General features: G+C 49.4%; 7 protein-coding genes across 7 annotated transcripts in view; 3 read left to right on the forward strand and 4 right to left on the reverse strand.

The window, feature by feature from the left end:
- The first annotated feature begins 5,597 nt into the window (after nt 1-5,597).
- On the forward strand, nt 5,598-7,694 carry LOC128278709 (protein Cep89 homolog). Its single transcript, XM_053017439.1, has 5 exons — nt 5,598-5,719; nt 5,788-6,877; nt 6,948-7,077; nt 7,144-7,311; nt 7,379-7,694. Exons 1-5 carry the CDS (start codon nt 5,696-5,698, stop codon nt 7,692-7,694), a joined length of 1,728 nt encoding a protein of 575 aa, XP_052873399.1. The 5' UTR covers nt 5,598-5,695.
- A 1,286-nt stretch (nt 7,695-8,980) lies between these two features.
- On the reverse strand, nt 8,981-14,113 carry LOC128278710 (ataxin-2 homolog). Its single transcript, XM_053017440.1, has 3 exons — nt 13,976-14,113; nt 9,388-12,933; nt 8,981-9,318 (listed from the first exon to the last, which is right to left on the reverse strand). Exons 1-3 carry the CDS (start codon nt 14,111-14,113, stop codon nt 9,202-9,204), a joined length of 3,801 nt encoding a protein of 1,266 aa, XP_052873400.1. The 3' UTR covers nt 8,981-9,201.
- Nucleotides 14,114-15,486: 1,373 nt separating this feature from the next.
- On the reverse strand, nt 15,487-19,995 carry LOC128268030 (uncharacterized). The gene is made up of 6 exons (XM_053005026.1): nt 19,822-19,995; nt 19,005-19,746; nt 18,761-18,924; nt 16,448-18,450; nt 16,247-16,367; nt 15,487-16,176 (listed from the first exon to the last, which is right to left on the reverse strand). The coding sequence occupies exons 1-6, from the start codon at nt 19,993-19,995 to the stop codon at nt 15,487-15,489; spliced, it is 3,894 nt and encodes a 1,297-aa protein (XP_052860986.1).
- A 3,301-nt stretch (nt 19,996-23,296) lies between these two features.
- On the forward strand, nt 23,297-25,097 carry LOC128267268 (protein angel homolog 2). Its single transcript, XM_053004073.1, has 3 exons — nt 23,297-24,012; nt 24,071-24,526; nt 24,597-25,097. The coding sequence occupies exons 1-3, from the start codon at nt 23,365-23,367 to the stop codon at nt 25,020-25,022; spliced, it is 1,530 nt and encodes a 509-aa protein (XP_052860033.1). The 5' UTR covers nt 23,297-23,364; the 3' UTR covers nt 25,023-25,097.
- A 158-nt stretch (nt 25,098-25,255) lies between these two features.
- On the reverse strand, nt 25,256-26,902 carry LOC128267567 (serine/threonine-protein phosphatase 2A regulatory subunit B'' subunit gamma-like). The gene is made up of 2 exons (XM_053004432.1): nt 26,822-26,902; nt 25,256-26,757 (listed from the first exon to the last, which is right to left on the reverse strand). The coding sequence occupies exons 1-2, from the start codon at nt 26,874-26,876 to the stop codon at nt 25,418-25,420; spliced, it is 1,395 nt and encodes a 464-aa protein (XP_052860392.1). The 5' UTR covers nt 26,877-26,902; the 3' UTR covers nt 25,256-25,417.
- A 2,838-nt stretch (nt 26,903-29,740) lies between these two features.
- Nucleotides 29,741-69,228, reverse strand: part of LOC128268966 (calcium-transporting ATPase type 2C member 1) — a 53,124-nt gene continuing 13,636 nt past the window's right edge. The window contains exons 2-9 of the mRNA XM_053006287.1: nt 38,194-38,473; nt 37,977-38,133; nt 37,637-37,904; nt 37,321-37,558; nt 35,987-36,802; nt 32,633-32,948; nt 32,115-32,565; nt 29,741-32,048 (exon numbers count right to left, since the gene is read on the reverse strand). Coding sequence (XP_052862247.1) covers nt 31,803-32,048; nt 32,115-32,565; nt 32,633-32,948; nt 35,987-36,802; nt 37,321-37,558; nt 37,637-37,904; nt 37,977-38,133; nt 38,194-38,473 — 2,772 coding nt within the window. The 3' untranslated portion in view covers nt 29,741-31,802. The remainder of the gene's footprint in view (nt 32,049-32,114; nt 32,566-32,632; nt 32,949-35,986; nt 36,803-37,320; nt 37,559-37,636; nt 37,905-37,976; nt 38,134-38,193; nt 38,474-69,228) is intronic.
- Nucleotides 52,573-54,243, forward strand: LOC128268967 (autophagy-related protein 101-like). Its single transcript, XM_053006288.1, has one exon. The coding sequence runs from the start codon at nt 52,573-52,575 to the stop codon at nt 53,230-53,232; it is 660 nt and encodes a 219-aa protein (XP_052862248.1). The 3' UTR covers nt 53,233-54,243.

Below are 69,228 nucleotides of genomic sequence, written 5' to 3' on the forward strand. Positions count from 1 at the left end.
AAAGAGGGTTAGCAAACAAAAAATCCTAGAAACTAAAAAGTGGCCTCTGCCAGGCTGCCGTCTTAGGCACCGGATAAGTCTACCCTTAAAACGGATCGATACCGCTCAAAGGCGAGACCTTTAAACTGTTGCACAAGCACCGCCCCAATCGATATGCTCGCCTGTGGCTGGGGTAAATGCTAAGCCACGGCCGTTACGGCGCACACGACGTTTCGGCTCCATTCCATCCGAGCAAAATAGTAGCGCAATGAAACAATAGCCAAGACGACCCGAAGACCGTTTCCATCGTGGCGCGAACGTTTACCGTGTCCTGTCAGCTCTCCTTGGTGTCCTAACCCGTTGCTTAAGATTTCCGACCGATTTTTGCAACGGAAAACAACGCTACCAAACGAAATCGCAGCCATTGGCGACCAAATTGGCGACAGATAGCTGCTGCGGCGGCGGTGGCGGAACACAATTTGTGACACTTTGCGAGACCATCAACCGTCCCGCCGTCCGTGAGCCGCATTGGCGTCAGTGCCGGTGATTAAAGTCCTGTGGGTGTGGGTTCCACGGGGTGCGTTCGCGCGCTCTCTCGCTCAATGGAAAACGGTCGTCAGTCAAAGTGGAGCCACCCAAGGCTCTTCGCAGCGAACACGCTCCCTAAGACAGCAGCAGCAAACGTTTCGCCTTGACTTTTACGCAAGACTGATTTAGTTTCAGCTTTTCCGCACGTCTACGAGTGCCCCTCGCGCTGGCCTTTTTTACACGTCAACCTTAGGCTCAGTGTGCCTAATACGACACACCCGCGCGAAGAAGCCGAAGCTGATTAACGTCTTTTCTTGTCCCGCCGAACACTAATGTGACGAGGAAGGTGTTGTAGGCAACCGTAGAACACATTGCCACCGTTGCCGCGGAAAACACCAGGTGTGACCCTCTCGGAAGGTGCCGTTTGTTGGAACCTTTTAAGCTCCCTTCTTGGTCGCACTCATATCCGGTGACGGCCAACAACAATGGCGAGCGCGTAAATTGCGCATCTTCGTTCCGGAATGCAATCCGTCTAGAGCTGATGAAGCTAAAATGTTTCTTTTCAAGTTCATAAATTATCTTAAGATTTTGCTAAGGTAATTTGTTCTCCAATATTACCCCCCGAGGTAAAGAAATGCGACTCCCCAATCAGCTGACTGACCGACTACACCACAGTGGTGCCGGGGCTACGAAAGAACCACTTCAATTAAAGGCCAATAAAATCGGTTCCTTATGATCCGTTTATTGCCTGCGTCTGGCAAGTGAACCGAGCTCACCTTACCCAATTACTCACTGCGCGCGGTCACGTACGGACGCCGATACTAATTTCTGTTTACTCAGTTGTTTACCTCCGCTGTGGGCGATAACCTCAAGTGTCAACTTGGCCATGTGGCTTCGCTGTCAGTTATATTTTTACATTTACTATCATTCGCTGTGCACCTCATTCACAACAACCTCACAACAGACAGCCTTTCTCTGTACACCTTCAGCCGAACCTTCGACTTCACAGACTTGGGGGGCTCGGAATACACTGCGAAGCAACTCACCAAAACTACGACCAAGTTATCCGTCTCGAACACACCAATTCAGTAACCCTTTCCTCCGTAAGGCGTAGGGCTAAAACACTGCACACATTACAATCGGAAGCACTGTTTTACTGCAATGAGCAATCCATTTCCTTTCCGTTTGTTTGAGCTGTCACTGACACAGGCGCGTTCACCTAGAAGGAACGACTATTGCCGAAAAAGCAGGCAGTTGCACAACACACGGTGAAAACATATTGCACACAGGAAGCACCAACGGCAGCAGGCGTGGAAAACGGGCGTCCATTTGAACACTTACATTTTTTGTTACGTTTATAGGTCAAGAAGAGTGACCGTCAGAGAACCCTGACCGTTTCTTCGTCGTTCGCATTATTATCTAATGGTCAGCTCGCGCTACTCGTGGCTGGCCCCGTTCACTGTGAAATGATTACAGTACGAGCAGCAGTAGCGTTGTGAGTAACGTGTCGATGATCCGCGCAAACGTCAAAAACTTGCGGCTCGCACAAACGAAGGAAAAGCTCGAACTCGACTGAAGCGGCAACTCTCCGAATGCGGGTCCGGTGAACGCGCAGAACCGCAACCGGCGCACTATGGGAAAAAGGCGGTCATAAGTCAACAAACCAACTTTTATCAGATACTTTAACGCGATCGTTAGCAAAGTTTTGCAACGGTAATATACCTATATTACACATCATTCGAAAGGTAATGAATCCTTCTTTCATATGAAATAATCAAACGTTTACGTTTTGCATTGCTGGTACATTTTTATCGGGAATTTGTATAAAAAACTAGGAAAAAATACAGTTTTTCAACTTTGGTAATGCAGCAAATTTTTGGCGGGCTTTGACGCAACTAAACTAGTCATTACAATCAAAGTGTAAGTCATTTTAAACTATTTCCAGTGTGTTTTGCTGGCATATACTTGCCAATCCATATACGTGCCAACCTGTATTATCCATTGAAACATGTTGGTGCAATACACATTGCATAACCCAGACGTTTGGATTGTGCATTAAAAGATTTTAGTGTTATTCAAATTGCATAGCCCAGGCGTTTAAAACCCTTAAAATAACGAAAAATAATTTTCGCTAATTTAATATACTTGTACGCATACACATGCAAAAAAACAAAAACGTTGGTAAAAGTCCATAGATTCTTCCTAAAAACAAATATGTCCGCCTTTCCAATGCAAATTCTCTACTGTGCGGCGCCGATTCTCAACGTGAGCGCGAGCGAAAGGGCTGGGGCCGCTCTCTCACACATCCTAACGCTCTACAAACACAGCAGGCTGACCGCGCTCGCCATTTTCCAGGCGTGTGCGTAGAAACCCCTCAGGTGAGAGAGTGAGAGAGCGAGCCGGCTCATCGACCGGTAATGCAGCTCACGTACCGCGGGCACACGTTCACTTCCGGCTCACCCCTCTCTCTCTCTCTCTCTCGGGCGCAATCAAACGCGTACACACACAAGCGCACGCGCACAACATTCTGTTTGTTTGAAACAAAATTTGATTGCCTCACTTCCGAGAAGCCCCCAAAGTAGGCTTTAAATATTTAAAGTACCGTTGCAAAGCGGTTCCGTTAATTGACTTAGTTTTTGGGGGTTGAATTTTCCACATGTTCTAGTATCCTTTTTAGTCGTATTGGCTGTCCAAAATGTCCCCAACAAGTATAAGGAGGCGCAGAAGGCAAACAATGCACCGGAAGCCAAAGGAACTGAAACGACAGAGGTTTCTGAAAGTCAGTATGGGCCACGAGCCAAAATGAAATGTCGTCAACACAAAGAAAACCACCCGATGCAGGAAGAAAATTGGGACGTCTTTTTTGAAACCCCTTTTTGTTCGCGCTGCTTCTTTGGTGCAACCAACTATTACCAACACCAACACCACTACACACCAACAGAGAAGCCGCTGGCCAGACAACAGCGGGGCTGCTACGGAGAGCCCCCGGAACGGGAGTATTTTTGATGAATCATCGTTTGCTCCTTCGCGTACAACCCATTTTTTACTCCCATTCATTCATCCGATCCCTATCACTGTCTCTCTCGCCCAGCGCTGCTGTCTCTCTCGCTCTCCCCGCGAAAGGACGCGCTCACGTGCTCATCACACAAACTGTCAGTCGCTGTTGTTATTGTTTTGTGCGGTGCACGACTGACCCCACACACACCATTGCACAAAACTGCAACACATCCTGCAATGCTGCACACCTAAAGGGGGCCAGTTTTTGGTCGACTGAAGACGCCACGCTTCCCACGACAAAGAAAAATGGTCATCGGTCTTCCTGCACGAGTTACGAAACGACGCGTCGCCGACATTTTTACCGTTTTCCGGGGGACGACAACCCTATGGAGCGCGACCGAGCATAATGGGGGATTTCATTTTTGGAGCACAACCAAAGCAACCATCGGGCGGCGCAGCCAACACAACAAACCGTGCATCTCTAACGGGACCCCGTGGCGAGAGGGCTCCGTTAGCAAACAAAAGGAAGAAGCAGCAGCACGCGATGCTTTTGGCCGGCCACACACAGCAAAACCAAAACACTAGTCGGTGGAAACGGAGCAGAAAATCGAGACACCGTTTTCTGCCACACACACACACACACATTTGAAACTTGAAAAACAAAAAAGTGCGTATGCAAACGGGAAAGTTGGTTGAATCGAAAACAGCACACTAGACCCCGTGGTTGCTATGGCCCCCCGAACAAGGAAATTAGCCTCGATGTGTCGCGCGCCAAGGGCGAGGTGAGTGATACATCCGGTCCCTATCTGGCCCCGGCCACGGGTTTGAAGAATATTATCTTAATTTCTAGCGCATTAGCCCTAAACGAGGGGGGAATTGTGTATCGCACTGCCACTAACACTCAGGCGGCCACCGCATAATCAGATGCGGCACTTTTTAATCTCATCATAATGCGTCTCTCGAGAGCTCTCCTCGCAGCAGCAGCTGGATAACCCGCAAAGTGTGCGTCAGCACGCCAGAGAGAGAGAGAGAGGGAGAGTCGGGCTGCTCCTCCTGTAAATCTCGCGGCCCCCCAAACAGAGAACAGTGCCCGGAAAGAAAGGGGAGAGAGAAAAAAAAACAAAAACGGCAGAATCAATAAGGCACCGCCGCCGCAGCCGCTCTACTTACCCACCAACACTATCGCAGTTCTTTGTGGTTTTTTCTTCGCCGGCTACGGAAGCCGAAAAACGGAAAACTTTGCACTCGCACGCTCCTTTCGTCGGCTTTAATTACGGATCAGAACAACCGACGGTTCCCGGCCTCAGCGAAATCTCACTTCGCCACGGAGCGCTATCATTTGGCGTTTCTTATCACCACTTTTGATCTCTTTCGGAAACGGTCTCCCAAACTGCGGGTGGTGGTGGGCCGCCCGTAAGGATGGGCTCATCATCTTTCGCACCCTTCTCTTCTCTGCACTGCGGTGTTCTCCGCGATTTTACCGCAGAACACACAAACGGGTGCCAAGAACACTTGCGTACGACGTTTCCAAACTCTCTTCCCAGGGGCGCCGTGGCCGTTATCACTCACCGTTTCACGTGTTTCACGATTGATTCTAGCTGCTGATAAACGCTCGCATCCGCACGGTTCGATTTTGATTCCGTTTCCGATGGCTGAAAAATGTGAGCCGTGACCACCCGCACAGCACTAGCGGCGTTTTGGTGGTGGCCGCTAAACCCGTTGTGTCATTTATCGATCGATAAGCGAAGAAAATGCTACCGAAAATTTGACTGCTGATACTGCGCAGCTTGCAACCAAAAGGCATGGCCTGAATTTTCTTCAACCTCCAGCACTGACAGCTGTCAACCGCTCGGTTCGGTTCGGGTTTTCTCGGCTTCGCACGCTGTTCGTTTGTTTGTTTGTTGTTGCGCGCTGCGAGTTCGAGTTGACCGATTTTGTGCGTTGAATATCTTCACTTTGGTCACTGAAACACGCGCCATCGATGGTCGCATTCGCGAGTGGCAATCCGTGCCATGCGTTGTGAGTACGGTATTCGCCCAAGTGTTTCGTTGGTTGGCCGCAAATTAGTGTCGCGTTTCCAAGTGCAAGCTAATTATGCAAACAAGCGATTGGCTGGGTGTCCGATGGAGACAGACCACACTCACACCACTACGACCTACTTTCTGGACAGCAGTGCGAAACAGCGCCCTCTATGAGTCAGTTTGCTGGTAGTGTGGTGAGTGTCTTAGATAAGCCGTTGCGGGCAATGTCCGTTTTTAAACGAATTAGTTCGATTTTTTTCAGATTTTCCTCCCCGAAAATGACCACTTCCGTTTGCCGACGCGCCACAATATTAGCCCCGTAGTGCGAATAGTTTCGCAGCTGTTCGCCGATCACTCCGATATATCGTCTGGCAGCACCACGACCGAAATGGGCGGTTTGTATCGTCTTCCCGTCGATACTATCGAGGGCAAGGATTCGCTCGATGAGGAACCGAAACCGGATCAGCTTCCTGCGAGAACACGGGCTCGCCGGAAGACACGACCGTATGGGCGACCAATGAGCACATACGCGGGTGTGATCGTGGGCCGCAGCAAAAGCGTCGATGATCTCTCGGCCGGTGCGCCTTCCGGTGTACCGGTGCTCGACGATGATCACGATCGCAAAACGGTCCGGGACCGCAAGCAACTGGAAAAGCTGCTCCGCTCGAAGGAGCAACAAATTGGCAAGCTGGTCGAGAAGCTAACGTCCGTTTTCGAGTGCAACAATCAGTTCGCGGTGGAACACGAGAAGCTTCAGAAACAGTACGCCCAGGTGGCCCAGAACCTGCGCACACTGGAAACAATCCAAGCCAAGAGCTGCGACCGTTGTGCGGCCTCCGCGACCGAATGCGAGCAGCTCGGCAAGGAGAACGGTGACCTGCGGAACGATTTGAAAATGATGAAAATACTGGTGTACCGATTGAATGTGCAGATCGAGCGGTACCAGGATTTGGTGCGCGACGGTAAAGGCAGCATACCGAAGCTCGACTTCGTCGACAGTACGTACGGTGGGGCGAAGGACAATCTGAACTGGGGACCGGTCAACACGCACACCCTCGGTCCCCTGTTGAACGCGTACGAAGAGATCATCGCCGAAAAGACGGACCTGGTGCAGCAGTACGAAACCGAGCTCGTCACCTTCACCGGCCAGATGAAGCAGGTGATCGAAGAGAATGAATCGGTGCACCGTGAGATGGAAGGGATACGCACCGCACAGGCGGGCTGGACGGATGAAAGGACCCGCTTGCAGGCACAGGTCGGCGTGCTGCGGAGCAAGGCCGAGGTGCAGGCGAAGCGGGCCGATTTGGCGAAGGAAAAACTCGTCGAGGTGCTGAAATGTTACGAGCAAAAGGGTGAGCATTGCCAAACGCTTTCAAGCAAGATTTGATTTCTAACCTTCCCGGCCATTCTGTTCCCGTCCAGTGCAAGCCCAGTCCCTAGACATCGAGCGGCTCCAGGAAGCTTACACGCGCAGCAAAACGGAACTAACGTCGCTGAGGAACCTCAACCAAAATCCGGAAGCCGTTGCCGACAGTTTGAAAGAGTGTCAAAAGTAAGTCCAAGCAACGCAACGCACAGCAACGCACTAATTCGATGGGGCGCGTTTCTCTCTTGGCAGACTGTTTGCGGAACTTAAGCTTCAACACAGCACCGATCGCACCCGGCTGACGGAGGAAACCGAAACGATCAAGGGCGAGCTGCAGAAAAAGTCTACCGAACTGGAGCAGCTGCGACAGAACTATCAGCAGCAGTTGAGCATCTTCGAGCGTCAAAAAGAAATCAACGAGTGAGTGCGCGGTCCCCCTTTTGGTCGCCCGCGGCGTTCTAATCCGGCGTTGGGTTTTTGATTGCAGTATTCTAATGGGCAAGAACGCTGCTCTGAAGGCAACACTGACGCGGGCGCGACAATCGAAAGAGATCCTCAAGCAGCGGCTCAAGACGATGATGAACTGGGGCAAAGGGACGGAACAACGGAGCGATCAGCTGCAGGAGTCCTGGCGCAGCATTAAAGCGCTCCAGGAGCAACTGGCGCAGCGCGACGGTCAACTGCAGGCCCTTCAGCAGCGCCACCAAATCGACGTGGAACAGCTTCACCGGCGGCTCCATCAGCGGGAAGAAACTCTGCGCAAAATATTGGCCGGCAAGGCCCAGTTTCGTAGGCAGACCTGACGGCAACGACCGGGTGTATCGCACGCCGTCGTGCACGGCCGTGTTGTTCTAGTCAATCGCTTCACAAACCAACGTATCTCTCTCCTACGTATTCCTTATCTTACCTACATTCGTAACCTGAGCGTGTAGTGGACGGTTGTTGTTGGCTTTACACGATGCTTAGTCACTTCTTTGTACATTCTCTTGACGGAATAAAATATTAAAAGCATAAACGCTGATGATTCCTAGCAGCTAAAGAGTATTGCTGGGTTCCGGCGAGAGGTCACGGAGCATTCGATGTTGCATTAGCTACTGTTTTTTTATTATCATTTCTATATGGTGACTTTACAATATTCGTTTCTCCCTTCGCGCTCGGCCCCGTTACGAAATCAATTTAATCTGGTTTTTTAATCATAAATACAATATGTTTGTCCCTTTGAAAGGTCTGCCACCGCAATGAACGCGGCCAGTTTTGTTCCTTCATCCGTGAGAGAAGCGTGAGGAAAGAGCTCTGGCAGCTCACCGCGTGCCAGGAGCCAGGAAAGCGGCGTACGTGTGTGCCTGTGCTTTTGACCTGTGGTCGTGAGTTTCTTGTTTGTTTCCACAATTGTTCACTACTAATCACTACTCATAATCGCTACCGCCGACCCTATTATATCTTGCTTTCTTTACGTAAACTGTTGTCTGTTCGTATTGCGAGACACATTCCCTACGGCCAGCGCTGCTTGCTTTCCACTAGCTAATGTTCCACTCGCTACGTGAACTACAAAACCAAAGTTATACAGTAAAGGAATATACGCGATCGCCTTCCCTGTGCCGCGGCGCATTTCGCATTTGTATCTAATTGTTTTGTTCGTTGTTCTGTGGGTTTATCGTGTTTCTATATAAATAACACCCTTCTTCGCAGGCAGGATCGCTTCGGGGCGAGCCGTAACTGGGTGGAAGCAATAACTGCCAACTCTACGCTCTACGCGGCACGATTCAAAAGATCCGTCTTCCCAAAGAAAGGTACTCGATATGATTTCCGGTTTTGTTGCGAGGCTGTCGAAGCTAGTCTGTTATCTGTCTGTGTTTGTCCATGATTAGCGCCGCTCTTTTATCGACGGATCAAATCCGAAAGGATTGCTGTAAAGTGAAAGAAATAATCTCCAACCTAAAGCACCCCAATTTCAACCAGAACAAAGTGATTGTAAACTGTATAAAAACGAAAAGAAAATGAAAAATAAAAAAATTAACCAAAACATGAGTTCAACAAGTAATTCAAACAAAATGCCCCTGTTGGGCATACAAAAGAAAGTAATTGAAAAATTCTCTTAATTGAAAATGAAAAAATAGTGAAATGTTTGCTTTGCGGATCATGGCAAACGCAAGACTTTACACAACCGGAAGTGAAAATGGACTTTCGCTTCGCTCGCTCTTTCCCTGTCTGTGACTCTGTTCTATCGATTATCTTATGGTGTTAATAGCTCTTTCGACTGGCAAGCCGTTTCGACATCGCATCGCGTTCTTCTGCCACTTCTTAGTACCGTCAATCGTCCGCGACTACATCCGAAACGACTCCTGCCACGGCACTGGTGTTGGTTTCGTTGTTCCCATCCGCTAAGCTCGCTCCGTGGGACAACTTTTCGTCCTGCAGCGACAGTTTCTGTAAACGGGGAGCGAGGAAGAAAGATGAGCAAACCGAGCCCGACGCAAGTCCACGTGCGAAACGTACCTTAACCGAGTCCCCGATCGTGTCCACCAATTCCTGCGTCGTACCACCACCGCCTCCGTCCATTACTTTCTTGTCCGCTTCCGGACTGCCGTGCCGCACCAGCTCGGTGGCACCGTTCGCGTTGCCTTCGGTGCCCATCATGGACGGTCCCGACCCGGGCACGGGCGCCGCCACCGCCACCGATGGCTGGAGCGCTGGTGAAGGACTTTTGCGCGACGGAGGCTGGTACGGGGGTCGCTGCACGAACATGTTGTCCAGGATGTGGTCAATGTTTTCGCCACTGTCGGCCTCACCGACACCCGGCGCTGTACCTTCGATACCACCACCGTCTCCCTCCCTGGACCCTACCGAGGCCGCGTTCGGCGCTTTGCTCAACTGGGCATTGCCGGGCGCGGGCACGGGTTTTCGGTCCGGGGGCGCCAGGATGGGTATCGCCGCCGTAGGACGCCGGCCGGTCGGGAGTGGGCGCGGTGCTTGCGCCTGTGTTTGGGGCGCGTAGTACGTGATGCCTCCGGCCGGTTGGTAGAGGGCGGCTGGCGGTGGTGGTCCGGTGGCCCCAGGAGCGACTACGGGCGGTGGAGGCGCCCCGGTAACGACACCCTGTGGCACCACGGCCGGATTGTAGCCGGGCTGGAAGCCGGCGTACGCGGTGGCAGGATACGGGCCCGGGTTTACGGGCGCCGCTGGTGGCGGTGGACCCAGCGCGGGAACGTAGTTCGGCACGGGACCACCCGGTGGCGCTTGCGGTGGACCGACGACGGTGGGACTAGCTTGAGGCGGTGGTGGCAAGTAGGCACTGGCCGGTGGTGCTACCGGAGGCCCCGCCAGGTAGCCGCCCTGCGAAGGCGGTCCTTGCGTGGCGTACGGCGGCGGTACGTACTGGGGCTGTGGTTGCGGCGGTGGAGGTTGTACTTGCGGTGGCGGAGGACCCGGCACCGGTGGGCCGGTCGTTACGTAGTCCCCGGGACCGGGCGGTACATTCGTAGGTGCCGCGCTCGTATAGTAAACCGCCGGCGCCTGATGGTACTGCGGTGGCGGTGGTGGCCCCGCCGGCTGTGGAGGTGGCTGTGGTTGAGATTTGGCTGCCACCGCGGCCTGCTGCAGGTGATAGTCGCCGGTCTGCTGCAGGGTCATTGGGAGGCCACCGGCGCCACCTCCGGCTGCCGATTGGGGCAATGCTTGAGGTGGTATTGGTTGTGGTTGTTGCTGTTGTTGCTGCTGCGGCGGTTGTTGGTAGGATTGCTTAAGTTTGTTCTGCTGCATCTGCTCCTGTTGGTGCTGATGCTGCAACATCTGCTGGTGCTGTAGCAACTGTTGCTGTTGCTGCTGTTGCTGGGCCTGCTGGTGATCGTGTAAGGACGATTGTTGCATCGCGAGGTTCATGTTCTCCAGCTGCGATCGCTGCCGTTGGCTCGAGTAGCGTTTGGATCGGTTAACGACGGGCTCCGAGGTCAGTAGCTGCTGCTGCTGCTGCTGCTGCTGTTGGTGTTGCAGTTGCTGCAGAGAGTGCGTCGGGATAGGGCCTTGGGGAGTGACGCCGTACGCGACACCCGGTGGCTGCTGCTGATACTGCATCTGCATCGTGATCGGCTGCGACTGCTGCTGCGGTACAGTGGGAGACGTTTGGGCGACGATCGCCCGAGGCGAAACCTGAGATCGTTGATTATGGCCCCCGGAGGGAGCCGACGCCAACGGCACCACCACATTGGCACCGGCGCTCACCGACGCCAGCAGCTGCCTATCTTTAGACTGCATTCGCACGGGCCCCGCTTCATGGTCCAGTCCGGGGCCCCCGTACATCGCCGCACCGTACTTCGGGTGGTCGTCCTCGTGATATCCTTGCGATTTGAGCGCTTGCGAGTGACTGCTCTGGGAAGACTGCTGTACCGGCTGCTGCTGTTGGTGTTGAAGCGGTGGCTGCTGCATCTGTACGATCGACGGCACGTGCCCGTAGTGCTGCGCACCGGACGACGGCACCGAGCCGAGTGAGGCGGAAGTCGACACATTCGCAAAGGATGCTTGCGGTTCCACGCGATCGAGCGAAGTGTTGCTACTGTTGCCGGTCGGTGGCGTTGGTCCGCTGTTGTTCATTTTATTGCTGTTGCTGCTGCCCGAAAGGGCTCCGGCACTGTTACTGTGCAGCACTGGCGGCCCTCCTCGGGCCGGTCCGTCACCTCCGGAAGCGGCTCCTGGTCCCTGCGCAGCGCCACCTCCGTCCGGGCGCGGATTGATGCGCGTTTGGTTTTTGAACTGAAGCGAGTTGATCACCTTGCCGTAGCCGTCCTTCTCTTTGCCGCCGTTTCGCACTGCGCCCTGTTTGTTCTCCTTATTGTTGTGGTACGTGTTGCGAGCGTTGGGCCGTTGGTCCTCGTTGCGATACCGTAAGCCCTCACCACCGCTACCGTATTCCACTGGCGCGCCGTACTCATGATCTACTTGGTCCCTGTCGCGATCCGCGGCCCAGTCACCCGATCGAACACGCTCCCCACGAACTCCCGGCCGCCCGGTGCGCCCCCCGACACCAAGCTCACCGGCGGCTTGGCGCGGCGGGGCATTCTTCTGTCCCGTGACCCGTGTCCGCCCGGCACCGGCCGGCCCGCGCGCTCCGGCACTGCTCTTTGGTCCCAGTTCGGGGAACTCCTCCGGTCGGGGCACCTTCTTGTGGCGCTGGTGCTCCACGTTCGACGACTTCTGGTACGCGTCCTCGTCCTCCCAGTTGCGCGTGTACTGATTCGGGCCGCGGGCGTACCTTCGTTTCCGGCGCGCCTTCGGAGGCCCATCCTCGCTGCGTATATCGTAACCGTAAGCCGAGACGAGTTCGGCCCGCGACTTGGGCGCCTGCTCGCTCTCGTCGAACCGATCGTGCGTCCAGCGATCGGTTGACGCTTGCCACTTCTTCCTTCCCTTCAGCGCACCGGCACCACCCTTCTCCGATCCGCGCCGTTCGCCAACGGAGTAACTGCCTGCTCCACCACCACCGGTGGCACCCGCAGGACCACCTCCCGATCCGCTGCCACTGCCACCACCGCCGTGATGGTCACCGCCGCCGCCACCGCCGCCACCGTCGTCGAGCTCGTCGTCACGCTTCGAGCGACCACCAGGCTGGTCATCCCCATCCATGCCGCCCCGATCGTCCGGATCGGTCTCGGCCGTGCGATCGTCGTGCTCGTAGAAGGTGCCCTTCTTCGGGATGTACTGCGGATTGCTACGGTCCTCGTCGTCGTCCACCTTCCGGCGGCTTTCCACATCCTGCTCCTGGCCATCGCCACTCTGTCGCTCGTAATCGAGCACCTCGACCACATCGTCGTCCCCATCATCGGAGCCCTCGTCATCGTCATCGGAGCCTTCTTCCGTGCCTTCCGTGCCGTCTGTGCCGTCCTCCTCGTCGTCTTCGTCGTCCTCTTCTTCCCCGTCGACACCGCTCTCCTCCACCACCTGGCCTTCCTCACCGTCCGACGGTGAATCCGATGCCGTATCGTACTCCGACTCGACCGTCGCCAGCCCACTCTGCTGCGATGTGTCCTCTTGGTTGGCTTCTTTTGTGTTCTAAAAACAAAAACGGTGAGCAAGACGATAAGGTTAACGAACTAATTATCGGAGAAGATCGATCATCCGCGGGCGCAGCGCCTCCGCTGCATTGATTTAACCTAAATGCGGCGCAACGCAAGCAAGCAACCGTGGCTTTCGCGTTTCGGATCGCGCATCCACGCGATCGTGCGCCTCGGTGGGCTTCGTGCTTCGTTTTTCCTCCTCTTCTGTCGCTCTCTCCCATGGGTCCCCATTGCTGCCCTGCAACGGCCCGTCCCCGGCACCGAACCATATGCCACTTCGTATGCAACGAGCACCACCGCCCGCCGTTGCGTTGGCCTTTCACTGACCGTATCCCCTGCGACGGGTGTGGCCAGGTATGAAGAAAAAAAAGTAAATCGTTAATAGATGAAACCCAAACCCTCCTCACACGCAGGTGAAAATTTTTGTTTGATCTCCCAATTCCTCCCGGCCCGGAGGGTGCGAGGAGGGTCCGGTAGCGCGGCGGGGAGGTCCGAATCAAATTAATAGCACCGCAACCCGCACAGTTACACAGGCTTTTCGTAGTCGCCGCGGCGCTCTCCATCCGCGAAGGGAAAAATGGGAAAAAGGGAGCAGGCGGACCGGGGACTACCGGCTTTTCTTTTCCGTCCGTTGCAGTGGCGCGCACGCACAAGTGGCAAAGAGCGTTAATGTTGTTTACTTAACCGGAACCGCCACTAAATAAAGCTGCCGTGTGACCGAAGCAGGCGACGCACGGAGAAGCGAAGGAACGAAGCGAGCGGAACCATCATCATCGTCATCATCATCATCACCATCTAGCCGTCTTCGATGGCCCACCCTAAGGCGGGCAGCGGGTGCAGCAGCATAAATGGCCATCGATGACCGCGACGATATCGGAAGTGCACACTGCTGGCTGGTGGTGCTGCACCCCGCATAAGGTCAGGTTTGTTTATATTGATTGTGCAACCAACGGCACCGACCCCCGGGGGAGGGTGGCGTGTGTTGCTACACACACGCCCTGTGGCCCTCCGTTTCCCGTGACCGTGGCGGAACTTACTTCGGCCGAGTTGTCGGTAAAATCATCCGATTCCGAGAGCTTCTGTTGCGGGGCCGCAGTCGGCACCGCTGCCTGAACCGTCGTCGCCGTCGCCGTCGCCGTCACCGCCGATCCGGTCGTTGCGCTGCTGTCGGCCATCGTGTCAGATTTCGGCCACGCGATGAGATGAGGCCAAAGTCTGCCTGGAAGAGACTGGCAGACTCCGCGTCACACTGAAACCCTTGCGTCGACCAGAGAAAAACACTTCCTTGCCGGGACCACTCGGCCGACTCGTAACTATTCCGGAACACTTTGGCACCGTCCTTAATGCGCGGCCGCTGCGCGAGGCACCAGGAAGGCAATCCGCAAACAATCCCCACACACGCACGCACACGGTTTGCGGTGAGTCCGAGAAGTGAAATGCGTCTGGCCCCGGCTTGAGTTATGGCCGTTTTTGTCCCGGATTTCGTTTTACTTTCTACACTACGACACCAACTCGTCTCGCGCGAGGCAATGAAATGACATTTCGGGTCCGACTCGCTTGGTTTAGAGTACCTGCTGCGGTACTTGGTTCATACAGATAAAATCAAAACACACGCAAAGAAAACAAAAACGTTGCGTAGATTCATCCTAAAACCTAAATTAGCTTAAGTGAAGTTGGTACTTACGCAATGCGAGAAGAAAGCCCTTTTTGTTCTTTTTTTTCCTTGGATTCCCTCAAAGGGTGAAAGCTTTGCGCAATCCAACGCGTTCCAATGAGCGACAACATCCTGCAGGACTATGGACTTTGGAACGACTCCACTATGGGGAAAAGGTGGTCATAGACCAACTTTAAAAAGTGACGATTTTAGTTATAAGATAAGATAAGTTATCTATGACCAATGCGAATTTTGAACCTTCTTCTTTGCGTGGATTCCGAGAATTCCAAAGAGGAAGAGACTGATAAAAATGACTCTTTAACAATTACCTTTATCAGCCTACCGATCGTGAGCACAGTTCTTTCGCTTTTCCTATTCCTTTTACGGAGTTTCGGGGAAAACGAGAGCAAAAGGCGGGCACCGAAGATAAAAGAAGTGAAGCTATACCTCACCAAATGCAGCAACCTGCAAACGTAAGCCATTTATTCGATTATTCTAAGCAGCGTTCCTCTTTTCCTAGGTTATTATAAATTACAATCTCATCTCAAAATGCTCTAGCTTTGAGCGTGGTGGCTTGAAGTGTGGTGGCATGTGGCACATCTGGCTCACACATTTGGCAGTCTCCGGGAGAGCGGGATTCATGCAAACACATGTGCAGCACGTGGTTACTCTCAACATCCTTTTGTCGCTTGCCGGTCGCCCCTGTTACGTTACGCGGTTAAATTATATCACAACATTATTAGTCAACACGGGGTCACGGGGAAGGTGGTTAAAACAGAAAGGTATCGTACGAACGGGTAAAATCATTGCACCATCCGGACGACACTCCGGATTGGCGCTACGTTAAAAATGAATCGTCGCTCCCAGAATAAATAAGCTATCGCTAACGCAACCCTAGAGCTTCGTCTCGTGCCGCACCATCCCGTTCTTGGTGCCGCCGTACATCCGGAAGCGCATCGGTCGTCCGCCGGCGTGGTACGGGGGTGCACCACCGCCACCGGCACTTCCCAGCGCCTCGACACCACTGATCAGATCCAGGCTGTGGACCGCCGCCTTCACCGCCAGTGCCGCGGGGCTTCCGGAGCGCAGGTTATAGGCGGACCCGTTTCCAAGTCCGGCACCCCCCACCGGTGGGTGCAGGTTCTGGGGCGTAGGGTTCAGGGATTGGCGGCACCCGTTCGGTAGCATCGTGGCACTGGGCGATCCACCGGCACCATACGGATGGCCTGGCCCAACGTCCTTCATGCCGGCCGACGCCCCAGACAAGATGGCGGCGCCCGATTTGTTCAGATTGTTCATGCGCTGCTGTGACGATACTGGTTTGGCCAGTGCCGCTGGATGTGGTGGTGTGTGTCTATCCGCCGGACCGGCCAGATTCGAGCACGGGGTGCCATTCTTCTGTCGCCGCTGGGAGCTCGAGGATAGGTTCGACAGCCGCTCGGACTCGTTGTCGTCGCCACTGTCAACGTCTCCATCGCTGCTGTTGGTGCTGGCGATGAAGTGTTCGTTCTTCACCTTGCGGCCCTTGTTCCGCCGGTAATACTTGAACTCGCGAGGCAGCGTGTAAGATCGGGGCAGCGATACCTGTGAACAGAACAATCGGAACAATATAGTGACCAAATGGGTCGCGTTTCGACCAAGAGAATCCCCATACCTGACTGTCGATATCGGACGGTATCCGGTGGTGGCCGTTATGGCCATCGTCACACGCGGAGTTGTCCAGATTTTCGTCACCACTGCTCTCCACCGGGTGATCACGGTCCGTGTCCTGTAACCTACGGAACGGAACGGAAGTCTGGTTAGTCTGGTGCCCCGCCGGTCTCTTTTCCCTAAACCTAAACGGCCTAAACCTAACCTAAAATTGGCCGCCTCCCGGGCGACCCAGTCGAAGTAGATGCGTGAGTTCTCCAGGTAGTGCGGGGCCAGCAGAATCTCGGGCGTCTTGGCTCGCTGCATGTTCTGGCGCTTAGTACTGGTGTTGAGGTTGTTGATCGCTCCGAGGCCACCGGCGGCCGTGGGACCCGTAGGACCGCCACCAGCGACGGTCCCGAGAACGCTGGCGACCGCCACCGTAGCGGTCGTGGCCGTCCGGCCCGATTTGTTGCTGCTGTTCGTGTTGTTCGCACTGCCGCTGGCCGACCCGGACTGGACCGGCGTGCTCGGGGTGCCGCGGCTGTCCAGTTTACTCCGTGGCGGCGGCACCACGTTGTACGGGAACGGTAGGCTGTCGTGGGGACCCGCGTTGTCCGTGTTGCTGTACGTGCCCGACACCTGCCGTGGATGGTTGGCGTCGGCGTACAGCCGCCCGTGCGCATCGTACAGGATGGCCCGGTTCGACTGGGCGATCTCCGTCGTCCGGGGGCTGATCGAGGGCGCCCGCACCGGGTTGCCCGGTGCCCCGGCCGTTCCCGCCACCGCACCCGGCCCGACCACCGTGTTGGCCGCCGCGTCGGCGTAAAGGCTCACAAAGTTTCCCCGATAGTTCTCCGCGAACGGGTTCCGTGGGATGTTGTTCGGCAGTATCTTGGCCCGGGGCAGGATCTGCCGGGTCAGGGAGTTGCTTTCGGTGGCCGAGATTTGGGACGATATCGGGGACATGTTGCGGTTGGCTGGCCCTCCCGGAACGACGCCCTGGCCCGACGGCTGCCCGGATTCTCGCACGCCGTCACCCGCAAGTGCACAGCCAGATGACACAACGGGGCCACCACCACCACCGCCACCGCCGGTGCCTGAACCCTTCAGGTTCACCAGGGCCGAGATGTTGATCCCGTTCAGGCCGAAGCTGTTGTAGATCGGGTCGTAGTTGCTGCTGAACTTGCCGAGCCCGTTCACGTCGTCCAGGTTGGCGGCCAGCAGCAGGTTGAGGTCGTTGAACGACTTGTTGGCCACGATCTCCGCCATGTCCGGGCTGGAGGTGCGCCACTCGATCGGATCGAGGTCGATGTGCTTCTTGGCGCGCGGTATCGGCTGCCGCGGCAGCGTCGTCTTGCCGTCGTCGCCCGAGCTGAGCGTACCGGTGCCACCGGGGCCCCCCAGCTTGCCCTGCTTGATCTCCTCTTCGATGATCTTCAGCTCGGCCAGCTGCTTCTGTTTCTTCTCGAGCAGCTTCTGCTGGATGTTTACGCGCGACCCAACGCTGCTCCCCTCGTTCTCGCTCGAACCGCCCGTGTGCGAGCGCGGCAACGGTCGCCTCCAGAACGGGATGGCCATCGGGCCGAGATGCGGGGCTCGGCTCGGCTCGGGCAGAAACAGCTGGTGCTGCTGGAACTGCTGCTGGTGGTGGTGCTGCGGCGCGTACTGATCGCCGACCGCCGACGAGGCCGCTCCGGGACCGCTCCCCGGGACTCCGTTCTGCGCGGCGATCGCCAGGTTCGGCGGTGGTACGAAGGTGGTCGGTTTTTTCTTCTTCCGCTTGGTGGCCGCGTTGACCGGGTTCGAGAAGCGACAGTTAAACACGCCCGGTATGGCGTGCGGATACTTCTGGGCGCACGGGCCCGCCGCGAAGCCACCGCCACCTCCGCCCAAACCCGTTTTTCCTCCTCCAAAACCACCGCCACCACTAGGACACCCAGCACCAATGGGGCCACTGCCGCTGCCGTCGTGACTGATCGGACACCGGCAGCCGTCGGGACAGTGGGCTGAGCACTTCTCCGCCAGTCGGCCGCCGGCCTCGTAACCGAGGCGACGCACGTGGAAGTAGCGGTAGTACACGACCATGAAGAAGAGGCCGGCCGCGAAGCTGCTCAGCACCGACACCGGTACCATGTACCAGCCCTCGGGCCGGTTCGGCCACACGCCGACCATCCACAGGCACACCAGCAGGCAGTTCTCCATGAACATCACCACGTAGAACGTGAGCTGTGGAGAAATCGAAAAGTATAAGGCGACACGTCAACAGGCTGATAGAACAAATCTTTGGTTAAGTTAAGCTTTTTGGAGAAGTCGTTTGGAATGGATCAGTCATTAGCTGTGGTTCCGTCCGTTTTTTCAGTTGTCAAATAGGACAGTGAGAAGAGTAGTGTTTGGAGTCTTTTGCCGACCTAATTCCTATGAACCTAGTCCTTCTAGAGATTTCTATTCGGTTCCACAAAAGTGGTTTCCTTCGCAACTCTTTCGGCGTCGGTTAGTTGGGGCCTTGGGGCCAGCACGTGGTTACATCTCCTCTTACCATCTTCTGGCGGTGGCGCACCTCCTGCAGGTTGATGTAGGCGAAGATGTAGACGAACGCAATGAGCCCACCGAGGGTGGTTTTCTTCAGGCGCGAGATACGCTCGCCGTGGAACACGTTCTTCGGCGAGATCAACCACAGGAACATGGAGAACCAGTGCAGAACTGAAAACAGGAAGCCGGGGAAGAAGGTCGTTCGTTAGTTGGAAGCAGAGCCGAGCGCGGAAAATAGGCTCGCTACTCACTGATCACCAGGAACACCCAGTGGCTGTAGACGGAAGCGTACACCGTGAGGGAGATGACGCGCGAGATCACGGTGCCGAGCCGCCAGAGGAACTGGAAGATCACCCCGAGCCAAGTCAGCACGAGCCGGTGGACGTGGCGGAGGCGCACGTTCTTGCTGAAGCTGGCCAGCGCCCAGCAGACGCTGAACAGCGACAGCGTGGCGGACACCATGTTGAGATCGCGGAACGTTTTCTGCTGCTGCTCCACCAGGCTGGTCTGCTGGACGAGGGCCGTGCTGGCCGCCGACGGTAGATGGTGCCCGCCGCCGGCGAGACTTTTCAGCTTTAGACTGCTCAGCTGTGCCTCGCTCTGCAGGTTCACCAGCACGTACAGCTGCAGCAGCAGCATCGGGGCCGCCTCGCAGAACGCGTGCACCAGCCGCAGCATGCACAGATCGCGCACCTCGTGCTTCACGTGCCGCAGATCGACCGGCACGAAAAGTTTGGCATAGCGCCACAACACCCCGAGCTGGGTGACGTGCAAGGCGAGCACGATGTACCGCCCATAGTACTGCGACCGATCGGTTCCGCCGGCCGCCAATCCGCGTAGACCCGCGGCGGGCTTTTTCTTCTTCTTCTCCAGGCTGCTGGCCAGCGGCGGATCGGTGCCAATGGTGCCCGGATCCGAACCGGGTGGACCCGCCGTCGAGGCCGTCGCATTCCGTATCTTGCGCTTATTCAGATACCATCGGATGGAAACGACCTACGGCAACAGAGAAAGAGAGAGACAGTGTGTGAGAGATCGGGAGCGATCGGGTCGAGTGATTGGGTATCGTACTTGCGAGATGATGAGTGAAAACGACACGATCACGATGACGGCGGTGAAGTACGTGAACTTCTGGCGCTCGTAAAGCGCGTACCCGAGGACCAGATCGAACACGACGTCGCAGAAGTAACCGGCCAGCGAGATCACGTTGAACAGCACGTCGCAGAGGGGCAGGAACTCGGCCATGATCTGGCCGGCCGGCCGGTCGGTTGCTAGTTGTTGTGGTTGTTGGCTCAAGTGCGCACTCGGACGATCCTTCGGGGCACCCGTCCGTACGGTCTCTGATGCATTGAGTGTCGAATGTCGCTTCCGTCGGCAGGCTGTAATTGCATTAGGAGTAGTACTCAGAATAAGGAACTAAGGAATGCAGAAAATTATTTTAGTCGCACCAAACGGCATAAATCTTCGCGTCAAGTGTTGTGCTCTACTAAATCTGCGCCGTAAACAATAGGAAACCCCAATGCACATGCTGTTAATCCGTAAACTTATGCACTCGATTAGCATACGTTAGTCCTCCCCCCATCGGAAGACGGCAAATTTATGACGGGAAGGCAGCGGGGTCGTCAACGCTCGGCAACTGCATTCTGATCTGTTACTTTCTTCCGCGCAGTGTGAAGGAGAGATTGAAGCAGTTCAAATGTGGTTCACATGGAACCCGGCCGGAGGCCACAAAGTTCTCACGCCCCGACAAGAAAACGGGTGCCATTAAACAATTCGCTTCGCGAACCGACCGCATACGTTCCCCCGATCGATACGTGTCAGCGGTGTCCGGGGCCGATGGCCGAGAAACATTAACAATTCTACGAACGCGTTGGTGCCACCTACGGAATTCTGTTGCATCGATTGCGCGATCCTTCGAAGTGTCGTTAAATCGACCCCCTTGCGCATGATAATGAGCGAAAGGTGCCCCCTCTGCGATCGATCATATGGGCTGGGACGGTGAAGAAGCAATCACAAGATTTCGTTACAAGCGACGAACCTCCGCCGACGGAGCAAAACGAAAGACTTCAAGCGACGAACCTCCGGAAATATGAACGAAAAAATCGTTTAAAGTCTCTGTATACGTGGTGTTTTTATTGAAGTCCAATGAGAAAGGGCGAAGTTTTATGTTGTTATGATCGAAAGAAAAAAAATCATTGATGATCATACACCGGTAAAGAAAGTAGCGAACTATCGCCTGCCAATCGTTTCGTGTCACACACACAGACACCGATTTCATTAGCATTCAATGCAAATCCAATCCGTTGAGACGATGGCGGATACGGCGGCGAAGATGGCGCGGATGTAGAGAAAAAAGCGATAACTCGGACGAATATCGAATATCGCACGGGATTGGTGACGATGAAGATCGCAATCGAGTGCCATTCGAGTGAACTATGGATAACCGGAAGTGTGATTTGCCGGGGTGCAATATTTATGTGCCCAATCGTAACAGGAAAAAATACTGCTTCCGTCGTTCGATCGACATCGGCCGTTCCATTCCACCGTTGGGCGCGTTAACTTGAAATATTTAATCCCAAACCGATCACTAACCTTTGTCTTACTCAATCGGCACGGCGAAATTATCCACTCGTCGTTCGGGTGGCACACAGGATTCCGGTAATTTGAATGATTATGTGGCGTAGAAGGGAACCCAATGTATTGATTCTCGTTCACAGGACTCAGGTGGTTGTTGGAATATCGATTGACTGAAAATCACTTGCATCACTTGTCGCACGTGTCACGGTTGCACTGATTCTCTCAACCCAAATGGCACACGATGGCAACGCGATCGATCGGTTTTTTTTCTGTTTTCTGCCACGAAACTGAGGGTAAAAATAAAATAGAATTTAGTTACAACAACCCTACGTTATCCCTTTAAGTAATCAGTAAATCCGGGAATAAAAATGATTCGTTAGATTCATCTTAAAGCTTCGATTTACCAGTCACACGAATCAGCAACCGATCAAGAGAAAGAAACAGTCCATTCGGTTTGACACTACGATTAACAAATGAAATCATAAATATGCTGCGGCTTCTTCACCTCCACTGGCCGATCGTGCCAGCAGGTACAACCCTCTCGTTTCGTCGAACTTTTTCCACCCCTTGTTTTTTGCTTCTCATTTCCACACCGCTCTTTCACGTGGGTTTTTTGCCGTTTCGCCGTCTTCCTTCACACTTTGTCACCCGCAAGCAACACCCCGATCTTTCTTCCGCTCGAGGACTGCAGCGGCGACGGCGACGACGCACGGCGGGCTTTCTGGAATTCCAACAATTTCACATAAACAAACGGTGGCACCCAAGAGAGCAAGAGCCCACACACTCTTGCCACCGATCCGCACGCACACACACATACAAATGTGAACACACACTACACAGAAAGTTATGCGAAGCTTTCCTGGTGGTGGCGCAGCGGAATCTCTTGGCTGGCTGATCGTAGGGCGAATAAGTTTAAACCTCCTTGTGTGATGGTGTGCTGCTTCGGTCGACTGCTTCGTTGTGTTGGTGTTGCTGGTGATGCTGCTGCTGCTGCTGGCGATCCTGGGCCAACGGGTCAGCGAAATGGAAATAATCTAACAAGAATCCGATGTCAGCACCATCGATTCAACGCATAACCATTAGCTGTACACCAAAATTGCAACCACAATGCACCACGATCGAACAACTGAATCCAGCCGAACCGCGATTGCCCACACCGAAGCCTTCGCGCTATCCGCTGGCCATCTCCTTTGCTTTATCTGCTCGCGTAAACCATCAGGCAACCTGGCATTGGCACGAGCATAATTGAAACTCACGCTTAATCTCGCGGACCACCGTTGATCGCCCTTAGGACGACACCCGATCGCAACAATTCTGCACGCCGCCGTGCGACACCTTTTACCGTGACACTTTTTCGATGTCCGTCCGAGCTATTCCATCTTCGTGCCCCCTTTGCAAGCGGAATGCCAACGAGAGAAGGTTCAACACGATCGTTTCCTTAGCACCCACATGCACACACACACACACACAGCAGGCTTTCGCGTGGAGTGCTACATACACATAAACTAGCATAAATCCATGCAGACCGGAATTTTATGCAAGAGAGAAGGTGTTGCGTGCAACAGTTCTTTCCTCCCCAAAAGCAGCAGAAATGACCGAGTAAAGACTGTGCACAAATATGTTCATTTTGCTACGTCTGAATCAATCGTGTTTAGCAATAATCTATGAAGAGGGTACCTTACTAAAGCTATTTAAAAAAGTCTAAACAGTGTCAGGAAGCTCATCGATTATGCCTTAATTTATCAATAGATCACTATTTTACGTTGTGGCATTGCTTACATTGTATTCTCATTGCAAGTAATTGATGTATCCAATCAAAACAATTCTCGCAGAAATGCCGTTAAAAATACAACCGCCAATAATTGCAATTGCAAATATTTTTACACATCAACTGTCAAAACGCGCACCAAACGTCAAACAGTCACCGGAAAGTGATTACGTTCTTTTGTTGATCCTGCTTGCGGAGTCTCGCGGTTATTGCCCGTAAAAAAGCAGAATCAGCCGTGCCAAACGACCCTCCACGATACCGGTACGTGAATGAGCCAACGGCTGCAATCGGTGCTCGCAATCAGTTCTCGACACGTGCAAAATTACGGCCGACGACGACATTTGTGGTGTTTCCTGTGCAACAATGTTGACTCCGGTGGAACAGCAGCAAGCCATGTGATGGATCCAGCAACCGCGACCTTCCAACCTCCGGTGCGACTCATGCACCAGGGCGCCTACTTTGATACCCGGCGTCGCTGGCAGTTAACTGGCAACGGCACCGAGCAATCGTTACCCACCAAACGGAATGCGGCGCAAGGGAAACCGACCCCGACGGAGACGGCAGGCTATCGTTTCGAGTTTACGCTCATGAGCTACAACCTACTGGCACAGGATTTACTCGAAGACCACGCGGCCCTGTACCGCAGGAACGATTCGCGGGCCCTACCGTGGAACCACCGGCTCGATCGGCTGCTGGCGGAGATCCGTTACATCCGGCCGGAAGTGTTGTGCGTGCAGGAATTGCAGGAAAATCACCTTCATCAGTTCTGCAACGGTTTGGCCGACTTTAGGTACCAGATGCTGTACAAGAAGCGCACCGGGGGCGACAAAACGGATGGCTGTGCGGTGTTCTTTCGGAGCGACCTGTTCGAGCTGATCGCCCACCACGAGGTGGAGTACTTTCAACCGAACGTCAACGTAAGTACCGGAGGGGGATACGTTCGAGACGTTTGTTGCTGTAACTCCTTTGTTGTAGAGACTAAATCGTGAGAACGTGGCCATTATTGCCAAGCTGGTGTTGAAGCAGAACTCGCAGACGAAGCTCGTCGTCTCCACGACGCACTTGCTGTACAATCCACGCCGACAGGATGTCCGCTTGGCCCAGATACAGGTGCTACTGGCCGAGCTCGATCGTTTCGCGTACAGTGGCCGGATGCCGAACGGTGTTCCGCAGTACGACCCCGTCATTCTGTGCGGTGACTTCAACCTGCAACCGTTCTCTGCCCCGTACCGGCTAATGACGGACGGGTGCCTGCGCTACGATCAGCTCACGGCCCGGACGCTCGAACAAGATGAGTGCGCATACGATGAGCTGGCGGGAAAAACGTTTCTCCCCCCGTGGCTCGGCATTACGGACCAGTGTCAGCATGACACGCTGCACGATCGTGATGTTACTCACCCGAACGTGGTTCCCCCTCAACAGCGGACGCGGGTAATTTTGTCTTCCACGTTGAGCCCCCTTTTAAACGGTTGATAACCGATCCGGTTATGCTTTATTTTAGTTGCACCACTCGGAAGGGGTCGCTTTGGAAGGAACGGAAGCTCCTAAAATCCACCAAAAAGAATCCAAACACAGTAGCTTCGCTTCCGGCTCTCTAAAGCATCGGTTTGTGTTCAGCTCGGCTTACAACCACGGACCGCAAGACCCGTCCGGGGACGACGCCATGCGAGAGGCAACCACCTACCAGGACCGTTGGATAACGGTCGACTACCTGTTCTACACACCATACCGCTCGGTAGCGGAGTGCAGTCCGTCGCTGCCAAACTGGAACCTTGAGCTACTCGGCACGTACGCACTGCCCACGGTGCAGCAATGTAGAGGCGAACCTTTACACATACCGAACATGTTCTACGGGTCGGATCATTTCTCACTCGCCGGACGCTTTCTGCTGTCCACTCCGGGTCTTTGCTCTGGGCGTCGGAAGTGAGATGTTTTAACCTTGTTGACACCGTGAGCAATTATTACGAAATCTGCAATGAATGAATATGTTTTTAATTGAGAAGCACCGTTAAAACGATGAGTACTATTTAACAGCACTTTCCACGGTATTTAGCTAAAAAAAAGAAAGGTAAGGCATCATTTATTTTCAGTCATGGTTGCTGTTGAATACAGTTTGAGAGATTCGATATAGTTTATGCCGAAAAACGGCTACAGTTGAGATACTGATACTGGGATTCTTCCCCGAGACACGCCGCGTCCGTTAGCGGCAGGCCGGTTCGGTGTTGGAATGTTCGTTTGCTTTTAAAATACCGTTCGACACTCATCTTCCTCCATCAGACCGTGGGACCCGTTGGCAGTGCGGGTTAGCGGGTTCGCGTTGTATCATAAACTGTTCGCTTCCTCGCTACCGGCCGACGTGACCATCACTTCTCGGTTTTCGTACGCCCAAAACTTGTGGAACTCGATCAGAATCGAGACGACGGTTTCGCCGTGGCCACAGTTGAGCATGTCCTTCAGTGTGATGCGAGTCGGGTCGGCCGGTTTTACCATGTCAAAGATTTCATCCTTTACGTCGTCGAAGTTGATTGGCTCGGCTCGGTGAGCCGACAGTTCGTCCTGGATGCCTTTGAAGAAGTAGTTCAGCGTGAACGCCGTGAGGTAGCCCTTGTGCTCGACGTCGAGGATGCGGAACAGATAGTGCAGACTCTGCGGTTCGGAACGGTTTTCGAGCGCCAGCACAAAGTCGAGGTAGGTTTTGTAGTCCATCTCGCCGTCGTAAGTGAGACACTCGGCAAAAACACGATCCAGGAAGATGGGCGTTAGCGTTCCGGTGCCGTACCCGATCAGCTCCTTTTTGCTCAGCATCCCGTTGTGGTCCTTGTCGAGGTTCAGATAGTGTCCGTACACGCTGAGTGCCGACGGGGCCGAGAACCAGTTCATTTCCTGCGCATCCTTCGGTATCTCTTCGTCGCGCAGTTCCAGCAGGTCGTCGAGAAAGCTGCACGTCAGAATGTCTCGAATACGGATGCGGCCGGTGCGCAGTGGATCGAGAAAGAAGAAAAATTTCCGCACCGTGGTGCACACGTAGAAACTGTGAAACGATTTTTCGAGCCCTTCCAGCTGCGGGAAAGTGGGAATCAGCTCGAGAATGTACGACTCCATATCGGACTCGCTCAGGTACCCTTGGCCCGTGTAATCGTACAGCGACAAACCGATCCGCGTTTGCTGTAGCCAAACCTTGCGCATCGCGTAGTTGAACAGCGACATCACGCTCACTTTTCCCGGGTAGCTGCTGGACGCGAGCAGCCTGGCGAACGTCGTAGCCGTCAGAAAGCGCTGGAACTTGTCCCCCGCTATGGTGGCCACTTTGCAGTAGCTCTCGTAGTTGATGTACTGCTCGTCGTCCATCGCCGGGGGCGACTGGTTCTTCTCCAGCAAACTCCACAGCATTTTGAACTCACTGTTGTCGAGCAGCTCCTTGCTGCGTTTCTGGAGAAACAGCGTCCGTGCTTCTTCGCGCAACTTTTGCGCCAAGGAATCGGCACCCTTCGGCAGGTCGAAGTGAAACTTCGGTATGTAGCGGTAAGACGCATCTTTTCGGGGATCGTCCTGCTCGTGCGGCAGCGGCTCCTTCCTGTTTAGTGCCAGCTCGGCCCGATACTTCTGGAACAGTATATCTTCAATCTCATCGTCTGAGTGCTTCGTATACTGTTGGCGCACATCTGCACACACAAACGAGAATGAGAAAATTAGTTTTGAAACTTTGACTAAGCCAATGAAAGTTACCATGCCGAGCGACTTTGTTTAAATTGGCCAAAAGTGTTGCGCGAAAATCCCCCATCGTAGTGAAAACCAAACATTATTTTCGTAAACAAACAATTGCGGCTCACGAAAATGACAAACAAACTGACAGCAAAAATTTCCCACAGGGTGTTTCCTCTCTTTTTGGAACTATATATTCATTGACAGCATGCTTAACTGACAGCATTCGTAAACCCAAACTATTTCAATTCGAAAAATTCTTAATTAACTGCCGACACGTGGTACTGCTTCGTTCGTTACGTTCGTCAATTGAATGGGTTTGTGAAAATAAGTAACTAAAACTCTGAATTAAAATAACAACTACTTGTATGCTCGTACGTGCCATTTATTGCAATAAACTGGTTTTGCTTTGCAATGCTGCCGCGCTTTTCACAATAGTACAAATCCTTCCCTCAACTTCACCATTCACTGTTTCCGTGTTTGTTGTTACCGTAGCATCTCTCATCCGAGCCCAATTTTCCTTTCCTTTTTCCAGGAAACGGGGGTTTTCATTTTACAATCACAACATATTGTTCGTCAAGTTCATAACTAAACTTTCACCATTTGCCTACATAACGGTCTGGGGTCTGCCAAGTCTTCTAGCCAGCATTTATGCGCTTTATAGTCAAAACCCTCAGCCTTTAACCTGCAAATTTAGTGTCGCCTGTCATGACCGATACAGATTTCAATCAACTACAATCAATGGGAGCTACCTTTTTCACGACTTATCTACCACGCTATAATATTTCAACATTGTTTAGGAGAATTTCATCAACCATACAACAAAAGACAGCAAGATAAATAAACACACTCGGTTCAGATTTGTAGTAAAAAACAGCTTCTTCCTCCTGGATGGCTGTACAAATTGAATGCTTTTGGGTACTGGTAAAGGAATGTGACCAAAGGTGTTCCCTAATAATAAATCTAATAATGCAGCTCGTGAAGTTTTAGTTTTGTTGTGAAATACATGTCCGCCCCAAATTGCGAAAGATCGGCCGAGTAAATATATACGTATTTATATTTTATGTCACGTTTTAAGGTTAGTGTCCAATGCTCGCATACACCCCTCGCGCTACTCGGGGTATGGTATGAATCTGCTTTATCAATAAATAGTAGTATTTACGTTCGATAAATATGCTTTTGCTTAGTTTCATTTAAATAGATCATGCCATTCTGTCTCCGCGCGGAGTGTGTTCGTACATCGAGTGGGGTTGGCTAGGCTTATGACGATTCCGGCGATGGCCTTCCGGCTCACCCGGTCCAGGTTCCTCCTGGGCATTAGAGTTTTGCATATTTTGCTACGCAGCTGCGATTAATTACTACTACCAATAGTGTATGCTTGGCTTATGCTTGCCGCAGAAGAACTTTAGAATAGACATTGGTGCCAATATTGTTTGTGGGGCTTTTTGTGAAAGTCGCTAGTGTGAGATGATGGTCTGGTAAATGTGATGCTAACCACAATTAAATATATATGTATATGCTTTCTTTCTAATTTCTTGGTCGACCATAGTGCGTTCCACGGGATAAAGCCGTGAACGAGCGTGATACTTTATGCAATTTATGTTTGAGAAAATCGTGAAATCATAGTAGAAGCTTGAAGGTGAAGGATTGAAGGGTGTAGCGAGAAGTTCGCGAGGGATCGATCACCGATAGTTTCGAATTAATTCTCGACCATAGAAAGTAAGATAACGAGAAACAAAAACGTTGGTTCATTTGTTTGAAAAATCAGTTTGGAATAAGAGACACCAAATGAAACTAAAAGTAGCATTTTGCGTAATGATTTGTTTTATGATACTGTTTGTGATATGTGCACATGAGTACGATTTTGTTACTGTGTTGTCGTTGCCTGAAATATGTTGAGGATTACGTGTTTGTGGTTGAGAGTAGGAGGTTTATAGCATTTTTATGTTACAGCCAGTTCGTTTCGCAAAAAAACGTTCCGAAAGGGTGCAGTGCAGGAGGGTTCCGAAAAGATGGTGTTTAATTTGAATTTGAACGTGGACAGAAATCGATCGTGCATCTAAGTGTAGCTGATGATCACGGTTAATCAGCCGCGTTGACGAGGCGTTACGATGACCCTAATGATGATGGATGATACTCGATGGGTGCAATTTAGTGAGTGTTGTGCATGTTAAACAATGCATTTTATCGATCTCCAAGTGCGCTGGAGTGGGTGCCAAGCTAACATCTATCAAGCACGTATCAAAGTGTCACTAAATAACAAGCTGCACACTTTTCCTATGGTTTACGGTTTAACTCGGAACAGAAATGCATTTGAGTTGAAACACTGTTTGTCCACCGGCAGCCTTGTACACAAACGGCAACCAGCTTAACGTATTGTGTGTGTCTATTGCTTTCTAGTTTATCTTGTTCTTTGATTCTAATTTTATTATCTTCTGTTTTGAGCATCTTTTAGCTCTGCTAGAAATGTACTGACTGTGGTTCTGACGGCAATAAGTGCGGTACAGAAACTACACACACACGTTGCTAATTTTCTGCATCATAGTGTGGACCGTGTTTTTCCGTCCCCATGATGTTCTCCAAAACTGCGTTACACGTGCTCCCACTTCGTGCTAGAAGATTATGCGTTTCCAAAAAGACTATTCACTTTCGACTCTGCTGCTGCGCTCGATGGAGGATTCTGGTTGGTTGGCTGCTTGTTGCTCTACCCATCAACATCATTAGATTTCAACGACTTGGCTTGATCATACCTGCTGCTGGTCGTTTGTATCGACCAGCGTTATTCCTTAGATGACCACCGATTCCGATCAACTTCAATGCTCCCTTATCTGCACGTACCGTTTTGCATTACGTTCCCGAGAAACGAGCAAACGGGAGAGAGGTTTCCAGAGTAGAACAGAAAGAAATCATAACCAACTGAAAGCGCTAAACGTAAATTGCTTGCACAAGTGTAGGCAAATTAGTAAGAAGCACCATTTACACAATATCGCCCGCTTTCTCTTGGCATTCCATCATACAGCAAAAGCTAACGAGTGAACGACGAAAGCCCATACCTTCGCTACACCGCGTTATAATGTCCGAACTAGCTTTCCCTTGACTGGCCCCTTTACATTCCTCACTTATGCGCCTAACGAAGGTTGCCCGATTGTCTTTTTAGGTAACAGAACAGCTGCAAGCGTTACACAATAACACAGCGAATGGGTCGTCATAGGTAATACTTAGGGCTTTTGTGCGTAAAAGTCGCACCGTACGCTTACAACATTGTACAAACTATTTGCCCGGTACGACGTAAGTATCACAAAATCATTTTAAGTATTGAATGCGTTATTATATCCTATAATAGCCAGTGAATACAAGGAATGCACACGCCTCTGTGTCCCGCATTGGTGCTGCAACCGCAACGCTACTGTTCCCACCATCAATTCTCTATCCGTTCGTCCACCGTATTGTCGTTTACCTGTCCCACTGTGTGCCTGGCCACTGTCTTTCGTGGTTGCCCTCGTTCTTTACTTTCCGATACGTTTTATGCTAGGTATCATCCAATAATGCAGGCGAGTCATGTTTCTTTTTAAGCTTAGATCATAAGAGCATCAAAAATAGTCGACAGGAAAGCGTACTTCCAAAATCAAATAAAACAAATACCTGCTAGAGATACAAAAGAGCACAAAAATAAACAAAACAGAAACACAAAAAAAGGTTAAAACTGGTAGTATTTCTTTATGGAAGTTATACAAGTTGCACACCGTTGCATCGTCCGTTCGTCGGGTTGTCTCATTTTGTGTCTTTAAATACTTAAAATAATGCGTACCTAATAATACAAAGACGAAAATTTTTCTAAGCATCTTTTTTACAGTTTCTGTTTCAACTTAACATACATTGCCCCTTTCACATTAACTTGTGCTGCCGCCTCTTATTGTTACGCTACTCTGTTTTCAACTCAATGAAATCCAATGCTCTGAACGAGCAGAAACATTAATTAAACGTGTAAACGTGACAGTGGAGTTAAAAACTATCCCTGCTTTGAACTTAAGTTATAAATATAGCTATCCTTTTAAATGTCTCGTTAGATTTATAAGCATTCTTCCCAACGGTGCGGTACAAAATGCGTTTAGTCCCCGTTGTGGAAATCAGATCACTAGTCTTCGTCTAAGAATATAATATTTGAAAAACAGTAGCGGCAATCCGCCGCACCCCCTGTGTTCTGGTCCTTTCCATTGGAATATCAATTGTCTCTAGGAAGCAAGATTTGCGCGTGCAGCAAATAGATGCTCCACACGGATTGCACACAATTTTGCTGTGGAGTTTCTGGCGTGTGTTCCCATATTTCTTTAAAACGTTCCAATTGCGTGCATAAAAATGTGCCATCTGGTCGGTGCTGGTGGTGTCTGTACTCTCTCTCCATTCGTAGCTTTCAAATCGGTTCCGTGCCGGGTTTGCCAACCCGGCTTGTTCCAGCTGAGATCCACATGGTAGACGACAGCGTAATGGTTTTGTTCGATACGTTTTTCAGCATTCAGTTCAAAGTGTAGAATGCGATAATTTTGTGTTTGCATCGAGACTCTAGGCTTCCGGGTGGATTTATCGCGCACTTTCAAAGTATTTCGCACTAGCTGTCCCATTGCGTTAAATTTTGTTATCAATTTCATAATGCTCACAAGAGTTAAACCGCCTGCAGGTTCCGAAAGTGGTCGAAAAACGAAAAACACACACACACACACCCTCCAAGCCTGTACTGTCGCAAGCCGATACAGCCGTTGTTGTCGATCATCGTCAGTCGTCGTCGTCGTTTCAATGCTGCCCCCTTTTATAGGTTTGTTGTTTGTTCGGTGGAAGTTGGTATATCAGTGGCAACCGCAATCGCAACCGGTTGCAATTCAACCCCCTAGGGAGACCACCGGGGGTTGGCAAGTCTCTCACCCGCTCTCTCGGTTGGCGCTCGCTCGGTCGCAAAGTCCTCCCTCTAGTCCTTCTTGTGCAATCTTCCAGCATCTTTGGGAGCCGTTTGTCATACGAAGTCGAGCTCGGTGCGCTTGCGGTACATTCGCCGCTCCATGGTGCGCTCGAACCATTTCTTCAGCTCGGACACGATGAACACGCTGGACGTGAGCGATACCAGAAAGAGCAGATCCATCGCTGACAGGGCCTCCGTTTGGAAGACCATCTGCAGCGGCGGGAAGTAGATGACCAGCAGCTGGCCGAGCAGCGAGAAAGCCACCGCCAGCAAGAACATCCGATTCGTGAAGAGTCCAATCTGTGAAACAAACCCATCCAATGTGTTACGCGATTCGATTAAACCCCTCCGAAACCGGGATGCTACCTGAAAGACGCTTTTTGTTTGCGAACGGCAGCTGAGTGCGTTCCACATGTCGAACAGCACGAAGCAGGTGAAGGTCATGGTCGTGTCGCGGCTCGTCACACCCGTTCCGTCGGCCATTTCACGCTGGAACACCCAGAGCGTGCCGAGGATGATGATGCCGGCCGACAGCAGCACGTTGATGATCAGTGACTTCGAGATCATCGGTTGCTTCACGTTGCGCGGTTTCTGCTTCAGCACATCCTGGTCGACCGGTTCAACGCCGAGGGACTGGGCCGGCGGCCCGTCCATGATGATGTTAATCCACAGGATTTGCATTGCGTTCAGCGGATTCGAGATGCCCATCAGCGTAGACAGGGCGATCAGGGAGAGCGCCGCGATCGAGGTGCTCAGCTGAAAGCGCACAAAGTTTCGAATATTCCAGAAGATGCCCTTGCCCTCCTCGATGGCGGCACTGCAATAATCAAGGCGGTCGGGCGGTTAGGGTATTGCGTTAGCGCAGAAAAGGAAGAGCTGCTTACATGATGGTGTGAAAATCGTCGTCGACCAGGATCATATCCGCCGCTTCCTTGCACACATCCGTGCCATTCTTTCCCATCGCAATTCCGATATCGGCCCGCTTCAGTGCGACACCATCGTTGACACCATCGCCAGTCATACCAACGATGTGCCCGTTCTGCTGTAGCGCCTTCACGATGGCCAGCTTGTGCTTGGGTGTGACGCGATAGAACACGCTGATGGTGTTGATCATTTTCTCTAGCTGCATCTCGTTCATCTGGTCCATATCCTGCCCGGACAGGGCCTGCATGTGGACGATGTCCAGTCCGATTTTGGATGCTACCAAAGATACCGGGTGCAATTGGTTTAAGAATGTTGTTTGAGAGTTAGTGGTGAAATAACCGCCAACGGGCCCGGTTCGGACCGGTTTGGGCGTGAAATTACCCGATTTGGGTCTTCCGGTAAGACCAACCACGGGAGGACCCTATAAAAGAAGGCAGCAGTTCGACAGTCGCCATCATTTGTAGGTTAACCGTACATCGATAGACACACGATGAAACAAGTAAGTGTCTGCCGGAGGCTACCCTCTTCCCTTTCCCGGATGGCTTTAATTCACTTTCAACTTTTCCCGCAGTTCATTCTAGTTTGCACGCTGGCGTTGGCGCTGCACTCGGCTGTGGCCACGCACGACCTTACCATTAACGTGCCGGTGCCAGTGCCGGTGATCCAAAAGGTCCCCATCACGATACCAAAGTACGAGCACACCAAGGGCGAGATCGTTAAACACGTCCCGGAGGCGATCATCAAGAAGGTGCCGGTGGAGAAGCACGTCGAGGTGGAGAAGGAAGTCGAGGTGGTGAAGCATGTGCCGGTCACGAAGGAAGTAGTGGTCGAGCGGCCGGTGGAGGTGATCCGTGAGGTCCCCATCGAGAAAGTGGTCATCGACAAGGTGGAGGTGCCGTACGAGGTGATCAAGCACGTGGAGAAGATCAAACACGTGCCGGTCGAGAAGCACGTCGAGGTGATCAAAGAGGTGGAGGAGATCCGGGAGGTGCCGTACAAGCGGTTCGTCTTTATCAAGAAACCCTTCCCGGTGGCGTACCATGTGCCCGAGGAAGTTCTGGTTCCATACACGGTGCAGCCGGTTGAACCCGAGACGGTCGCAGAACCGGAACACGTACTCACTACGCTCAAGCAAAAGTTCGCTTCGCTGCCCAAGCCAACCGACTACCTGCCGGACCCCGTGGGGTTCATTAAGAAGTATGTGCATCAGTAGAACACGCACCGGCGAACGCGCCGGTTGGTAGAAATCAAATAAATTATATTTATTGTGTTAAAAAACTACGTCCTTTGGATATGTTTCGTTTTGAAGAGAAATGCAAATGCATTTAACGAATCAGAAATCTGTATCTTAAATTCAGCAGCAATGTATGACACTACGTTGTGTTGGGGATTAGGTCCGCCGAACTATTTTAACAAATTGATGTAAAAGATAACCGAATTGATAAATGATAACAACATACTCTACACCGTATTAAGTGTTCTGCTATATAAGTTTGTGTAATTCATAAATAGGTAGGTCCTATTTACAAGAGACCTATTTACTAGGTTGAATAATCCCAGTATGATCATCACAAACAACACGAAACAAGATTGCACGTAAACACTATAACAGGATTATAAAACTATTGCTCGGTATGTTTTACAAAACGGAATGTTTGAATGAACTTGTCCCAGAAATACACATAGTTTATGATACTGAATGATAATGTGTTTCCATAATGAACAGCAAGAGATGACCACTGAAACATTGTATGATAAGAAGGTAAAAACGACACACATGTGTAACATTTTAATTTTTTTTTTTAAGAAATGATCATCGTGTGTAAATTACCATGAAGACAGAAAATTATATTTTTATACCAACATAAAAAATACTTGAAACATTACTTCGATACAAACATCTCATAACACATCATTATTATGTGTACAAGAAATATTAACAAATGTTGAACTAATACAAATTTACGTTTGCAAAATAGAGTGTAAGTCATTGTGCAACCATACAAATCCAACAATAAACATAATAAAGAGTATCACATGATATCGTTGGCCAGACACATGACTCACAGCATGAAACGTGATGAATCATAATGATCAGTATTATTAGTCCAATTTGGTAAGATATACAAAAAATCTATAATTACTTTCTTTACATCATTCAAACTATAGTTTGCATATTGTAAATGTAGGGGTTTCGAAAATTAGCAAAATATATAACGCCGACCGCAAATTCCACAGCAGACGAAAGACAATACCGGAATTTGCAATCAGGTTTGATGACCCGTGAGTGTGGGACCCGGTTTGTCGCACTTTCGAAGCTTCTCGCTTTCCGGTTCCGACCGTTCCGTAACGTTCCATTAAGTAATTGTGAATCGAATTCCACAAACGCATTCCATAACGCCTGGTCTTGAAGCGGCCCCTTCCAGCACCATTCCTTCGCCGGTTTCCGGCGATCTGCTGTGTGGCAAAAGTATAAAAGCAGTTGCCGAAAAACAGCCCATCGCATTAGGAACTCGACTATCGTAAGGTAGTCGTCTTGAACACACAGGCTAGAAGTAGTTCAAATTCAAAATGAAACAGGTGCGTTGAGATGTCAAACTAACTAGAGGAAGCTCCGTGAATCTTTAACCAACAACTATCAAACATTCTTTTGACAGATTCTGCTACTGGCCACGGTGGCCCTGTTGAGTGTAGCCCAGACGAAGTTTGTCAAAGTGGAAGTGCCTGTGCGGGTCCCGGTGCCCGAAATACAGCACATCGAGAAGCGTGTGTCCACCGTGAAGGAAGTCAAGGTGCCGTACATCAAGGAGGTGCCGGAGGAGACGATCGTGACGCACGTTAAGGAGGTGCCGGTCGTGAAGGAGGTGCAGGTGGTGAACGAAGTCAAAGTTTACCGCGATGTGGAGGTTATCAAGGAGGTACCGGTTGAGAAGGTGATTCACCGGCGCGTCGAGGTGCCGGTCGAGGTGGTGCGCGAGGTGGAACTGATTCGCGAGGTCCCGGTCATCAAAGAAATCCAGCACGTGAAGGTGGTCAAGATTATCAAGGAGGTACCGGTGGAGGAGGTGATTGAGAAGGAGCTCCCCGTGGCGGAACCGTTCCCGGTGACGGTACCCATTCACGTGCCCGTCCCGGTAGTAGCACACGAGTTACATCTGACAAAGTTGAGCAAATTGCAGCATCTACAAAGTCTAACGAAGAACTTCCTAGGTTAACTGTGAAATCCTCCTATCGTCACTCCCGAGTGTCTTCCTTATTCCAGAAATCTCCTTTCGTGTCAATAAAAAAGACCCCTAACTTATTCTCAAACCTACCTATTGCCATAGCCGTTTCCTGTGAGTCTCCTGTAACCATCTTCACCAGCACGCCGCTCGAGCGAAGCATTTCGATCGATTCGCGCACCAGTGGTCTCGGGGGGTCCGTTATGCCGACCAGCCCGAGGTAGACAAGATCCTGGAACGATGAACCGCGGGCGATAGCCAGTACGCGCAGACCCTTGCGTCCGATTTCGTATGCCTCCTGCAAGAACTCGGCTTCGTTCTGTTTGTTCAGGGTGATAGCCTGACCACCGTACCAGAACTTGGTGCACTGCGGCAGCACCATCTCGATCGCGCCCTTCACGAAGTAGATCTCCTCCTTGGTGTTGGCATACTTCGGGACCGCCTTGACGGCCATCATTTTCTGTTCCGAGCTGAACGGATACTCCTGGATGCGCAGATAGTTGTCGGCGGCCGAGTACTGGCCGTTTTTCATGGCCGCCGCGAGCAGTGCACCTTCGGTCGGCTGGCCGAGCAGTGTATCGTTCTGTATGATTGCATTGTTGCAGACGACTCCTGCCTCCAGCAGCTGGCCAATGCTGGTCTTCGCATTGTCCATGCTGTTGCAGTCGCGAACGTGGATTTCGCCGTTGTCATTATACCCGGCACCGGTCACGTCCGCCATGTAGCCATCCGACGTGATGATGACCGTCACGGTCATTTCGTTCTTCGTGATCGTTCCGGTTTTGTCCGAGCAGATGACCGTTACACAGCCGAGCGTTTCCACTGTGGGCAGTTTTTTCACGATGCAGTGTCGCTTGGCCATTCGCATCACACCGAGGGCCAGCGTAACAGTGACGACGATCGGAAGACCTGGGAGAAGTAGACGTTAAAAAATGTTAACCAATTGCAATTCTAGTTGATAGTCTTCGTAAGACCCTTAATCGGAACTCTGATGGCTTGTGTAGCCTATGTGATCCTGTATATTGAAGGATATCGATGCATTCAAGACTGTGAATGATTAACATAGCGTTTCTGGCAATCATTCCGCTGTTTTCAATAAGTCATGACCAGAACCATCTGCAGTGGCTTCGCTCTGTTAGGTGCCATTTATCGTTAAACGACGTTTGCTTTTACCAAACATAAATGTCCTACAATTCTTCAATCGCATTTCCTCGCAACGAGCAATGGAAATGATGTACGGCCTCTAATCGAATCTGGAATGTCATAGAAACTGTCTAACGACCAGTTCAATTTTCTTTTCTCGGTTATGAAGTACCACTGGCTCAGACTACGGGAGAGGTAGCTGTCCGACGGGAACCCGAGTGCAATGAAGCCTTACGAAAAAGCATCTCATCCCTCAAGCGCCCAAGCATTAATGCCACACTCACCCTCGGGAATGGCGGCCACCGCCAAACTGACGCTGATGGTGAACATTTCGACGAGCGGCTTGGACTGGATCCAACCGAGCAGCATGATGGCGCCGATGATGCAGAAGGAATAGAAGCTCAGCTGAGCGCCCAGTATGTCCATCGATTTTTGCATCGGCGTCTTCGGTGCTTCCTCGGCCTGCATCATCTTGAAGACTTCGCCGAACTCACTGTTTTCCGCCGTACTAACTACGATACCCTGGAGTAATACCACAAAAAAGGGAAGGTTCAATGAAACGCTCCTTCCGTGCCAATTGAAGGCGCACGATGGGCTTACCTTTCCATTACCGCACCTAACTAGCGTTCCCATGAAGGCAATATTCTTCATGCTGGCATGATTTTTGGTGTTGTTGCCATTCAGCACCACCTCCGTGCTTTTGCGGGCCGGTTCCGTTTCGCCGGTGAAGCTCGACTCATCGATCGACAGATCGAACGCCTCGAAAACGCGAATGTCGGCCGGCACGCGGTCCCCTACGTTCAGATACACGATGTCACCCGGGACGAGATTCCTGGCCAGAAACGTTTCTAACCGTCCTTCCCGCAAGCTTCAAAGAGAAGGAGAGAGATGGGGTTTTCGTGAGCGTACATTAGGTTAATCCGGGGGGACCACTTCTTACCAGTGACACTCCGGTGGCACCAGCTTCTTTAGCTCTTCCAGACTTTTCTCAGATCGGTACTCTTGGATGAATGCCACCGTCACAACGATGATGATCGCGATCGTAATGCTGATCGCATCGTCGAACTGTCTCATGCACGCACTCACGACGGCGGAGCCTAATTGTTGAAAGCAGGATTAGTGGGATTTCGATATCACAGCTTTCGCGGTTCGCTTACCCAGTAGCAGCAGGATGAGAGGGTTTTTGAACTGCTGCACATACTTCATCCACGGTGGTTCATCATCCAGCGCGTTCAGCTCGTTGTAGCCGACGATCTTGGAACGGCTATTGGCTTCAGACCATCGCAGGCCGGCTCTCACATCGACCTGGAGCCGGGCCGCCACCTCCTGGGCCGAGTAGGCCGATGATTCGGCCGTCGACAGTAGCATCTCCTTTTCGGGGTCCGTTTCGTTTTCCGTTACCCCGCCAGTATCTACGGCACCACCACCGCCGCCACTCTGTATGTGTTGAAAACAAAAAGATGAAAGTTTCACATTATAATGAGGTGGAGAAGTTTTTCCAGAAGCTGAACGGTGCTTGTTGGAAAGAAACAAACCAACGGAGAGTGCAGGCCGACCGAACACTATTAAAGGTCAGTAATACCGGTACTATACACATAGTTAGGATTGTTAAATAAAGCAACCATACTCAATATTTATTAGCATTGGCTATAGCCATTTCAGGAACTTTATTCAAGTGTTTTGCCAGCGCAGCCCTCAAACAATTAGGTGGGAAAGCTATTGGCTATTGGTATTCATTTTCAACTAGTTTTGAGCAGTTTCACGATTAGGAAGTGCATTCGAAAGTCGTGCAAATGCGAAAAAGCGTCTCTGAAGAGCCCATTAATTTAAACTTGTCAGAAAAATTGGAAAACACATTGCCAATACGATGAAATGAGAGACTAACTAAACCTCTAATTTGAAATTTGTTTGGTGAAGTAATATAAAAAAACCAAAACCAACTGCTCGAAATTGCTCGAATGAATGGATTCAAATTGCAAGGACTACTCAGTTATCACCAAAGTCCTTTTGTGTCGCCCACATGTGCTCTCGTCGGCAGCCTTCGACTGATGATGAGAGGCTTACGTCCTTCGTGAACGTAAATTACGGCCCCCATTCATCCAGGCACGCAAACAATAACATCCTCGAATTCAGCCCGCCGTCAAGTGCATGCATCGCCAGCGTCTCTTGCCCTCACAATGGACGCATTGCTCCCGTTCAAGTAGCAGATTTCCGGTGCGCGTTGGCGAAATAACCTGACGGTGATGGTGATGATGATGTTCGGTGGCGGCTCGCTACACATGAAAGGGCCGCAACAAATCAGGATCTTTAGTAGAGGCAGCGCTACAGGGAGAGAGGGCGCCGTAAAGCGTTCCTAATCTTCCCGTCTTGCTGCCCCATTCATCGGTCAATGAGTTAGCGTAGTTGGTATCCTGGGCGTTGGTATTTTGAAAGTGAACTGATATTAATTATTATCGTTTGAAAAGCACTAAAACAAAGCGAGTGAGAAAAATTACTTATATTTTGTTTTATTGAACTGTTCGTGAGTTAATAATATATTATATCGATAATTAAATTTCGATCGTCAGTGAAAACAACGGGCACATGTTTGAAAAGGCTACTTACCACCCGATCCTTCAAGACAGTTTCAACCAGCGCAACCATAAGAGTGAAGTCCTTATTTAATTGATTTACGTGTAGTACTTGATGGATTTGAAACAGTAGCAATTACCATTTCAGTAACAGTAAAATGCCACGTTTGCCATTCAAATCAATCCTTCAAAATGACTTATCGTGGTATTCACCAATTTATACGTTTTTACGGGGGCCTCCTTACGCGAACAAATAATTGCCTTCCGACTGGTAGAGGATGCTTGTTCCTGAACATTCAATTTATTACTCCTGGGACACCGGCAAGCAACAGGACCAAAGTTTCACCCCGGGGCCAGACTTTTTAATCTACTTCGCTTCGGATTTTCAATTGGCCAACGTTGTTGTTACGGAGCCAATTACGGAGCCAGAAATGTGAACCGTAAAACTTTGGTCCCGTACCGTTCAGTCCGCAGAGATCCCGTGGCCTTGTTCCGTGGCCAGATCCGGAAGGGGGCAAACAACCTGCAGCTGGAGTAAGTTAGTTGCTGCTTAGCGGTAAACAGGGACTCTTGTAAGTCTACTTAATGCACTTGATTTACTGTCCCAACTACGGACGCTAATTTTAACATCTTTTGGGAACCCAAACTATGCTCGGGGCGGGGCACATTGAAACCATAATGTTTGCGTTTGGTTACGTCGAAGCAAAGAGATTGGAAGCCTTCGTCTTTCTTCTCTTGGCGCCCCCTTGAGTGACATGATAGTTGAGTTATCTTTTTGAAAAAGAATATTTTGCATAAGTCTCAAATTCAAGTTTAGTGACAGTCTCAATTCGTGTGAGGGATGAGGATGTCAGCAAAACTTTTGCACATGAATGTTACGCTCCGCAACGATAACGACGAAATATTGAACCTTCTTCTTTGCTGATATTTTTTCGATGCGTCACGGAAATGGAGTTTTACATACGTCAACGAAGGAGTCGCATTTTCTGCACCATGTGAAACGATCAGCTCCATAAGGGGACAAGTAGCATAGAAAGTGTTCGATAAGGTTGCCTGGTTTTTTGCCTTCTTCTCTGCATTTGTGCACCAGCGTTTCGTTACCTGTCATCGTTTATGTTACGATGTAATGTGGCACTATTACTCTTACTTTTTGCCAACCCTTCTGGCTGTTAGTTCGCAATATAAAGGCGCCCGAAGCACCATACACGCCAACCGCAATATTCGTTCGTGTTCGTTCATAATAGATCATTTTGGTAAAAGGATGTGTTACGAAGCGATAGAAAAGCATGTGATAGTTAGTTAAATAGTTAAAGTTACGGGTAATAGTTATAGTAAAACCGGTCTTAAAGTTCAAGCAACCTACCAACATTATTGAACAGCATCGCTTGTTACCACAAGATATTTGGGAGTCAAACTTAAGACCCCATTAAAAATGGGGAAAACATTTCTTATGAAACTATCTACAAATAGTTCAGTGAAAGAAAAGTCAGTAATCAAGTGATATTGAGCAAGTTGGACAGTCAGCAACGAAAAAGAGAACCCAAAAGGGCTACAACCTCGACGAACGAGCATCACGGTGAACGGCAACTTCAAGATTTCTGACTCGCAAAATTGTATTCACTTTCGTCCGCGAAGCGATGCAGACTCTCGTTCGTGTCAACTTCAACCCTCGTGAGTTCGTGCAATACGGAACGTATGTTTCAGGGTCGGTTGTGTGCTCGAGTTCCAAGTCCCAAGAAACACACAAATTAGGTCCCCTTTGTCGTCGTCGGTCACCATCATTAGAAGTTATAATTTACCGGTACGCGGTACCTTTAACTAATGATGGCGAAAACGATGAAGAACGTCACTGTTCGCTGGCTTAATAACATGAACCCAATTCGTCGGGCCGGAGGCAAAGGAAACGAGATAAATGGTCGCTAATTATTGGCCACGTCGGAAGGATGATGGCTGACGAATGGCGCTCGAGAGTTTGGTCTCACGAACAGCTGGTGAAATATTAGGAATATAAGGAAAATGGTAAGGCAATTTTTCCAATGCTTCAGACAGTCAATTAGAGTTTGGTCTCGGTGGTTTCAGTTCAATGTTTGTGCGTATTTTGTAATACACATCAAAGCAGCGTAACATTATTTCGGATTAATATCAGCAAAAAATGAAGTACAGGCTCAAACAATGAGTTAAAAAGTTAATAGATGGTTTGCTTGAGGAACAAATAACGTGTGGCAATAACCAATGGCAATATTGATTGACTTGAGAACATATAACATAGTTGACATAAAGACATAATAGTGGAACTCTTTTCCTTTCATCGGTCACGAATGGTAGCAGCGAGCAATGAAAACTTATTTCATTGATTGCAAAAAAGTTTGAGATCATTCGAGAACCAGCGCAATACTGTAACTAACCCTTAGCCTCGCTCGGCTGATTATTCCAGTGCCGTACCGTAACACCACTTGACGCTTACGGTGCGAAACTTAGCACAATCCAACCCGGACCCGGCAAAACAAATCATCTGCTCTCCTTTCCCAGAGTCGGTCAAAGAGGAAGTTTTTATCCCCCGAGAGGGCGGCTTTTCCTAGCTACGATACGATTTAATTTGCATATTTTGCCACACTCAGCAGTGAGAGCGTGGTCGTTATGAAATTTTCATCCATCAGCCCTAATGCCAATCGATTCCCATGGCGTGCAGGTACCACGGCGTCCACAACTTCCATCCTCGGGCTGTTGCAGCTCCGCGGGGGATATCAGTGATTTTTACGTCCTCCGGTCCGAGGAGATTTGCCCGCGCTCGTGACGCAGCATGTAACAGCACCAGTAACCGGCGAGTGAGTGGGCAAACAAAAATGTGACGCCTTTACAGCGGCAGCAGCCAGTTCGTACTTTGCATCTGAAAAGCCCTTAGCCGCCTTTTCATTTCTCCGACGTCAATGGTTTTCACATCCTCCAGGGAGGGCCGCAGCCACCACGCGGAACCGGGCACCAGGCGCCTCCATCGCTGAAGGCAACGGGATTCGCAAGCTGGTTGTCGGGAGGTGATAGAACCAATCTGGGGATTAGTGCGCTATTATTGTTTTGTTTGAGTTATGTGCACAACTTTGGACACTTTGGGCGCAATGTGACTGCTTTTTCAATGACAACTTTTCGATGTGGATCGCAAATCGCAAATTTCTGCCAGGAACGTGTTATGGCGGACACAACGTACAATAATGCTGATAAAATAATGAAAAAGACCAAATTTACGTAAGACGTATAAAAAGCTTGAAAAACGTGAACAATGAAATGAATATCAATAAAGTTTCAATATGTTTTATTAAACTAAAAGACTACTTATCGTTCTAAATTAACAAGTAATCTTTAAATAAGCACATAACAAGTAACATTCAACTAAGCACGTAAAGTTATCAAGTATTGCTGACAAAGGTTTTTAAGAGTTTCAAAAGAAAGAGGCCCAACGGTAAACGTTTCAAGGAAATTAAATAATAACAAATTAAATAATGTACAGATATTCTCCAAAAGGACCATAAACAAAACATGTAACTTTATTTTAACAAAAGTATTAAATTTCTTGGCAAAATCGAAAAAAAATTACTAGGTACTGCCCGATTGAAGGACCGAGGCCTTTGATCGAGTACTGGGCATTCCTTTGGATCGTAAATTTAGTCTCAGATTCGTTATCGCCCATGCCTCTGGGCTGCTCGGTGATGGATGAACGCTACACGGAGGTAGGTTTAATGAATTCTTCTGTAATGTTTTTATTTTCCCCGCCACTTGATGGATCGCAAAACAATGGGAACTTCCGGTCCCCGGGAACAATATACGGGACCCCTCTCCGACCCGTCGTCTAGGTGGTAGAAGGTAGTAATGAAATTTTTATAATTTAATACACGTTCACAGTCGGAGTCAAGTTGCCTTGGTGGGTGTGCTGTCGGTACTATTTTCCCAGCCGGGGTGCCAACAGCTTGCTATAGTGAAGGCCAGACTCCCAGTTTTGCAAGCGGAAACGATAACGGGCTCCCCCAGTAGGGTGAACGGCAGAAGCACATCATAATGACTTACCCAGGCTGGCTCAGGCTCAGGCGTAAGTCCTTCCAGGCGATATGGTTTAGAAGGATCGACAAGTGAGCCACAGCTGGGCCGGAATGGCAGATTTGAACTGCCCTGAGGGAAGCTTGGTGAGGTGAGCGCGCGGTGCATAATTGAAGTTGAAAGAGTACGGCCCCGGCCCGTTCCCCGGAAGTGTCCCCGGCAACCTAGTCCCGAGACGGGAGTACGCTACAGGCTATAACTTCACCGAAGAAGTCACAGTCACACGGCTTGGCTCGTGATAAAAGTAACCCTCCCTGCGGGGACACATTTAGCCAAGCGTACAGCTCGCCAGCCGCCGGGAAGTCGTCGTGACAATTGGGCGCGCCATGAAGATAAGAGGGCGAAAGGTTTCACAGTCGCCCCGCGTGGAACCTACCAATTTGGAATGGTAATTCCAGGCCTCCGTCGCGGAAGCATAACTTTCTGCTCTCTGCTGATTCGAACATGACATAGCCAGACCCCGGTACCGGAAACCCGGCCCCTCGCGTAACCGAGTTAAAGAGCTTCAACGCGGCAACTTTAATTGGCAAACAAATGAAGCCGGTGACGTGGTGTGGCCGACCGACTGGCGGTGAAAATGTGTCGGTCACTGTACTCCCCCGGCACTCGTCGTTTGCATAATTGATAAACTCGCTCGTCTTTTTGAAGCCCCTCTCCGCGCGAACCCTTCGACGGGTGGTGGAGAACTCTAGGACTCGCCAAATCCCACCACCAAACCCCTCCGGTGGGACCGGAAAGAGTCCCGTGGCAGTAGAAAAAAGCTTTTGCATGTTTATGTGGGGGTTTCGGTTTCGGTTGGAAAAGTTTGGCTGACGGCAGACTGAGCAGTTTGATGATAACGCGCACACACGTGTGTGTGTTTGTGTATGGAGTACGCGATGATAAAAACAACCTTGATAAATGGTGTGCTAAAGGGAAAGGAAAAGCACGGAAAAGGCCCCACAGGCCTCAATAAAAGTAACTGATGCTCTCGATTAATAAACCCCATATACCGCTGTGTATTTTGGGGCCCCGCTTTAAAATTTATGGTCCCGAAAAGTTGCACGCGACGTGTAGAAGAAATCAGAAAACTCTGCTCTTTATTTATTGTCCATTCACACTTTCGTTTCGCAACAGCTGGCCACGCTTGGGTCGGAGCGTTCAAAATGATGAATGGGTTGAGTTTTTAAACACCACAGTTGAGTTTTTAAAGTTTGATTTTACTTCGTTCGTGATGAATTTACATAATTAATATTTACACCTACCCATATAAGAGCCGCACATATTCATTACATCATTTAATTGAAAATTTCATGTCTTTAAATGTAAGCATTTATTGATGTTTGTTTAAACAATTGCATTGAAATGCGTTCTTTTTCAGCTCGGAATACCCAAACCAACACAACAGAACAAGGAAAAGCATAACGTAAACACTTGGCTGGCTACCAGAAATCCTGTTTGCTGTATTGACTGTATTGAGACAATGTTTGATATCCACAAAAAGTCGAAGTTATTGCCATCTGTGTTAAACTTTACAAAGTTACTATAAAGAGGAAACGACAGACTAAACGTGAGTTAACGGTTTGTTGAACGTTACAAAGCGGAGTGTAACCGGTCGTGTGAGGGATGCTTATTTCACACGCCGATGAGCAAACTTTGAAGTTTTAATCCTTCGTCCGCATATCGGTCAACGCGCAGCAGCACCAAAACTGAAGGTGATGGAGGGTCGGGTTCGGGTGCTGCGGAACCCACATTTTAAAGCGTTCCCTCTGGCGCTCCTCGCAGTGCTTCAACCTGAGCTTTCTAATCACGCAACCGGGATAAAGCACGAACGCCTGCGGTTCCGTAAACAGAGAGCCGCACCGTGCCGGTCGTGACGACGGATGTTGGTTTAAGGTTTTCGAAGAAAATTTCGCACACCCAGCACAACCTCCCTTGCCCGCCAACAACAAAATAACAAAATAGTCCTTTCGGTGTTTTTTGGGCTGACCGCAAACAGTGAGGACCAAGTTTTATCCACCGGCCGAATTCACGAGCGACCATTTTTCGACTCATTTCCGATGCAAACGTTACATCGTCTGGCGAGCAGAGTCCTTCCCGTTCGTTTGTCCGTCGTCGTCGGCCCGATTGTTACAGAGCTTCACAAACATCTAGAAGGAGGACCGCCGGGAACACCGGGAGCTAGAGAGCTCTTGATTAAGACGATTTTAATGGATGCAACAAACATCGTAAACAACCATTTTCACACTCTGTTCGCAGGTTCCCCGTCGCTGGTGAATTTGGTTTACGAAGCGTCAACATGAAGTTGGTCAAAACAGTAATTTAATGAATCAGTTTACGAAAATAAACTGAAAGTTTCCTAACAGAGAATGAACACCTCTTAAAAGAATGAAAACTTATTAAAAGAAAGACTTATTGGTGGTGTATGAAAATATGAAACTGAAGCAAAAAAGCAAAAGCGAGCAAAATAATAAGTTTGATAGGAAAAGAAAACAAATCTCTCAGAAAAATTTGTTAAAAAGAATCAAACATTGAATGCCTCAAAAATTAAAGCCAAAGCAGCCCAAACGAAATAATAAAGTAGAACAAGAATGGGACGCGGAAAAGGAGTGAGACCCACCCAAAACACTTTTTTCCGCAACTATTTGCCAACAATCAACATGGCCGAGTAATTAACATAATTTAATGTGCATCTCTTAATCGCCGCGCTTTCGACGCTACGATTCGTTCGTCTCTCTACGGCAAAAGTTACAAACTTAATCCAGTTTCGGGATGAAGTTTGCGGGGTCGGCCGGGATCAGAACTGAGTCGAATGAGTTCTTTTCGCGTTTCCGAAACAAGGACCACGCAAGGACCAACAAGCACAATCGGAAACATAGCGGAACGGCGCAAATTAAAACAATTATCACTGTTTTGCCAGATGGAAACGGATGGAAATTGGAAGAGCGAAAGAACTCGCCAACTGGTAATCACAAATCAAAGATGCCACGAGACGACGGAATCCTTGGAATAACAAAGCAAAATCCGTGCTCGGAACAATCGCTGCCGCTGTACTATTGTTTGAACGCGCTTTGACTTGGTAAACTTGACAAATCGAAATCTATTCTTCACAAGCAGCAACAATCATTTTAAAACAGCAGCACCAGAGACTAAAGAAGTAAAAACAGAAAATAAACGAAAGAAAAGCTGACAGAGCGAATAAAAAATCGGGCGCCAGTTTTTGAAAAAGGTTTTTATCCGTGGGGTGCCCACGAAGGGAACAAGGCCACAGCAACCGATGGCCCCACTAGGCGGCGGGGCGCATTTTCTCAATTTGCAAGAACCAACACAGACGGATGGAGGAAAAAGTTTTTCTTCAATGAACATTTAGTCTCTCGTCTCGGCCAGCGCACTGATGCAGGGGCACTGCACGGGCAGCGTAAAGCACAAATCCAATTTATGTTTTGAGACGTGTCTTACTGGTTGGCGGGTTGTGGTGGGACCACCACTTTCATCCCGAGCTTCAGAGAGCCTCTGCGTTTCTGTAGCAAACAAACATTGTTAACGACATTCAGTTTTGAAGGTTCGGGCTTTCTTTCTTCCGACCAAACAACAATCCCACAACAAAGCGGTTCGAATGATATCTGTTGGTGCGCAGCGGCAGCAAGTGAAACGATCACTTCCAGGTATCTAATTCCATCCGAGCAGTAGCTGCGCTAGTGTGACCATTGCACTGGGCACATTCTTTTTTGTGTTCCACAGGAAACCACGAAACTTTAATGTGTTGTCTATGTTTAGTTCATCCTATAATCATTTTTCGTATGTTTTTAAAAGTGCGAATCTTAAACAATAAAGCTATCTTAGTACTGTAGCTCAGCCATAACTAAAAAGAAAGTTGAATCAAGTAAAAAAAAGGTGCAAAAGATATTTAAGGCTAAAATGCAGAAGAAAAGGTTAAAAACAGATTAGGAAAGTTAAATGATCATAAGCCAAATAAAAAAGAATTTAGAATTTAAACCATTACATCTACAAACAAAACTAACTGTAAAACAGGACGACGAAAGACTGAAACGGGACCATATGAATGAAAGAAGCACAAGACGATAAAATCGAAAAAGGAAAAAAAGGTAGACACATATTTAGCTATCATTATGGGTAAACAAACGAAGAAATGAAATCGTTAACATAAAATCAATCGCCACAAATCGGCAGAGTCCTTTTTTCCGTCCGACCTGCCGTTTTTTTCTGTCACTTTGTCGAAGATCGGAAAAACTGACTGCGTTATTTGTTCGCCATTTACTCGTAACAAGTTTCACTCCTAGTGCCAGTACTAAGTAACCAAAAGTACGGCAACCAAAAAAGTAGCAGCAACTGCCAGTGCCACTATCCAATTGCTTCCCTATTGAACGCCCACCTTCGTCCGGCGTCTTCAAGGGTACTCCTGTGCGGCATCATTTTCCCATTTCCACAAATCCTCCTGTTGCTGCAGCAACCAACCAGCCGATAATGGGGGTGCGCCCGGTCGTGATGGATGTTTCCATGGAACATGTTTCCATCGTCGTCTTCTGCTGAGGGAGCTTTTTCCGTGAAGATGCGAATTTTTCTTTTCAAAAAGCTAACCAAAGGGAGTTGCCTGCCTGCACGGTCAAACTGGGTGTTAATGGCCCGTCAACGGGTGCTGATGACGACGAAGAGTGGGAGCAAAGAGAAGAGAAGCACCGCAACATCCAGCCTGGCTGATGGCTGATGATAATGAGACGAAGACGAGCACAGAAATGGCACAGATGTTGCACGCGAAACCAAACAAAAAACACGCACTTCCGTTACCATTAGGCCAAAGGGAAGCGCAATAGAAGGATTAAGTGGGAAAACCGGAAAAGCTCGGTAGTTCTTTTTTCTGCTTCTTTCGGGATGAACTTCCGCTTTACTTGCTGCTCCCAAACCATCGTAAATGGGAATTGTAATTGTGGTTGCAAAATTAAATGAAGTCCTTTTTCGCCTTTCGGCGCCCCACCGCAACGGTGCATAATTTATGTGGAGCCCTTTTTTATATTTACACTGCCGTAAATGTGTGCGCATGTCCTTCTCAAATGGCCGTCTTGGCGATGTAGAGGTCTCTCGTGCGCAGAAGGAATGTACCAGACACGTAATTACTTTCCAGCGCTTGACTGAGAACCCAGTTTTTATCGTTATCGTCGCTATCGGCACTGGTGGAGCTGGAGAAAGTGTACTTTAAGGCTACTCTCCTTCGCCCCAGACGCTTACATTGCTGTCTAGGCTATTTAAATAATCCCGAATTGCTGTTACAACTTTCTGCGTTTCAGTCGTAAAGATTTTGCGGGCAAAGCAAAGTCCTCCAAAAGCTTTTCGGTGAAGTGTTCCGTAATTAGCACAACCTGCGCGGTAGCACACCCCTGGCAGGTGTATTACAACGGGTGACTTACTGCATATAAACCTTAACCCCCCGAGGGCCTGAACTGCCTGAAAGGGATCTGAACCGCCTCCAAGCTCAAAATAATGGCTTTTAAATAAAGCAAATAAAAATTACACTCATCTCAACTGCTGTCGTGCTACTCGGGTTGAAGTTTTTAGGATGTACTCATCCTGCACACACTAGAGCCAAACCTGGAGCGCTCTAATTTCACGCAAAATTACCATCGCTAACGAGGCCACACATAAACGAAAAAGGCAGGAAGTGCAACAGCGTTGCCTGTGCTTGGCAATCCACAAAAGCTAGCCCTCTTTCTGAACGAACCAGTGTTCCGGGACTTTGGTGGACCATTATACCTACGGGTTTCTAGATTTCGGGCGTTGTAAATGTGGGAACCTCTTTTCCAGTGTACGACGACACAGCGTAACAGAGAAAAAGAGAACTATGCTGAGTAAATCCAGCTCCCAGGCTCCCAGGTTGGGAACAGCGGACGGTCTCCAGTGGGGCTACCTGGTCGAGAAGCGCACCGGGAAGCACCCGTGGTAGCGTCCCAACGCGGTGGCGGTCCCGCCCCACGGCGGCGGAGTGGGACGAGCGAAAAAGATATTTTAATTAAAGTTCCGGTCGGTGAAAAATGTGTTCAAATTGGTTTCCTCTCTCGGTCCCGGTGTCTTCTCATATTTTCACCACCACCAAGCGGACGTGTAGCTGCGGAGGATATGAAGCCCGGGGCACCAGCAACGGGAGATCCATCGAATGTACAGGACTCATTCCTCAGGAGTCGTGCGGATAATTTCGGAGCGCGTTTGAAATTCTTGGCCAAATATCTCTATCAATTTCGTGCCTCGAAGCTCGATGTCAAGACGAGATGAAGTTGGAGAGATTCAAAATTTTGAAAGTTTGCTCCTCAGCCTTATCGCTGATTTATGGACTACGAACTGCCACCAGAAAGACGAGCATCATCGAGTTAATCGAGTTGCATTGATTCGATGATTAAACTGATTTAAAACAAATCAAACTGACGTTAAAATAAAGCATTTCAATAACTATAGCTTAAAACGGTAAACAATTGGTTATTATTGGAGTCCACAGTTCCAGAAGTCAAGTTTCTGCACAGTCGCGTCGTATAATCCGAGTTCCAACGACTTCATGAACTGTACCGTGGTTCAAAGGCAATCGAGTAAGGAACGCCCGGAAGCGGAAGTTCAAAGAAGATATTGATGAAGGATAAATCTTGGCTGACGCTTTCTGTGGCCGGCTGTGGCATAAGCCGCCCTCGTGGCGCGACCCGATTCGGGTCTCCCAAGGAGTAAATACAGTGTGTGTGTGTGTGTTAGCCAGGTGAGCCCCGAATTGGAAGAGATTGATCGCTCGACAGCCAGATGGGGGCCCCCCATTTTGGCCGGAGGCACCTTTTACTTCTCTTTCTGATGGATTGCCATATTTTCCGGAAGCAGCAGACGGCTTCCTATCTGATGCCGGTACGTGGCACTAGAGGATTATGTGTCGGCCGCCGTCTACCGTGTACGTACAAGTCTAGAAAGAAGGCGAGGCTTTGGTGGTTCCAGTCACACGGATTTAGCCCAGCATCTGCCACCTGCGCCACGCATTTCCAAGAGCACCACCGGAATGCGGATTCGGAGTCTTTCTGGAGTGAGAAGCCAGTCGACATTTGGGAGCGCTGAGATGGTGGTGCGCACCTGTTGGATCTGGGCGGCAAAAGCAAATATTTCATTACTTTCCGCCAGGGCCAAAAGAGGACCGATGTCAACACGCCTCGGGTTGTTTAACAAAAAAAAAACACGTGGAACGAGGAGTTTTGGCAATCCCAACGAAATAGCATTTCGAGTTGCTGACGGGATGATGCAATATGTGACAGTCGTATGCTCGGGGTATGTGCCGCGTAATGTTCCGGTGCGTTAAATCCCGCACTCCCGAGCTACATTAACAAGGGATTTACAGCGCAAAAATGGGGAGTTTGTGGTATTTCATATTTTAGCTGTACCCTATTTGGATACCTTAGGGTATGGCCTTAGGCTATTATTCATTTGGCGGTGTTGATGAATGCGACCACCTCATTTGAATACACCAACAAGGTAACGAAGGATGTTTCCGTCACGGAAAACGAAAAATCTTTCGACACTTCCCATAATCAGTCCGTAACCTTCACAAATGCCCAAAATCATTCTTCAATCAATTCCGACGAATCATTTAGATCATTTGGAATCCGAACTTAGCTCGATCAAAGTTACCCGTTTTAATGTTATTTCCATTAACTGCACCAACATTGAATAAAATTGAAACGGAAGAATAATTGAAGAGAAACAAACCTTTTTAAAACACAAGAATAGACACAATGTTAGGCTAGCGAGTTCTAGGGCCGTTGCTATGGCTACTAAGGATATTCGATCCGCGACAAATGTGACAGAGTCTACTAAGCCCGCACCCATTTACAAACGAATGACAGATTGCAGTAGGCTACTGTTCCCGTCGCGATGGCCGGCAGTGTTTGAAACGGAACAAAATCAAGTATTAAGAGCAACAAAATTGATGACAGAAATCGCAAAAAGTCCCCTTTTACAAATTGAGAAGAACTTTTTGTCTACACTGCTCAGCACGGTCAGCGATGACAGAGCCTCCGCACCTCCGCGCACCTGCTCTGCGAAGCAGAAAAAGACACGTCTGCGACGGGGATGTTGTCAAGGATGGAGCCAAACACACCTACACACACTCGTGGTCTGGCACCGATAGCTGGCGGCCGATCAGCTGTGCGGGCAGTTCTTTGTTCTTTCGCGCAGCTGCTTCTGCAAAGTCCTGGTGGTGGTGATAGCGTCCGAGTGTAGCACCGCGCGCGGCACGTTCTGCACATGCACAGTTATCGATTCCGCGTGCGCAGGCCATTCGCGTGTGAGTGCGTCTCGACGATCGACGATTCATCGGATTCAGTGCCGCGAACGGTCAGTGTTTGAGTGCAGTTTTGTCGAGGTGGAACCGCGTGTCATCTGCGGCTGTCAGTGCGGCCGTCAATGCCGGTTCGATCTGGTAGGTGCGTCACGATGGCTGGCCATCATATTTCATATCTTATTTGACGGTTAACATTACGAAGTAATGCACGTGCGTGATGAGAGGTTACAAAACGGCACAAAACTGACGGCCCAACGAGTAGTGCACGTCATCGGTGTGTGACCACGCGAACCCGCATTCGCGTATTTTGTTTGGCTTACGGTAAGCTCAGGGGGGTTTTCTGCAGCATCATCATCAGCATCTACTGTTTGTGTTTTCCGAGCTAAGCTGCGGTGTGCTTGCACTGTAAGATTACTCGACGAGCTGAATAAACTGGCCAAACTGAATAAGTATGCACCGCACTTCAGTCGCCAAACACGACGGTTAATCAAAACACATTTCGATCTCGATTCCGCAGCACGGGGTGCATCATCTAATCTGCTCCAGCGAGCGAGATAGGACCGCAGAGAGAGAGAAAGAGTGTGAGAATGAACGTCCGTACGCACACATTCGGCCTGCGCTTGCAACGCGACCAGCTGGAAGAGGCCATCGCGGCCATCTTTCACACGATCCTGTTCCACCGCAGTTTGGGCAAATTTCGACTCATCGACGACTCGGCGTACGTTGCCGGAACGCTCGGTTACCGGGAGGTAGACTGCGCGGCCATCGATCTAACGTACATCCGCTGCAGCTCGCCGTCGCTCGAGCGGACCGTTTGCAATCAAATCGGGTGCTTTGCACAACAGCTGTGCTGCAGTAGCGGTACGCTCGGCAACAGCGGCCAGCTACAGCTAGAGTTTTATCAACGGCGCCGAAAGCGCTGGTCCTACAATCAGACCGGCGGCATCCCGTGGGAAATCTGGTCGGTACAGCTCGAGCTGGTGGAGGAGCTGCGCGATGAAGCTGACCGTGTGGAGCTGCGGGACTGTTTGGGCGATACGCTGCGAGAAACGATCTGCAGCATCGCGGAGCTGATGGGCAGGAACGACTACGTACCGGAGGTTCCGTGCCGGACCGACCTGGACGCGGTCTACGATACGAGCTATCCGGATGTTCAGCCGTACCTGTTTCAGTTCCGGGCGACCAACAGTATGTCGAGCGGGTTCGGTACGTCCGTCGAGAAGACACTGCAGAAGCTGATGTGGTGATGAGGTGATCCCATTCTGCGTCCTCCTTGGAGAGTATTTGGATCTTGCGATCAATTAAATTTCACTTCGTTCGTTCGAATGAAACATCAGACAGTATCTCAAACTTAAATACCTCAACGACCTCAACACGGCCAATCATTTGACCGAAGGGGTGTTACCGAATGTATTCGAACAGAAAAACGTGATCACACGGAAGCAAACACCTGATACTGAAGCTACAAACCACACCACGATGATTGGTTATTAGCAACAGGAAGATGGACACAAAAGAAGTATAAATTACAGATTGAAGATCTGGTGAATTCGCTTGGCACGTGGCAGGGTCACATTGGGGTAGCGAAGAGTGCGCCGGTCGCGTAATGAAATGGCAACCGAAACCGCAAAACAATCACCGCAGCCCCTGTGACAGTAATGATACGGGGACGGCTCTCAACACCCTCCATCATCATCATCAGCTCGGCTGCTCCGGGATGAGCCCCGTTATCAGGTTTCAATTTCCCGCTGTAACATTGTTCCCGAGGCATCCGTTCTCATCACTTGGTAAACAGATTAACACAGATCGAAGCACAACCTGAGTACGTTTGTGCGTTTGCCGGCGGATGACGCAATTTAATGCCGCAGGTGTCTGCCAAGATGTAATCTTGCGGTGCTGTTTATGTAAAGGGCATCAGTTGCAGCGGACGTTATGCAATCGGGGGCGATAGCTTCAAGATTAGGATTAGAAGATTAGGCTTTAAACGATCGTTTCGTGCAGTTGCCTAAGGGATATCAATTGTAAGTTTCCGGATGACTCTGGAAGTAGCGTTTATTCCGGAAATCATCACGCAAAGTTTAATATTCAATTGTAAGTAGCATAAAATAGATACTGGTTATGAGGAGGAGAATCTTTAAAGTAACAAGAGTTATGGGAAACGCTGATGCCAACCGAAGTTAAAGAAAATGGCACGTTAGAGAAGAATGAAAAAAAAATGTTCAAAAATCAAATAAATATGTTAATAAACTTTTGCGATTCGTGGCGCTGCGGAGTTTTTCACCATCTTCCATCACCCAACATTAATAGTAATCATTTCTTCACGGCTCGCTGAACCGAGCCCCCCGTCGTCGTCGTCGTCGTCGTCGTACGGGCACTGGCTGGTTATCACGGACACCACCGTGAAAAAATGAATATTTAAATAAAACGAATCGTTGAAGTGTCTTGTCATACGAATGCGCAGACAAAATGCTCCACAGCCACTGTTGAAACCATGGCGGCGGAACCACAATGAATTTCGTAGGAAAAAATACAACCTATCGCCGTTAAAAATATGTTACTATCGCTCATTGTTTATGTAACCCTTGCTTGGGTGTGTTGACCTTTCGTAGGCGTGCATTGAAAAAATTTGCAAAGGAAGGAAGAAGATTGCAAAAGTTGTGATAACAGTTGTGTAAGGTCGCGAACCAAGTTTAGTTGACCAACGGAAACAATGTTGGGGTGAAATTAAACAGTCCTAATTATTGTTAAACCCACGTTGTTTTCGGGGCTGCTGTCAAAATTCGAAAATGGTTACAGGCGAAAAGGCGAAACGAAAACGTAAATAAATAACGTCAGTAGCTATGTTTTTTATTAATAATTCAATTGCTACCATACATTTGACTTGATAACCCACACCACAGGCTTTAAGTCAGAATAGATGCTGGTCAAAAGTACACTGTTCGAGACGGGTTTGACGTCTCCTACTGCGGCGTTTGGAGAGGAGTACTTATCACTTATCGAAAAAAAACTTAACGGTGTACTTCAAAACTGCTTCTATCAAGTTCTACTTCTACGGCGCCCTAATCTCAGTTCATCAGTTCTGATATTGGAACAATTCAGTTCACTCTGATAGCGACGACGGCGCAGAAAATTTATCTTCTGGTCTCTGGCGGTTGTTCTTATCGTTGAGTGGAGCACCTTCAGCCATCGACGAGAACCGTGTGCATTGACTTAAGTGGCACGAATGTCTTGAAGTTTAAACGATATACGATAGAGCCTCTTGAAGTGCTCTTTTGCAGAAGCTGTTTATGGAAGGAAAGCTATTTTTCATTATCGCCACTTCGATCGCCAAATCGATAAAGGGCTAACAATGTCTCATTTATTGACTGTCCGCAGTTTTTTTTTCGTTGAATTCTATAACAAATTTAATTTTATATTAATTTTTTTTTTAAATTCCCTTTTGTCGCCATTTCAAACATCTAAAATTAGTATTTCAAATTGTGTTCAGTGGTGCTGGCCAAGACTATGACCGGACTAAAACTATATTACTATCGTCCGTTAATCTACCAACAAAGCTGAGCAATTTACAAAAACCGTTCCATGCATTTTCGTCCTTGATTTGCCATTCAGCCGAAATCATGCACAAAACTTCCATATGAAACCGAAAATCCAAGCGATATCTCTCGGATAGTAAATTCCAATCTCGGTTGGTTATAACCGTACCGCACCGTATCGACCACGGGAATGGATACTTCTAACGGAAAAAAAGAATTTGTTGGTTGGCTTTTCATGTGCTGTTTATGAGGCCATAAAATATATGCTCAGGCAGAACACGACAACCATCCTTCATCGTTCATCTCTGCTGCGACCGATCCGGAATGGGGAACGCCATTCGTTTTTGGAGTGAAGCAATTGCATTCGATGCTTTTCACGGTTCTATTTCCTCTAAATCGTGTGTCGCCGAGTCGAGGAGTCGACCACGACACTACTGGGTCCGGTCTCGTTCGCTCGCTCGTACTTAAATTCGATAAACGAGCCCTGCAGCGATGCGCTTCCGGCGCTGAAACGCACATCGACCCCATCGGGCCCCTGAGGTCCTGCACACGATCCTGGCCAACCCAAGGATGCGCCGCACTGTGACAGCAAAGTGGGCAAGTTTACTTTCGGGCCCAACAGTCGGGATTCGTCTGATTCGTCTGTTTTCAATTTCATTTCTCTCCATTTTTTGCACGCCGAAGCACTGCCAAAACATTTTTCTGTCATTGCTATTCGATTTGTCGACGATGGGCGGTGTTGCTTTTTTGGGCACCTCAGCAAAATTGATTGAAGCAATGTATTAACAAACGGGTAGCTCTAGCTGTGTGCCGGGTTTCGTGACGACTCATTCCCCGAGTCCCCGTTGACGGCGACGCTAGAAAGGAGTCAAATGCTGGGTACGGAGACCAATGGTGTATGGCGGGTTTAAATTAAATTCCAGTTCCGTACCGTCGAGGCACAGAGAGAGAAAGAGCGAGAGTGGAAATATGACACGAAATTGGGGAACGTTCCGTTTATACGGGGAGGCGTTCCGCTTAAATGCTATAACGGGCTAAGGTGTTGAAGAATTGATTAAAAGAGCCAATTCTTAGATTTAAAATGGTGATCAATTTGAAAGCATGCTTTAGCTGACTTATTGTTGAACAAGAATGTAATAAAAATGGGAATATGTAGTTCTAAACCACCGGAAGGCTATTCTAACTCCAGGTGGAGCCCGCACCTCTGTCATTTGCAATTAAATATGCACCAGTGAACAAGGCCATGCGGCAGGTTCTAAATTATAAAAGCTACATAGAGTGTAGTTACCCGCATGTAGGCCACCAGTCACTGTCCAGTCACTGAACAGCCCGGCGAGTCCTAGCCTAAAAGCGATTCAAAAGGTTCCCCGGCTCAACCTTCAGTTTTCAGTCAGCAATTGTGTAGGGGCCGTCCTAGCTGGGGTCCGGGCTTTCGGTGAGCAACGGACGCCAACATGGCTTGTGATAGTTTCGGATGAGCACATGCTTGCATGCCCTCTGTGGACCGGCGGGTGCTTTTGGCATCCACCCTGGACCTTCTCCGTGTCCACAGCGTACAAAAGCACTACACCAGCCGGACGGACGGACGGCCGTTTTATGATCCACCGAAGCGTGATAGATGGCGGCAAGGAGGATGTTCCGAGAGAGAGAGAGAGCGACAGGCACGGGCAAGTCTATCAGGCAACGCACTCTTGGGTGGGGATGGCTTCCGAATAGAAGTAGTCCAGGACGATACCAGACCAGAAGCTCGTCGGGTGTCAGTTGTTTATTTTGCTGTCCAATCTTTGTGCTCCGGCACAACAAGCCCATCAAGGACGCTACCTGCGCATGGAGGTCACACGCACGAGAATGGGGCGTCCCCACCAGCCAGCCAGGAGCTACTATGTAGCATGGCTGTAGAAACATTTCATCTGGCCCACCACAAGAACAGGGCACGGCCGGGATCGATCATCGGGATGTTTGTTCAAAGTGTGTGTTGCAAATCCAGCGTGCGTCCGGTAAGGGGCTTAATAAAACACACTTCGAGGGTCGGATACGTGTGGCATGAATATATAAATCCACTTGGCAGGTATAAACCAATAAACCGAAGAAAAGATCAATTCTTGGCGTTGTTGTTGGTGCTGTAGGTGATGTCCTCATCGATAATTCGTGGTCAGAATTCAACACCTCCTGGAGGCTGGCGGCTGCAAGTAGTTTGCGGTTCTTAGAAGTTCCAATTCACTAAGCGCGCACTACGGCGCTGTTTGAATACTTGGTGTTCCAGCGTAGATTATAATCATACGCAACGAAAGACGTTAAAACGAAGACGTCAAATGCGTACAGTGCAGATGCGAGACGAAAGCAAATATTAAACTTGTAGATGTAGTACATTCGTTAATTTGGGCGTTGGCGTAGCGCGCCTGTCACTCTCGGCTCGGCCTGCCCCTGGCCACTCTCGGCGTACCTTGGTGTGCGAGATAATCCATTTGCATACACTTCTTATGCTGACGAGACGGACGTTAGTCCCGCAGCAGTTCTGAGGCGAATCTTCTTATTCACGGGTGACGGATATGTAAATTCCCGATTCATATCCCCCGAAAAATTCTGCGACCACAGCTGTGTTGGTCGAATATCCCTATGCTAATCCACGGGATGTGCGAAGTGTGGCGTAGTGCATTGGCCAATCGAAAATGGTAACCACGACCACGTGTAGTATATGTACATGAATACTAATGCGGTGATGCGTCGCCTAGTGGTTGACATTTTTGATTTTCATTCTTCACAACTTTCGAATAAAATAAAGGGTTATTAACGTTGCTTTAGAAGAAAGATACTGATGTGAGAAAGTAGTGTACCAAAAAGAGGATTAAAATTAACTATTGAAAATTCGACTAATTTTGGAGTATTTCTCATCAAACTTCAATTAGTTGAGGTTCCTTTAGTAGTATGCAGGAAAATTGTAAAAAAGAAAGTCATTTCATGTTGGAAAACATTTACACGAAACCTGTCTCTCGCTTTCGGTAATCAGGCAAGGCTAAAAATAACGACATCCGACCGTTTCCGCGAATGCAAACTAATCCTTTTCTAGAGTGAACGCCTTGGAATCGACGGCACAAAGACAAGCCCATCCGATTCCATTCCCACGAGAAGAATGGCCGTGCCATCTCAAGGCAACAGTAACGCGTATGAACGGTGCGCGCACCGAGAGACTCTGCGCTCTGCTTCTTCTGTACAAATAGTGAAACAGCTGGCAGTCCCATGTTGTTCGTACATGAAGAACGTACTAGAACAATAGGACGATTACAGAAGTGTGAAAGCGGAACGGATGGCGCCAAGTGGAAGTAGCGCCAGCTCCAAACGGTAGCGGCCTTTAAATGCTGCGCCAGTTGTCACAAAAGGTGCTTTCATTCTTTTGAAGGATTTAAGAAATAAGAAAAACGTAACAGTCAAAGAATACTTCAAAACAGTCAGTAGTACCACGAAACATTAGTATATACAGTGCCAAAACTAAAGTATTTAAAATGTAAAGCAAGATAAGTAAAATAATAAACACAAGATAAGAACAAATGATAAAAGTGAAAGTAAAAATGTTTCAGTCGCACTACACTCTCAGAAGAATATAACCAGTGATTTAAACGAAATACAAATATTTGGTTAAAAAGTTTTTAACTAAATCGTATAAACCCCAAATCAAACACAGAACACTGACAGTGATAATGATAAATCGAGCAAAGGTAACAAAAAATGTATCTGAAAGAGAAGGAAAGCAGAGACGATAGCAAGGAAAAGGCAATCCTCCAAACGCGTACAAGCAAACTAAGAACGGTCCAACTCTTGAGAATGCAAAAACACGAAAAAATACACCTTTTATTGCTCAGAACTTCCTTCGCCTTCATACTTCCATATATCACACAAATTGGGGAGGCTGGGTATGCGGCGGCTAGCGCCAACGACCCCTTACTCGGCGGTGAACAACGCGAAATAGCGGCTAGCGTCGTACTGAAACAACCGAAAGTCCAGCTCGTACCGGCGGTACAGCCGCTCGAACTGGTCCGCGGTCAGCTCCGCCAACCGGGACAACGTGGCGTGTGACCGGGCGGCAGCGGCAGCGCCCGCGCTGCTTCTACCGCCATCCGTCCGTCCACCCGTCGCACCCCACAGAGCGTGCTGCACGTTGAGCCGGTGGCCCTCGAACCGATCCGGGTCCGCCGCCGAGGCGATGCTGCTTATGTTCGCTCGGCGCAGCAACAGCCCGACGTCGCGCTCGTACGTCTCCAGCTTGACGATGATGGTCGGCTGCAGAAAGCACGGATCGCACAGATTGTAGTAGCTGGTCCAGTGCGGGTCCCGGATCCGCTCCTTGCGCAGCACGAACTCGGTGAAGTCGGCGAAGCTCGGTACCGGCAACGATCCATTCTGCGGCACGCGCGAGTTGATAAGGAAAAGAGAGCAAAAACGGGTGATTAACGCGATCACCATCTAGCCCACCCCCCGATCGTCGTGTGTACCTCTTGCTGGCCGGCCGCCACCACCACCACATCGGCACCGTGCACCGCGCGGAAGATGAAGCGCCGCAGGTTGCGGTAGTTGTCACTCTTTGGCCGCACAATCAGATCTTCGTACGCACTGACGAACCGGTCCATGGGATCGCGCACGACCAAAAACCGCTCCAGCTGGCGGTCGGCGGTGATCTCCTCAACGTCCGCCCGGCTCGGCACGGGATAGTGCATGCGGGCGAGCCCCTTCATGTCCTGGGCGGCCCGGGCGATCTTCTCGCGTGGCACGCCCGCCCACCGATTGAACTGGTACATCCAGCTCGAGGACGCCACCTTGCTGATCGAGCACCAGAGCAGCCGAAGCCGGGGCTGGTGGAAGTAGTTGTAGTACAATCGCTCCTGCAGCTTCTGAGATTCTGAGCCCTCATCAGGTGCCACGGCGCGGCACTGTTCCCGCAGGTGCATCACCCGTTCGGCCATGATCTCATCGACCGGTTGCTCGTACGGCAGGGGCCACGGTAGTATCAGCACCAACACTGCGCAGGTCACCAGAACGGCTACCAGGCCGCTGGTGGCGACCTGACGCCACTGACCAGAAGAACCACGATGACGCCTATCGGCCGTGGGGGTCATTACACACACACACAACGCGCGCGCGCGCGCCCGTGCCCCTTGACACTCGTCTAGCTTCCGGACGACACTGATACTGCGGCGTCGGTCCAATGTCGGACTCTGGTGCGTCAGATTTGAGGGCGCTTCCTAACTCCGAACCGCGAACGGCTACCCAAGAGAGACCCCCAAAGCGCGGTGCGGGTCAAGGTAAATAATCGAGGGCGCGCGCGCACACACACACACACACGCAGACCGATCAACGGGGAGACCCAGTCGCTCTCCAGGACGTTGCGCCGAAGACTTACGCTGTCATAAGCGATGTCATATTTTAGAGGGCCCCGGAGGCTCGCTTCGCGGAGTGTCGCCTGTCTGCGCACCGTGGTGTTGATTTCAAATTTTGAGCACCAACTTTTAAAGGCAGTTCCCGCCCAGCGCGCTGGTGTGTGTGTGGCGCGCTAACGAATGCCAACGCGATCAGCGGAAGAGTGCGCGATCGTTTATTCAGCTGTTTTTGATTCGCGCGCCCGCTCAGACTCTCAGGCTAAGGTTTTGTTTCCCTTGTTCGTGTGGCGGAAAAGACATAAAACATAAAACGCTGCTCGCCTGAAGACACACCACGACGGTGAGGCTGATTTAACGTGGAAACGTTTACAGTTTTGTAGCTGCGCGCCCTCCACGAGAGTGCGAAAATGCGGCCGAAACAGTTGGTGTGGAACGGAAGGGAAAAAAAGGTCTCATGGACAGCACCATCGCAGAGCACGGCCTGGCAGCTAGAGGCTAGCTTACTTGCTTAGCACCCCGCGAGCGAGATCTGCACGATTGACAAACACTTGGGATTGTTTTATATCCTCCCCGCCATCCGATACGTGGATTGTCGTAAAAAAGAGGTACCTAATAAAACTAGCCACCACAAGCCTCAGCATCGTGGGGTCGTAGTTAATGATGGTTTTAATGGCAGCGTTCAGTTCTGCTCTCGGCTCTCCTGAAAGGATAATTGGCGCGAACTACCCTGAGGAATCGAAAATCAAATGCCGCGTTCGAACTTGAGAAATTGGAAATGATCTTGACGTGCTACTCTGTTTGGTAAACGGTCGGTCGATAGTAGCGAGAGAACATGACCCGAGCAGCGGACGGTCTCTTTCCTGTTGCATACCGTCTGGCGTTTTTGAACCTAGACTATAGATTACCTGTAAATGCTTGTTCTAAAGAGCTCTCCAAAAATGTGTTCTAAATTGTTCTAAAAAAACAAAAAGCGTCTTCATATCTTGGTGTATTTGGCGTTTGTGGAAGATCCTACTTCGCGCCTAAGTTGTCTGGTTGCTTTCGTCACATTCCAGTCATTAAGTATAACTTGGAGAATGCGATAGAAAACATCAATATGGACTTGTTCCGTACAAATTGTTTCAATTTAGTACAACCACAAACTCAATCAAAGCACTCTGTAGGTGAGCTTAGGCATGTGATTTGACCGGCGGTTGTAGTAGCCGGATGGGTAAGTAAATACTCTTTACGTGATCCTGTTGATATCAACGCATGGATTACTACAAAGAATTTTTTTTTCCAAATTTGCTCGTCGCGTCACAATGTCCCCACGGTATCAAAAGTTCCCTTGGCGGTTTGGGTCTGAATTCTACGTCCAAGCCGACCAGCTTGAAGCAGAAAAATAGCAACAAGTGGACCACTTAAGCCAGTTTCCTACTCGAGGATTCTAAAAACACTTTATTAAAGAACTGATGTTACGAGTTATGCCGATATTTTCGACCGACAACTCTAAATCGAGCTTCCTGTGGCTAAGGCCAACCTAAGGATCGGAAATATTTTGTCAAATACGGGTTTGCAATGTCTTTACAAGATCCAAATCTTTGGCATCCTGAAGAAACGTTGAAGCATGTCCTTTTTCGATTAACCTCGTTTCGAGACAGTGAAATGGATGTGGCCGTGGATTAAGATGTTCTGAAACCGGTCGACAAAGAAAATAATAAATAAAGGAATCCACAAAATTATATTCTGTGCTAGATTTATAGCCGATCACAGGGAAAAGTTATTTTAGTGTTCAAGGCAAAACTTGACTTGACTTTAATTCTTTTGAGGCAAACCCAGACATACCGAGGGAGTTATGAAGAGTTGCTCGCCTTTTTAATCTAGACATAAACCTGTTTTGTCCATTTTATACTGTTTTACAGTTTTTAATTATGCATTTAAGGATGCGACAAAAGAAGCAGTTACTCCGACTCGACTATCCTTAAGAAAAATTGTCTTACGATAAACAAAAGGGTGGCCTTATCGAAATCATAAAAGCATTGTGATTGTTAATAAATTGTAATTGTGTAATCAGATTTCTCTATGTACTTTACTCGAAACAGACACTCGAAATGGGACACTATTTTCATTACTGTACATTACTGGAAATAAAAACAAAAGAAAATGCTCACAATTTTTAAACTCTATGGATGAATAGTGTAGAGTTATTGCTTTCAGCCATTAATATTTCCTGGCTGAACGGGTGTATGGTAGGTCCACCATCTCCAGGGGGAGAGAGAGTTCTTGCAATTTTCCTTTGTTGCGCCACTTGCTGGCCGTACCACGGTAACGGCGGCAATCCACCACCATCGCACTGTCACCACACTGCAGACATTTGAGCAAAAACAGCACATTAACCGCCGCCCAACGATGGATAAATGGGAAAACGTGTCACTTGACGTCGTCGTTCGCTTCAAACTGTCGTCTAAGTCCCTGCTCTGCCCGCGCTCCAGTGTTTTTTGGCGAACGCGCGGTGTCATGGTGTATTTTCCCACGCTTGGCAACGTGCCAAAGGAAGCGCGTTCTCCTGTTTCGGTGTGGAAAACCGCACACAACATCTTAGAGGCATGGCGCCGATCCCAACTAACAAAGCGCACCCTCCACCAGCCAGCACATCTTCTCGATGTGCCGCGGAGGAGCTGGTGCACCAGAAAGCTGTTCCAGGGAAGCTTATTGGGGTACGTTACCATAAATTCGATCCGAAGGATTTTCTATTGTTTCTCCGGGGAGAGCACTGCAAGCGCTGGGGGGCAAGGCCAGCGTGACATGCCAAGCAAGCAATAAATCTTCCACGGAAGATTTTCTCAACCAAGCTGGAGGACGAAGAAAAGACCAACAGCGCTTCAGAGAAGTGGTTCATTCCAGTTGGTCCCCCCAGCCCAAACTCCAGGAGTCTTGGGGGAAGTAGTCCAACGAAGTAGTACCTAAGTCGCACGCAAACAGAGCTTGTACCGGAGAGCTTTGGAGCCAGTGAGAGATCTGTGTGCCCGCAAAGGGGACTCCTTCGGGTGCATCGAAGCTCACATACCCGGACTAATCGATTCGGCGAAACAATCCATTATTCATCGGCTCTTAATGGAAAACTACAAACACCACTGATTGTGTTGGTTGCGGTGCCTTTGGTGCCTTCGGGCATCGCCTACTAGGCGTAGGTAAATTTTATTACACTTTAAACTTATTAACCAATTTAATTGAAACAAGGTACACCAGGCCGGTGTGTCGGAATGTGGATCGCTTCCGCTGCTATCCACATAATCACATTATGGTAGGAGGTCCATAAACTTGGTAGCATAACAACCGCAGCAGCACTCAGCAGGTGCAGCGACACATCGACCGGCGTGCCCCATTACACGGAAGAGTAACGAAGTTTGGCGGCTGTTTGCCGAAGCCCACCCTTATCTTTGTCGGTTCAGGCGCACTTTGCGCGATGTTGCACAGGGCTTCCCTCGGTCTGCGGTGCGCGGAGGTAGCTGCTATCATCAACCGCGATGCTCGTTTGGCGGTACCACCCCAGCCTAAAAGATGCCTTCGCTAGGATTTTGCAGCCCGGCCGACTCTTGAAGGGAGCCTCATATGAGGCTTCAAGAATGGCACACACTGTTTGAGCACTAACCGCTGTTTGTTGTTCGACATTGTAGCCGGTGGGGTGGAGTTTAGTTGTTTGACTTTTTGCTGGTGGTCCCGGGGTTCAGGACTTCGGAAGCGCTTCAGCGTGCAACCTTCACGTACACTGGAACCACGCAGGATATGCTGCTAGAATGCTGCAATTGGCCTGGCCTGGCGGGGAGGCTTTTAGTGTCATCAAAAGTTATCAGTAAATTGTTTCTGGTTAACTTGGGCAATCTCTCCTTAGCGGCATAGGTACATATACTAAGAAGAAGTGAATGCATAACTAAACAACGCTAGTAACGTGACGATGGTTGTAGATCCGTTTTAATCAACAAAAGAATTGGGCCAAACATTCCGAAATTGAGTTTGTTATAGGAACCTCCACAGTAGTGCTGAGGGTGCCCGATTGTCGCGTGCTTCTAGTCGATAATTCACAAGTTTTCAGGACAATTCGTTACACTCTGATATGCGCAGATCACATACCATTGATAAAAACCTTAATAGCGTTTGTTGAATAAATGTCTTACTTTCTAATTATTACCACAAACAACCATAGGCAGATTAGTATATTATTGCTTTCTATATTCAGTTACTACACCAAATGAACCGACTGGACAATTGGAACGACAGCAATAGCAAGGAGTGGAGAATCGAGTTACGGAGAATCTGTGGCCAATGTCCAGGTGCGAAAAATCGATCAATTTTCCTAGTTGTTCTTAGTTTCCAATTAGAACTCGAGTGGATAAGTCGATCTTATTATTGTAGTTCTTTTCCATTCCTTTTCCCGCTGCAGCTGTGTTCTTGACCCATGTGAAATTATGTTATCATCGCTTTCAGTAACAGAAATAGTAACCTCAAGGGGATGTATGTAACTTCCTGTCGTAATTGAAGTGACACCATTCCTTCGTAATTTTCCTGATGACGTTAATCAGGGAGTTCTTGCGCTATGACCTATCATTAATCAGGCTGCTTTTGGACATACAAAATAATTGGAACCGCGCTGAGGGCAGCCACTGAGGTGTAATGAACTAGAAACCCATGTGTGATTAGGGAAAGAAACTAATGCAATGCCTCATGTACAGGATTTCAGTCCTAATCGTGATAGCTGTCCCTTAAAAGAGTAATATTTAGACCGTGAAATGATTAGAAAATACATCACCATCATTGAACAGTCGCTCGTGGATACGCAACACAAGGAATGGCGGCCACTCGTGTTGCGAAGTAACATCGTCCTCATCAAATCGTCTTGCACATCGCCATCACATCAATCCCACGCCAATCCAACCAACATTGGCCAAATCAGAGAATCCGCCGCGTGGAGAATAAAAATAGCAGGAAATTGATTTCCCCTCGCATCGTCAAGGGCCCTGATTTCCCATCTGGTCGCTATCGCCACCTGTTCGGAAACTTTCAACGATGCCCACGCACCTAAAATACCTAAAGATTGGTTTTCGATCGCCTTTTACTGCAAACCAAAAAGAAAAAGGAATGGCACGACGACCCTGATACGGGTAGCAATTTTCTTCGACCGTTCAACACTCTCCAGCATTTTTGGGTCGAAACTGGTGTCGAAACCTTGAGTGTCCGCACGTCCGTCGGTGAACTAATGGTTCTCAGGAACCACCTAGGAACAATAGAAACGAGAAAATCTGATCTTTCATCGAGGGGCGGCGATAAATTTGGTGCCCAACATTAATTGGCAGATTTATGTTGAGCGACCGCCACGTCTATCAGATGGTGCTAACCGAAACCGACATGATGTAATCGGGGTAATCGGTAATCGAATTGACTTACAGCACGAAGGCTCTCGCCGAAACCTTAAAGCAACTGGGGATGGATTAAGAAGTCGCGGGACTCATAGGTTACGGACGATTAGGCAAACGTGAATACGATTGTTTGCCGTAGCCGACGCTAGGGCAGCGAACAAAGAAGCTGAACAAACACTAGAGCCAACGTGGCGCACCCTCGAGTCCTGGGACCTTTGTGAACGGCCTACACAAGTAGGGCCCCGCCCTTAATGCGGTGTAACGTTGAAGGACACGCGCAGAAAAACTACCTGGAAACTGTGATCCATTTTAACGACGACACAAAGCGCCCCGGAAGTGCCGGAACGAGAGTTGTGCGATTCCACAGTCCCTTATCACATGCCACCGGAAAGCACATCCTCGTGAAGATGCCGTCCTGACGTCCTGCTCCTTTTTTCCCCGGTTCCTGCTGAACGAGAATAATGCGCTTATCGTTGGTAAATTATCTTCTCTCGCCGTTTGCCATTATGTTCATTTCGAAGGCATCTTCGCTCGTTTACGGGGAAAACCATGCTCTCCACCCACCCACCCGGAGCACGGATTTTTTTTCAAATTCCTCTGCAACTACCATCCAGAGCTGGGGTTTCCGGAAGAAAAAATAAAACGAGCCAAACAATGCGACGGTGTTTCGTTTCTTTTATGATTTGTTACGCTCTCTCGAAACACGACAAAAGATCAAAAGACATTGGAAATTCGAAGACTTCTCATTACATATTTGAATGGAATTTTATAAATAAGAAATAGCAAAAAGAAGGGCCAATAGTAGTTAAGCACTAAAAATTAGTTAAATTCCTCCCGAACAAAATATTACATTGTGTAAATACATAAAAAAAAACAATACGAAAAATTTAAAACGAAAACCTAAAACCTTAAAACCGAACATGGTGACAGAATAAATAAGTCGCACAGCTATTGTTAGTAATAATCAAACACCACGAACGTTCCGTATCTTGAAGTCCTTTATTGGTCACCCGAAAGAAGCGACTCAAAATTAGTCCGCCGTTCGCGGCGTTTCGCTTATCACTCCTGGTTCTTTCGTAATGCCAAGAGTGTCCCAGAGAGTGTCGACCGATGATCCTACCTCTCTCTCTCGTGAGTCGATCGGTGATCATCTCTCTTGGCTCGTATGCGGGTCGCAGCTTGTTTGCAGCCTGGCATGCAAGTGGCGGCTAGCTGGCTCTACCGATATCGGCGGCTGTCGGTAACAGCTATAGTACAATAGAGACTGGTGATAGATACTGTGAGAGTGAGCTTTTGGGTTTCAAATTTGTTTGACATCAAATCAATAACCCTGGAAAAGTCTTTCATTAAATCATCCCATTACGAATCGTAACAAAAACGTTTTAAACCTTGTGCCCTTGTCTGGAAATAGTAGGAAAGAACGAAACAAAATCGATCAATCAATGTTCCGTAGTGGTACGATGATGATGATGATCGGCGTTTATGTGTGTAGTTTTCCGGATGGGAAATTAAAAAAACAAACGACCCGAAAATCGCGTACAAATCGTGGAAGAATACGTTGCAATCACCGGCGAAGAGATTGATGACATTTTCTGCGTAGAAACGCTGAAGAGAAGCGGACCAATTAACGGAAGCCTCCAATCGATCTCAATTATGCACAGACCCTGCCCTCCCCTGCCCAAATGGACGCGCATACCATCGACCGATACGCCCGGAAGAAAATAAATAAACTGTGTTCCTTCCAAAGCCTCGGCTTTGCTTGATGTCTTGATGATATATTCTCGGAATCTTCCGGAAGCGGACCCGAGAGAGGGTCTCGAAATATGATGGACAAATTTAATTAAAACTCTGCGGTGGGTATACTATCAAAGGGAACCGTTCGAACCGCTATTTTTCACCCACCTAATCGTGTCTCTTGTGCCTTGCCAGGGCGACCAAGCGGCCGTCTGGCACAAAACCGCGGCTAGACATAATGAATTTACCATCACGAGGTTGGGCCGGAGCTTTTGGGGGGAAATTGGGGAGACGTTTTTCCCGTTTCTCCCGAGTAAACGAGTCGTTTCGTCGGTCGGTTTTGCCTTGAATAGGGCAAAATTTGACAGATTCTAATCTGTCGGAGGTTTTCTTTAATGTTCTTTAATGATAATGATAGGGGCCTCCGGTCAAACACATTCATTCGCTTTTCGATCATTCAAGAGACAACCGTTAAATGCAACCGTATTTGGATGTTTTTTGACAATTTATGCTGCGTTTAGTTTAATTTTTCGTATCTTTATTTGTTTTCACTCGCTTTTATATTTTTCTCATCTTTTCTTATAAAAAAAAAGACGAATAATTATCATTAACAATCAAGTAAGTCAAAGTTACTAAGTTAAACTACGCAAAACCATATTAAATAAAAAACAAAAAGTGTAAACTACATAATCACCTCACACACAACATTGCTACTAATAAGGATTTCGCCGGTAGCTACCAATGATTGGTATCCTTCCCGACAAGCTTGGTGTCCTTCACGACATTGGTGTCCGCCCGTTGCCGTAAGTTCCTTATCGTCTGTTCCCAGTTTTGTGAATCGCTCAAACGGAAAGCCGGTCGGATCCTTTCGCTTTTCGCCTCGGGTCGATATGCGTGTGTGTGTGTGTGTGTGTGTGTGTGTGTGTGTGTGTGTGTGTGTGCTCGAGAACTTCATCCCACAAATTGCCCATTTCCTGCTTCACCACCGCAAACCAATCGTCACGGCACGATAATCACACAACAGTTCCCGTACCCGCGCAAGGACTCGTCATTTGGGTACCCAAAAACCCGAAATGGCCAACCGATGGTCGTTAAATCAATTACCACCACTAGAGTCATCCGCACACGGTGGTCGGGGTCACCCTGCGATGACAATAATGAGGGCGTGAGAGCATGAACACATCTCGGCCCCCCAACGCCGACGACGACGACGA

This window comes from Anopheles cruzii, chromosome 2, assembly GCF_943734635.1.
Source record: "Anopheles cruzii chromosome 2, idAnoCruzAS_RS32_06, whole genome shotgun sequence".
Taxonomy (NCBI): domain Eukaryota; kingdom Metazoa; phylum Arthropoda; class Insecta; order Diptera; family Culicidae; genus Anopheles; species Anopheles cruzii.

What these genes read in the sequence shown, in the direction of transcription:
- LOC128268030 (XM_053005026.1), bottom strand. Translation starts at nt 19,995, where the DNA reads ATGGCCGAGTTCCTGCCCCTCTGCGACGTGCTGTTCAACGTGATCTCG. An exon ending in CTGGGTGTTCCTGGTGATCA is followed by an intron (nt 18,925 to 19,004) that starts GTGAGTAGCGAG and finishes TCCTGTTTTCAG; the next exon opens with TTCTGCACTGGTTCTCCATG. An exon ending in CGTCCGATATCGACAGTCAG is followed by an intron (nt 16,177 to 16,246) that starts GTATGGGGATTC and finishes TTCTGTTCACAG; the next exon opens with GTATCGCTGCCCCGATCTTA.
- LOC128267567 (XM_053004432.1), bottom strand. Translation starts at nt 26,876, where the DNA reads ATGGGGGATTTTCGCGCAACACTTTTGGCCAATTTAAACAAAGTCGCT. An exon ending in AAACAAAGTCGCTCGGCATG is followed by an intron (nt 26,758 to 26,821) that starts GTAACTTTCATT and finishes TTGTGTGTGCAG; the next exon opens with ATGTGCGCCAACAGTATACG.
- LOC128268967 (XM_053006288.1), top strand. Translation starts at nt 52,573, where the DNA reads ATGAACGTCCGTACGCACACATTCGGCCTGCGCTTGCAACGCGACCAG.
- LOC128278710 (XM_053017440.1), bottom strand. Translation starts at nt 14,113, where the DNA reads ATGGCCGACAGCAGCGCAACGACCGGATCGGCGGTGACGGCGACGGCG. An exon ending in TTACCGACAACTCGGCCGAA is followed by an intron (nt 12,934 to 13,975) that starts GTAAGTTCCGCC and finishes TTTTGTTTTTAG; the next exon opens with AACACAAAAGAAGCCAACCA. An exon ending in CGATCGGGGACTCGGTTAAG is followed by an intron (nt 9,319 to 9,387) that starts GTACGTTTCGCA and finishes CCCCGTTTACAG; the next exon opens with AAACTGTCGCTGCAGGACGA.
- LOC128267268 (XM_053004073.1), top strand. Translation starts at nt 23,365, where the DNA reads ATGAGCCAACGGCTGCAATCGGTGCTCGCAATCAGTTCTCGACACGTG. An exon ending in ACTTTCAACCGAACGTCAAC is followed by an intron (nt 24,013 to 24,070) that starts GTAAGTACCGGA and finishes CCTTTGTTGTAG; the next exon opens with AGACTAAATCGTGAGAACGT. An exon ending in CCCCTCAACAGCGGACGCGG is followed by an intron (nt 24,527 to 24,596) that starts GTAATTTTGTCT and finishes GCTTTATTTTAG; the next exon opens with TTGCACCACTCGGAAGGGGT.
- LOC128278709 (XM_053017439.1), top strand. Translation starts at nt 5,696, where the DNA reads ATGAGTCAGTTTGCTGGTAGTGTG. An exon ending in GTCAGTTTGCTGGTAGTGTG is followed by an intron (nt 5,720 to 5,787) that starts GTGAGTGTCTTA and finishes GATTTTTTTCAG; the next exon opens with ATTTTCCTCCCCGAAAATGA. An exon ending in CGTCAAAAAGAAATCAACGA is followed by an intron (nt 7,312 to 7,378) that starts GTGAGTGCGCGG and finishes TTTTGATTGCAG; the next exon opens with TATTCTAATGGGCAAGAACG.